General features: G+C 37.2%; 2 protein-coding genes and 1 pseudogene across 2 annotated transcripts; 2 read left to right on the forward strand and 1 right to left on the reverse strand.

The window, feature by feature from the left end:
- Nucleotides 1-18,924: 18,924 nt before the first annotated feature.
- On the forward strand, nucleotides 18,925-19,800 carry LOC145126426 (uncharacterized). Its single transcript, XM_079061799.1, has 3 exons — nucleotides 18,925-19,012; nucleotides 19,117-19,541; nucleotides 19,585-19,800. The coding sequence occupies exons 1-3, from the start codon at nucleotides 18,925-18,927 to the stop codon at nucleotides 19,798-19,800; spliced, it is 729 nt and encodes a 242-aa protein (XP_078917925.1).
- A 456-nt stretch (nucleotides 19,801-20,256) lies between these two features.
- Nucleotides 20,257-24,466, reverse strand: LOC145126427 (flavin-containing monooxygenase FMO GS-OX-like 7; annotated as a pseudogene).
- Nucleotides 24,467-39,342: 14,876 nt separating this feature from the next.
- On the forward strand, nucleotides 39,343-51,176 carry LOC145125734 (flavin-containing monooxygenase FMO GS-OX5-like). The gene is made up of 7 exons (XM_079061155.1): nucleotides 39,343-39,962; nucleotides 49,583-49,653; nucleotides 49,771-49,920; nucleotides 50,093-50,175; nucleotides 50,240-50,375; nucleotides 50,482-50,652; nucleotides 50,758-51,176. The coding sequence occupies exons 1-7, from the start codon at nucleotides 39,422-39,424 to the stop codon at nucleotides 50,914-50,916; spliced, it is 1,311 nt and encodes a 436-aa protein (XP_078917281.1). The 5' UTR covers nucleotides 39,343-39,421; the 3' UTR covers nucleotides 50,917-51,176.
- Nucleotides 51,177-59,862: the final 8,686 nt, after the last annotated feature.

A 59,862-nucleotide genomic window follows, 5' to 3' on the forward strand; every position in this document is an offset into this window, starting at 1 on the left:
CCGCATTCGTCATCTCGGAATTATTCCCAACAGTTTGTATGTGGTTTGGTCCCTGGACTTAACTCCCGTTAAATAGGATCTGTTAAGCCCCCTCATGTGCCTCACACGTGAGGGTAAATTCGTCATTTCATATGTAAGGGACCATTTTTGCATAAACTGTTTTTTGACTTAATTGACCTTTACCCCTCATTTACTTTCCCCAACACCCGTCAACTCCCCAACTCCCTCCTTCTTGCTTCTACTCCATTGAACCTGCAAAAAACCCTCGTTGCTTATCCAAACAAGTTAATCGAAGCTACACATACAAGGGCATACGTTTAATACGAAATGGTGTTCGTAATGTGGCATATCAGACCAAAACATCAAGTTGTTGATGTATCAGATGTGTATGGTAAGTTGCTCTGTTTTCTTTAACTTTCATAGTTTGCATTTTCTTATTGATTTAGAACAAAAAATGCAAAGTTTTGACTTTGTTAATATGTACAATTTTGATTTTTAGCGGGTGCACCAACATGGTTTAGTATTAAGATTCATCACGGTGGGAAATTTACTAAGTTACCTGATATAAAGTACATTGGAGGTGAAGTGCGTTATGTTGATTATGTGGACATAGAGGAGTTTTCTGTGACTTGATGCCATAATGCTTGACCTAGGTTACCCAGACCCACGAAATTCTGATTTCGCTGATGAATCCCCAGTGATATACTACCATTTTAGGATACCCAATGGTGACTTTCAATTTGGTCTTAGAGCTTTAGGGAATGATCAGGATGTGATCAACCTTTCTAAATACATTGCACATAACAAGCTGATTGAGGTGTACATAGAGAATGGGAAGACAAATTTACTGACTTACTTCATGTCTCCAAATGCAAAGGGTAAAGTTGTCACTGAGGAATTACCAGAAAATGATGATCAAGGGGGTGAAGTTGAGGGTCAAGTTCATGTAGAATCTCCATCGAAAAATATGAACCTAGGTAATGATGAGCCTATTGGTGAGTTCATGTCTCTGAATCTTTTTGGGAGTAAGAATGATAGTTTCTCACCAGAGTATACAAGGGGTAGAGTTGGGAATTCCAAAAGAGGTGAAGGTTCTTGTAGCAAGAGGCTTAATTTAGATTATATTGATGAGGTTGTTCACATATCAAAGGAAAAGAATTATGATCAGGATGGTTCAACTGATGTTCAGGAGGCAACAACGTCTGTTCATATTGATGAGATGGATGGTGTTAGGGAGGCTGCAACTGTTGTTGAAGAGGCATCAACTGTTGTTGAAGGATGCTACAACACCCCCTGTTAATAATGATGATCAACAATTGAATGAGCTATTTGATAACCTTATGGAAAATTTGATTGGAAGTGATGAGGATAATGTTGAGTATGAAGGGGATGCAGAATCCGAATAGGGTAATCCAGGGTATCAGGGGATGATGAATCTCAAGAAAGTGATCCAAAGTATGAAGAGGATGATGATTCTCAAGATAGTGATCCGGAGTATGAAGAAGATGAATATCATGTGGATGACATAATGGATGTTGACAACAATATTCAGGATGTGCATGTGGACATGGGAGACTTCACTCTCAATGTTGAAAGTGATGTGGAAGGTTCTTGTATAAATGTTGTTCATGGGCATGAACCTGAAGATATGGAAGTGATCAACAATGAGGAATTTGAATCTTTGGATGAAGGATCTGACCAAGACAGAGAGAGAATAGCTCTTATAAAGAATTTGAGAAAAGGAAAAAAGGTGCAGCCTTGGGGCAATACATAAACAATCATTTTCAGTTGGAGATAAATTTAATAGTAAAAAAGAATTAAAGGAGGCAATTGATCTGCATGCACTAGAATCAAGAAGGAATATTTTCTTTAAAAAATGACAATGTAAGGCTTATGTCACACCCCAAAACCAGAACAGCGGAAACGTTCGGGGGCGGAGGACGTCCTGTACAATATCACAACAATGCATAATAGTAAACAAGCAACAAAATCATCCATTGCAGTAATAATTTTAATACAAGTGTGTTCTGAAGTTTATAAGACACCAAAATGAATAATCAAAATAAAAGATGAGTCTTGAAAGTGCTCCATCTTCTCAAAGCCTGGTCATCGGTACCTGTCTACTGGTGACCTGAGAATACAAGTTATTTTGAAAGCGTAGATCATCATTAAAGCTGGTGAGTTCATAAGTATTTTAGTTTCATTGTTTGTATAAGTTTGAAGAATGTCATTGTAAATGTTTGATGTAAAAGTTTGTAAGTATTTGATGTAAATGTTTGAAACCTTCCTAGAAAATCCTATATTTTCTACTAAAGCAGTCTTCTACCAAGACCCAACTGTTCTCTATGTTTGTTCTTTTGTAAAAGTATGAGTTTTCCCAAAGTATGACTATCATTACCAAAATATAGTTTCTCATTACCGTTTCTGTGAGAAGGTCACAATGTGAATGAATTGGGAAAAATAAAGATGTACTGTAGTTTTATCTAGGTAACTACTAATGTACTAACTACCTTTAAACTTGTTAGTTAATTAAGGTAAAATGTGAACACTTGAACACAATGAATCCTAATAAGCATATAATGACACATATATGTATATAATTAGTGTTTAAACAATTAATTATGCAAGGAAAGACACCCTAGGACATAGGAAACACTTATATTGAAGTGTTAGAAGTATCAAAAGTCTCCTAAAATGGGTGTACAACAGTATTGGGTCGTGTGCGGCCACCTGGTATGCTGCCCATTGGGTGTGCGGCCAGGTGTGTGTGGTCAGGGAGTGTGCGGCCGCACACTCCTAGTAAAATGGTCAAAAACATGTTTCTAACGTCATATCTTGTATCCCTTAAGTGTGTTTGATCATGTGCTAGCATACCTTTGGAGTTTGAGGCCTTAAAGCACTAATATAAGGGGTGTACGGCCACATGAGTGTGTGCGGCCGCACACTCCTTGAAGATCGAGTTCTGGACATTTTCTAAGGCTCAAATATAGCTAATAACATGTAGGAGTAGGGTACTTACAATGTAGAAGCGTATAGGGGAGTTTGGAGCCCAAAAACTTAGTAGATGTTCTTGGCGTTCTTGGTGTTCTTGAAGAACACTTGAAGATCTAATCAAAAGGAGTAATTTCATGGATGAAATCATGTCTCCTTACTATGAAGTGTAATGAATCTACTAATCAAAGGGAGAAACACTTACAACTTGAAGATCTTTGAAGAAAATTCGGATGATAGTTGAGAGAGAAGTGAGTTCTATTCTTGGGAGTGTGAAAAGAGTCTAAGAAAAGCTGAGTTCTAACCTTATACACAAGTGTGTGCTGCCAGGTTTGTGTGTGCGGCCGTACACTCCTTAAGTTGGAGTGTTTGGCCATTTTTTGAGTAGGGTGAACTTGCGGAACACAAATCCAAACTTCTAACTTGAAACTACTAGGTTTAGAACACTCAAATGACTCAAAACAAAGCTAGAAAGTAACAGAAACGAGTCTGACTTTAATTGATTTGAATAATAGTACTAGATAGAAATTTCGGGTTGTCACATCATCCCCCCATTAGAGAGAATTTCGTCCCGAAATTAGTGTTTAAACAAATAAGCTATTACAAATAACTACGCGAAAAGATGAGGATATTTCAGTTTTAACTGATCCTCGCGTTCCCAAGTGAATTCAGGTCCTCGCTTGGCGTTCCAGCGAACCTTCACTATCGGGATATGGCTTTGCTTCGTTTGCTTGACCTCTCGTTCCATGATCTCTACCGGTTCTTCCATGAAGTTGAGGCTCTCGTTGATCTCGATCTCGTCGAGTGGGATTACAAGAGTCTCGTCGGACAGACACTTTTTCAAGTTCGAGACGTGGAAAGTAGAATGTACATTATTGAATTCGCTAGACGGTTTGAGTTTGTAAGCTACAGGGCCGATTCTAGCGAGAATCTCGAAAGGCCCTACGTATCTTGGATTTAGCTTTCCACGCTTTCCGAAGCGTATCAAGCCCTTCCCGGGTGAGACCTTCAATAGAACACGGTCGCCCACCTGGAATTCCAACGGTTTCCTTCGTTTGTCTGCGTAGCTTTTCTGTCGGTCTCTAGAGGCTTTCAATCGTTAACGAATCTAAATGATCTTCTATGTCGTTTCCCGAATGATTTCCGGACCTGTGAGCGTGCTGTCAGGAACTCGTCCTTCAGCTAACTGCATGTCGCCCACCTCAGCCCAGCACAGAGGGGATCTGCACTTACGGCCATAGAGGGCTTCAAATGGAACAACCTTTATGCTCGTGTGATAACTATTGTTGTAGGAAAACTCAGCAAGGGGTAAGTGAGTATCCATGCCTTCCCAAAGTCTATCACGCAGGCCCGTAACATATCTTCTAAAGTCTGGATAGTCCTCTCACTTTGTCTGTCGGTTTGCGGATGATAGGCTGTACTCATGTCTAGTCTAGTTCCAAGGGATATTTGTAGCGACTGCCAGAACCTCGAAGTGAATCTACTATCTCTATCAGAGATAATGGATATGGGAACACCATGCAGTCATATTATCTCCCTCAGGTATGTTCTTGTTAGCTTCTCCATCTTATCAGTCTCTTTGATAGGCAGGAAATGTGCGGACTTAGTTAACCTGTCTACGATCACCCAAATGGTATCGAGACCACCCGTAGTCTTGGGCAACTTGGTTATGATGTCCATCGTGATCCGCTCCCACTTCCATTCAGGTATCTCCGGTTGCTGAAGTAAACCTGACGGATTCTGGTATTCGACCTTAACCTTGGCGCAAGTAAGGCATTTACTTACGAAGGTATCAATCTCTGCTTTCATGTTAGGCCACCAGTATAACTTTTTAAGATCCAGATACATCTTATCTGAACCTGGGTGGACGGAATATCGAGTGTTGTGAGCCTCGGTCATGACCAAGTCTCTGAAACCACCGTGTTTCGGTGTCCAGATCTGATCCACGAGATATAAGGCTCCGCCACCCTTGACTTCCAAATTCTTATCCATCCCTCTCAGGGATTCACTCGCCATGTTTTCTGGTTTCAAAGCTTCAAGCTGAGCCTCCTTAATTTGTGTGGACAGGTGTGAATGGATAGTCATAGTCAATGATTTGACTCTACGACCAAAATATTCTTTCCGACTTAGGGCGTCGGCTACTACGTTGGCCTTGTCGGAATGATAACGAATTTCACATTCTTAATCACTGACTAGCTCGACCCACCGTCGTTGTCTCATGTTGAGCTCCTTCTGGTCGAATATATGTTGTAGGCTTTTGTGGTCTGTAAAGATAATGCTTTTTGTACCATACAGGTAGTGTCTCCAGATCTTCAGAGCAAACACTACTGCTCCTAACTCAAGATCATGAGTGGTGTAGTTGACCTCGTGTGTCTTCAGCTGTCTTGAGGCATAGGCGATGACCTTACCTCGTTGCATCAGAACACATCCGAGCCCTTGATTGGATGCATCACAATAAACCACGAAGTCTTCTATCCCTTCGGGGAGGGATAGTATCGGTGAGGTGCATAAGGCTCGTTTTAGCGTTTGGAACGCTTTCTCCTGCTTTTCTTCCCAGTCAAAGGCTACACCCTTCTGGGTCAGTGTTGTAAGCGGTTTCGCAATCCGAGAGAAGTTCTGAATGAACCTACGATAGTAGCCAGCGAGGCCTAGAAATTGACGAATTTCTATAGGCGTCTTCGGTGCTGACCAGTTCTCAATGGCTTTGATTTTGGAAGGGTCCACGTGTATTCCCTCTTCACTAACCACGTGCCCTAAGAATTCGACTCTTCGGATCCAAAATTCACATTTTGAGAACTTCGCATAGAGCTTCTCCGATTGCAGTGTGTCTAAGACCTGTCGAAGATGTTGACTATGCTCCTCCTTACTACGATAGTAGATAAGTATGTCATTGATGAAGACGATGACGAACTGATCCAAGTAAGGACGACACACCCTATTCATTAAATCCATGAATAACGCGGGCGCATTGGTTAATCCTAACGACATCACTACGAACTCGTAGTGTCCATAACGAGTTCGGAAGGCTGTCTTCGAAACATCCTCCCCTAACACTCGTAATTGGTGATACCCGGATCTCAGGTCAATTTTTGAAAAGAAGCTCGCCCCTTGAAGTTGGCCAAACAAATCGTTTATGCGAGGCAGAGGGTAACGATTCTTGATGGTCAGTTTGTTAAGCTCTCTGTAGTCGATGCACATACGGAACGATCCGTCTCTCTTCTTGACGAATAAGACCGGTGCTCCCCAAGGTGAGAAGCTTGGTCTGACAAATCCCTTGCTGAGCAATTCGTTAAGTTGACTGGATAGCTCCTGTATCTCAGCTGGTGCTAGACGATAGGGCGATTTGGTTATTGGGGTAGCTCCTGGAACTAAGTCGATTATGAACTCGACTTGACGTTGCGGAGGTAATCCGGGGAGTTCTTCTGGAAAGATGTCGGGAAAATCGCATACTACCGGAATGTTCTTTAGGCCCTTCTTCTCTTGGCTCACGTCGACAACATGAGCAAGGAATGCGCGACATTCCTTTCGCAAGAATTTCTGGGCTTGAATGCTCGAGATGAGGCGAAGGTTTGTGCCGAGTTTGTCGCCGTAGATTACTAGGGTTTCGCTAGACGGCAGATTAAGGCGAACAGCCTTTTCGTAACACATAATGTCGGCACGATGAGAACTCAACCAATCCATGCCGATAATGACGTCGAAACTTTTGATTGAGACTGGCATGAGGTCGATTGGAAATGAATGGCTATCTAGTGTTAGTGAACAACCTAGGTATATGCAGCTAGTACTCTCTGTCTTTCCGTTAGCCATTTCTACTGTAAACGGTTCTTTAAGTGCATGCGATTTATTTTTAAGCAAGTGAGCAAATTTCTGGTTCACGAAACTCCTCTCCGCTCCACTATCAAACATTATGCATGCATATGAGTTATCGAGGAGAAACGTACCAGTGACCACTGTAGGGTCGGCAACCGCTTCCTCATGGCCTATAGCCAAAATCCTTCCCACTCCGCCGGCATTCCCTGCCTTCGGGCAGTTCCTCTTGTAGTGGCCCACCTCGCCACAACCGTAGCAAGCCTGGCCCACACCAGCGCCGGGGACCTGAGTGATTGGCTTCGCCGGAGCTTTGCAGAAACGGGCAGTGTGCCCCTTCCTGTTGCAGTTAGAACACTGCATTTCCCTGCAGGGTCCATTGTGGTGGAAGCTGCATTTGTTGCACTTCGGCAAGCTTCCTGCGTATTGCTTTACCGGTGCAGCTGCGGCAGGTGCTATCGCAGCGTGGGCAGCTACGACCTGCTGCGTTTTGGCAGCCTTCTTCTTCTTCTTCTTGTCATCCCAGAATTTCCGCTTGTTGACAACGGCTTGGGAGGGTTCTGAGATGGCTAGGGTTGTTGTTGCTGACGGGGTACGGACCCCATGGTCAATGATCCTCTATGCCAATCGCTTGGCACTATCGAAGGTAGTGGGGTTGGAAGCTAGAACATTCCCCTGAAATGGAGGCACCAGCCCCCAAATGTACCTCTCCACCTTCTTCGCTTCAGAGGGGACCATTCCTGGACATAGCGCTACCAGATCGTTGAATCTGGCAGTATAGGAGACTATGTCGGAGCCCTTCATGGTTAGGCTCCAGAGCTCCTGCTCTAACTTCTAAACTTCGCCCCTCGGGCAGTACTCCTCGATCATTAGCTCCTTAAGAGCTTCCCAACCGATAGCATTAGCCACTATAAGAGATAGTGACTTGACATGGCTGTTCCACCACATCAGAGCTCGGTCCGCGAAAGTGCAAGCGGTAAATTTTACCTTGCTCCCTTCCGGACAGGATCAGATCTCAAAGATCGACTCCGTCTTCTCGAACCATTGCGAGAGGGCAATGATTCTGCCAGTTCCATTGAAGTACATGGGTTTGCAGCTGGTGAAATCCTTGTATGAGCACTCCCTAGAGTGCACTGGAGTCTCGACAATAGCGGGAGGCACATTAGTCCCACTCCCGCTAGTACCGGTTGAGGTGAATTGGGCTAGGGTTGCCGTAACAGCCGCATTCACAGCAGCTTGAATAGCCGTTGGGTTGTATTGAGGAGGAGTTGGAATTGGAGTGATTGGAGTAGTGCGTCTCACTGATCGACGTGGAGGCATCTTGAAGCTATAAAATCACAAAGATAAAGATGTTGATAAGAATTTAATAGAGAGAATGATGAAAGTGACTCATGGACTAACTCTCCATAGCCCAACGACACAAATGAGAGTATGATTGAATAGAAATCTAGTACTGGAAAGATGAAAGTTTTTGGATATTAATTTCCATAAGATTTAATATCTGCCAATAATATTGGTATTACAGATGTAACAAATTTTGGAAAAAAACATGACCTAGAAGTAGGTCTTACATCACACCAAGATTAAGAAAATTTGACAGAATTAAGACCTAAACGACCGAAAGTTCAAGGTCTTAATATTTACAGGGAAAAGTGCTACTTAACGCATAGATAAGAAGCCTAATCCTTAATCCAAAAGAAAAGGGATGAGCAGAGCATCCCCTATTGACGTCGGGAACCTCTTGGGTGAACCCTTAGATCATCCATCAGACGCTCCATTTCAAGAAGGCGTCGCTCGTACCCCCGCTGGCGTACGCGATGCTCTATGACTTCAGCCCTAGTCTCAGCTAGTGCTTGAAGTAGAGACTCACGGTCTCTTTCAACTCTCTCACGAGCATCTTCCAGCCGACGAATGCGGACAGCGTTGATCCCTATATTGGAATCAAGTTCCGCAATTTGTTGGAGGGTTGTCCTTCCTTGGATTTCGTTACGAGCAACCCTGCGGACCAAGATAGGCAGGACCATGTCCGCTGAGCCTCCTTCGCTCACATTGTAAAAACTTCGGTCTCCATTGTACGGAATAGGTTGGCCCTGTTCCTGACTCCAGGTCTCCAGACTCTCCACCCACAGAGGCGTCGGGCCTTGAAAAGCCGGATGTGGGTTTGGATTTGGGTTTGGAGCTACCAGGGGTTTATCGTTAACTTCTGGCTCGGAGTCAGAATCCTCCGGGAAGTTCTCACCAAGGTCATCATCTAATGGAATTGCAAGTTCCTCTTCAGGCTTAACATCAAGCCATCCTCCGTCACCTTGGTTCGGAAAGTACGGGTCTCTGGGGATATGGAATCCAGCCATGTTATCTAAGCGAGAAAAAGGGGTAAAAGAAATAATTAATAGACGAACTAATTAAGATAATTATAAGATGATCCTTACTAGTTACTCCAACATTTGCATAGTGCATACCAGTCATATGTAACCAAAACAGGATAGACCTTCGAATAAGTGGCCCTAACTCTAAGCCCACAACCAAACAAGGAACAGGAAGTAAAGCAAAGATCACAAATTCTAAGTCTATAACACCCTAGTCACATATAACCTTAGCGTATCCACTCAGCAAGTATTGACATACTAATAAAGACCTTTTTAGTTTGCACATAAGTAATTATAGTAACACAAAATACTCCTATAGTATTTTAAGTTTATGTTCTGTTCTGATGTTTTCGTTGTAGTAGTGTTGGTAAAAAAAATTTAGAATTGCTGCAACATCACAAACAATCTCGGACACATGCTAATCACTTCTCGGAAAGATATAGTTGATCAAGCTATATCACTCCCAGATCTGATTATATGTCCCGAATACTACTCGTGTTGTTCAACAATCGTAATACTTTTGTTCTGTCCTAGTGACACTGATTTTAGTATGAATGCAGGTATGTATACTTAGGTTAAATATTTTATTATTTAAAAGTATAAACTCTTAGTCAGAGTATTTTAATCCCGTTGTGTTTATATTTGTGTATCTTTTATGGGTTGATATACTCAATTCACTATAAACAATGCTCTGATACCAATCTGTCACACCCCAAAACCGGAACGGCGGAAACGTTCGAGGGCAGAGGACGTCATGTACAGTATCACAACAATGCATAATAGTAAGCAAGCAACAACATCATCCATTGCATTAATAGTAATAATTTTAATACAAGTGTGTTCTGAAGTTTATAAGACACCAAAATGAATAATCAAAATAAAAGATGAGTCTTGAAAGTGTTCCATCTTCTCAAAGCCTGGTCATCGGTACCTGTCTACTGGTGACCTGAGAATACAAGTTATTTTGAAAGCGTAGATCAGCATTAAAGCTGGTGAGTTCATAAGTATTTTAGTGTCATTGTTTGTATAAGTTTGAAGAATGTAATTGTAAATGTTTGATGTAAAAGTTTGTAAGTATTTGATGTAAATGTTTGAAACCTTCCTAGAAAATCCTATATTTTCTACTAAAGCAGTCTTCTACCAAGACCCAACTGTTCTCTATGTTTGTTCTTTTGTAAAAGTATGAGTTTTCCCAAAGTATGACTATCATTACCAAAATATAGTTTCTCATTACCGTTTCTGTGAGAAGATCACAATGTGAATGAATTGGGAAAAATAAAGATGTACTGTTGTTTTATCTAGGTAACTACTAATGTACTAACTACCTTTAAACTTGTTAGTTAATTAAGGTAAAATGTGATATGATTGTAACCATACTCGATTGACCAGTATAACACGACGTTCTAGACGTCGAAAATGATATGACATTCGTCACCCGCAGACCTGCAGGTCCCACTGTAGCTAGTAGCAAGGTGTAGGAGGGTCAGTCCCGTATAGATCTATACCCAAATTCACGCTCTCCCTCTAGGAGACTCTAGGTACAAAACGTGACACAGCAGTATATGCCGAGCCATGAAGTAGTATCTCACATTAATGTTATAGTATTCTTGTATTTGTATAGTATGTACTAGTGTAGTATTCTCTCCATCTAGTATGTAGTATGTTCTCTCGTATGTAGTATGTAGTATGTATTGATTCTCGTTATCGTATGCTCTATCCATTTCTCTTTATAGTGAGTATTGTTTCTCGTTATAATATTCTCTATCTATTTCTCTTTATAGTGAGTATTGTCTCTTGTTATAGTATGTACTGACTCATGTATGAACTGACTCTTTTTGTGTTTCAGTGTTCTAGTAATAGTATTAGTGACTTCCTAAACTATACCTATTATAGTTTACTAACTATGTCGTTTGTATGAATGAACATGTGTGTATACCTTTGCTACCCAAAGGTATTGAACTGAATGAAGGAACTTTTATACCTATACACATATACATAATATATAATTAAGATTCAAACGACCTTCGGAAAAACAAACGATACCCTAAGTCCACAACCAAACAAGGAACAGGAAATAAGGCGAGCTATCAATCCTAAGTCCTTTCAATCCTACTTATATAACTATATCTATATAGATAAGCTTTTGACAAAATATAAGTTTAATAAAGAGTTTTGCATATAAAAGAGTTTGTAAAATGATTTGAAGCAGTTTGATTGCTAACACACTTTGAAAGGTATCACAATCCATATGTTTGATAGTTATAAATCACATGCGATTGATATGATAACTATAATAGTTCAAATTGTATTCCCCCCCCCCCCCCCATAAAAGCATTTAAAATCATTTAAAAGGTAAGTTAAAGGGGTATGAACTCACCTGCAGTGAGTAATACGAATGAAAGGTCGGTTTGCAGGATGCTAAGTGTCAAGTGAAGACTTGAACACAACGAATCCTAATAAGCATATAATGATACACACACACACACACATATATATATATATATATATATATATATATATATATATATATATATAATTAGTGTTTAAACAACTAATTATGCAAGGAAAGACACCCTAGGACATACGAAACACTTAGATTGAAGTGTTAGAAGTATCAAAAGTCTCCTGAAATGGGTGTACGGCAGTATTGGGTCGTGTGTGGCCACCTGGTGTACTGCCCATTGGGTGTATGGCCAGGTGTGTGTGGTCAGGGAGTGTGCGGCCGCACACTCCTAGTAAAATGGTCAAAAACATGTTTCTAAGGTCATATCTTGTATCCCTTAAATGTGTTTGATCATGTGCTATCATATATTTGGAGTTTGAGGCCTTAAAGCACTAATATAAGGGGTGTACGGCCACCTGAGTGTGTGAATCTTAATTATATCCCTTAAATGTGTTTGATCATGTGCTATCATAAAACACCATTAATTCAATAAGTTATGGAATCCAAAGGTTTTCAAGAATTACAAAACTTGCCCTCAAGTTTTGGAATTTGAGAAAAGTTTTTTATGAAAAAAAAATTGAATTCTAAAACTCTTGGGTTCATAACTTAAACAATTAATTAAATGGTTTTAATTTTGAGTTTAATAATTGGAATTATGATGTTTTGTTGAATAGTTTAACAATTAATTAAATGGTTTGATCATGTTTTGTTGAATAATTTTGAGTATCCATAAATATATGGTTTGAGTTTAATTAAATTAAAAGTCTAGTTTAATTAATAGATTAAACCACCAAGTATTTTAAATGTCTAAAATACACCCTTATACTATTATAATATTAAAAGTTTAATATATTATATGTATAAGAGCAAGTCGTCTTACCATTAGTAGGCCTCATTCACGAAGTCGGTCTATAAGGGGGGTATAAGGTTACTGCCTATAAAATGGCAGTTTAATGGGTGTCTACTCTCACCCACCGCTTCCTTGACCGGTGGAGGGTTGTTAGCCGAACGGGTAGGACAAGGACTATAATTCTCCCTTCATTAAAAGTATTAATGATAAATACTAAGTAATTAAACTCTTAATAATACCCAATCTTAGTTACTTAGGAAAATGTGAATTTGGTGCTAACCCATGAAATTACACTTTGCACTTTGCTTAAGTCAGTTAGTGGAGCGTGTGTGGTTAACCGGCACACTAGCTTGATTTAACAAGGTAGGCAAAGGGTAACTTAATGTTTATCATAGTATCGGTGGAGCGTGTGTGGTTAACCGGCACATCGATTGAGGGGTAAATATTAAGGGTACCAAGTATATTTGCATGGTTATTCACACCTTGTTTTGTGATCCTCGGCATCCCATTCACAAAACCTGAAGGGCACACTCGAGATTGAAACATGCCTTTGAAAAGTTCAATGAATCTCAAAAGAATCTAGGAGTTTCAAAACCAATTAAAACCTAATAATACATTTCGTTTATCTTGGTGGAAATTGGTGAATCGTCATTCACCTACCTTCAAATATTTTATAGCTTGGATTACGGCATCCCTCTTCCAAGTTATAAAATAGTTTGCTGGGTCCTAGCCTTAATATTTCATATTGGGTGTTATATTAAGGACTTTAGATCAACTATCTTGAATATCTCCCAAAAAGATGTCTGGTTCAGACATCTATGATCCTCCCAAATCTCTTGGAACTTCACTTCCTCCACCTCCTCCAATTATTCTCCCTAACCCACAAGTTCAAGGTCACTCAAGCCCTAATGGCAAGCAAGGTCTATGTGTGATCACATCTTAGAGATGAAGTCACATATTGACAAGCCGGGAGAGTTGGGTGTCAAAGTCTTGAGAAAGTTGGATGTTCAATCACTTTCTAAGTCACATAGTGAGTTCCTTTGGGACTACTATGAAACAGACTATGACATGAACCTTAATGATCATATCTATTTGCTTGGTGCTGCTAAATCAGCAATGATTTGGAACGACAGTAAAGCAAATTTTATTAGAAGATCAACTTCCCAAAAACTTTATGGACAGTGACAATGGTGACACTGGAAATCCAGAAAAAGCATTCTCTTCCCAATGGAAAGGGATTGGCCATAGTCAACCCGGTTGACCAAATGGTAAAGAGAAAGGCTAAGTCTGAGATAGTCCCATTATCAAAGGGTCCATATGTTTATTTTGCCAAAGGAAGGGGCGTTGATTGCAAAGCTGCCAAATTTACCTAAGGATGTTAAAGTCAATAAGTTTGACTCTACATCAGGTAGAGCCCATTATCTAACTCTGTTAAGTTCTATTCTGAGATCCTCATTACATGATGTGACTGGGTCACATGTTGATGTTTTAAGAATCAAAGAATAGAGAGAAATCTTAAAGGAAGTATATGCTGATTCTGATCGCGAAGGTGGATTTCGATCGCATCAGAATTTTGAGCAGTTGCTTAAGAAGTTATGATATATTGCTAAGGAATAGATAACAACAATTTTCCATATGGATTGTAAGGATAAGTTTTTCCGCAAAGTTTTAAAATAAAAGAAAATTGTTTAATTTTATTTATTTGAAGTATCCTTACAATGGCATTTGTGGAAAATTGTTGCTTATATGATTCCACTGACAGCAATATTGGAAAATGGATTTGATTCTTTCATTTGTGGTAGTGTCTAATTTACCAAATCAGGAAAGTTCCTCATCACCCAAGTTTCAATTGGACCGAAACTTGGAATCATGCAAGTTGAATAGTATGATGAATGAGAACTTTCAAGCATTGGAAAATCAAGACTAATTACTTGTTCACATGGATGTGTGAGTCAAGTGAAGGACTAAAGGGATCGAGTACACATTCTTGTGCACTGGTCATGTCCACCACAAAGCTCGTTAAGACTATTTGATTTACTAAAGCTTAGTAAATATGGTTATACTTACAAGTTTAAGTATAATTCTGAAACATTGGAAAAGTCTCAATATATGGCAGAACGAATGGGAAGAATCAAATTAGGCAGAAAGATAAAAGTTTCTCAAATCTGAAAAGATGGGAGAGTACTTTAGTATCATGTTTGTGATCATCTTAATGATTTAGAAATCATATCACAATTAGTCCTCTAAGGGTCATCTTAGTGCATTCTTATGACTAAGAAGAGGAGTCATGAATTGTTGAAATGGTTAGATCAGGAAGATGAGTCATACTTCGTTCCAAAACAATTCTTAGAGTCATACTCCAAGATTGTAACTTGAGTGACATATCTTAAAGAAAGGTTTAAAACACTTATCAAATGTAAGAGTAAAAGTGTCCTACTCTTGTACATTTGAAATTGGTAAGTTGTGATGTTTTGGATAAAACAAAGACCAACTAAGGCCAATTGTGTGAAGTGTTTGTCTTGATAAAGAATCCGCACTATCTCTTGAATATTTGGCAAGATAGTCTTATATGTCAAGAGGATAGTGGGAGTCTTAAAGATCCTAAAAAGAATTTCAAGAACTAATCAAGAATAAAACCTGAGGTTCTTCACTAGCACACGACTTGAGGTTTATAACCTATCGTGTTGACATTTCTGTGCCCATTCCAGTTAAGCTGGCTATATATATTTGAGTTCTACATGTTCTCAATTGTTTGCATAACTACTTGGAAGCAATGGCAGGCCCTTGTGCTGCCAGGTGGCAAGAGGTTAAGATTGCACAAGTTCAATCCATATGAGTTAGGATTTGTCACTAACCTAGTCTTGTGATTATGGTTTGACAAATTCACATGGATAAGAACACATACACCATAAAATCTAAGTGTCATAAGGTTTCTCTCCGATTCATGAAAATGATGGTGAGGAAATTCTTTCACTAAGTAGATTTTAAGTAGATAGCAATTGTGATATTTGCAGTTCTCAAAGTCGTTAGTGGAGCGTGCGTGGTTAACCGGCACACTAACATTGACTTATGAGAAATGGCAAAAGGTCTAAACAATTGAGACTATGATTATGGCATCCATTTTCATAGTTCTGAAATTGTTTAGACACACATGCATGCTATCTAAGGAAAGGTGTATGATTTTGATAAAGTTTTATCAAAGCATCTCGTATCAGAAATCTGAACTTTGGTAAGAAAGTCAATAAAGTATTGATTTCTAGAAGTCCAGCTGATTTCTGAGTACATGTCAAAGCTAGTGGGAGCATAAGTGTTATGCTAATAATAATCATGTTAGTGGGAGCACGATAATTATTGTTAGTGTTGCAAGTTAGCAATGTTAATTATGAAAACAAAAGTTTCAATTCGTGAGGCTGCAGGGATTGAAAAAGTTGTTTTGCTATAATTAAGGGAGAGGATATACTTCATTTCAGTTCTAAAGGCTTAGATTGAGACCTTAATCATCTTTAGTCAAGAATATATATATGAATTTCATGTTGGATTGGTTCAACTTAAGGAAATTCTATATATTGCGTTCTCAAAATTCGATTATGATTACGACATCCCTCTTCATAGTCAAATTTTGAAAACATGGCAAATAAAAATATTGTAGCAAAAGACTGGTCTAGAATCATGTCTTTATGTGAGACATCATGAATCGTGTACCATTTGCTTTGGGTACAGGATCGATTGCATGTGCTATAATATTTGTCATTTCTAAATTTTTCCAAATGCCCAGAGGCATTAAGAAGGGAAAAGGTCTAGAATTGGATATGACTAAAATGATTAAGCAATTGTCGAGGACAATCTGAGGTTTACCAAAGATTGGTTGCTCAGGGACAGTTGGAAGTATAGTGCTAATTTTGGAAGGACCATATTGACATATTCTGAAAAGAGGCATCTCTTATTCAGAAGTGATAGTCAAAATGAGAATATAGAGTTGTCTCCATAGGTGGAAGTTATCTGTGTAAGATTAGAAAACTTAATGCAAGAAGCATGTCCAAAGCAATGTACTTTGAATATGAGACTTAGTTTCCATGGAGTTGATCTCCATTGGAATACCTTATAATGACTGTTGACAAGTCTTTGTGACTTTGTACATATTCATTACAGGAGGGCCAGTGCATATAAGTTTAAAATCTAAACAGATTTCGATAAATGACAGGAATTTGAAATTCTCACATTTTTCGATAAGGATTTGGGAGTGTGAAATTAGAATCATTGAAATTATGTTCAATTGGTTTATTTCACAAAGTAAGGATCATAGACAAACATAGAGTGCATACTTGGTGTATGGCAAAGCTATTGTTTAAGAAAAACATAGTGTACATGCTTGGAGCATGGGACAACTAGTGTTTTTAATTCAAGTATAAAGTTGATAAAACCGAAACAATGAATAATGAGTAATGAGTATGGTGATAAATAAAAGTGTTTATTTATATTCATAGGGTTTGATACCATATTTGATTCATTTATTCTTGTGTTTCACTTTGCATGTTTTGACTTCCAGAATAACTAAGTCGTTCTTCCTGAATGATTAAGTTATTCAAACCATCCACAGTCGGTCATATGTTGGAAGTAGATATGAATCAAGACTGTCATGGGTTGGTTTGTAGAGGTCCAAGTTGGTGGACAAAGTGGTGCTACAACACTCATGAGTGCTCATAAGTTCTGAGTATTGGATTCAACCCGCGCTCATTTGAATCACTTCATGGATTTTATCACGAGTGATCATGAGACGATAATATCTTATATTCTTCAAACCTAGAGATATGAGTTGTTACTATGAGTTGGTTATACATTGATTGCACGAAAACGCATTTGGTAACTCGATGTTATAAAACGTGCCTTTGTGTATGATTCAACAAGTAGTAGAACAACCCATATGAGTCGAAGTTTATCCATTCCTTTTACCTTCGGGATAAAAGCGATATCTGTGGGCCCCTCGATGATTTAGCGATGACACATGTGAGTGCTTGGCCAAGCCAGAACTGATTTGATTTGTTCAATCAGTCAGTCATCATAAATCGAAAATCGGGAAACAACAAATGGACAGAGAGAATGATTATAATTCATGTCTCAGTCCATATGATATCTAGAATGGAGGAATATATGATCCCTTATCTAATGGACAAGTCATTGACAAGGTCAGAGTTCGACAGCGGCTTTAAGAGCTACGATTGCCAGTTAGGTTTTGAAGTCATACTCAATAATAGTTTTAGACTTATCCAAGTGGGAGACTGTTGGATTAATGTCTAAGTCCATAACTATATTTGGTATGTATTTGACCCGACCCGACATGGTCCATTTGGGTTGCACTTCACCGGCACAATTTATTTGGATAGTCTTTTGAGAATAGTATATTTATGATTTATATTAATATATTATAAGTTCTAATATATTAATATGAAATCATATTATTTAATTAGTATTGATCAAGAATTAATTTAGAATTAATTAAGTGATCAAAAAGAACTAATTAAATATGAACTCTTATATATATGGAATGGGCCAAGTTCATTTAGGTTGGGCTAAGCTTTCATGGATGGTCCATGGAGCTTTTAACCCATGGATCCTATGTAAATGAAAGGTCATGGGTATTAGGGTTTACATGGATGTAACCCTAATCCTCCATAATATATAAAGGGGTCCTTAGCTCACAAAATTGGCACAAGTGTGTGAAAATAAGAGTGGGCCGATTTTAGTGTGCATACATATTCTCTCAAGTTCTTCCAAGGTGTTTTGGTGATTTGTGATTCCATTTGAGGCTTCCACACTATTGGGGCTAAGCTCTTAAAGCTTGAAGACATCAAGCTACATCAAAAGGTATGTCATCTAACTAGAACTTTGTAGTTTAGGTGCTTCATAATATGCTAGTTAGGATGAAACCTTGGAATAGTTAATATTTGCATGTATAATAGAGAAAACATAGATCCAAGGTTTATAGGGTTGCATGTACACCATAGGAGTGTTAGAATGCTCAAAACCCAACACCTTCATGAAAGGACCATTCCCTGGGCAGGTCTTTTCAGTAGTTGGTCTTGATTCTAATAATGGAATTTACCCATTAGCATATGGGATTGTTGAGTCTAAAAACACAGAAAGCTGGAAGTGGTTTTTAGAAAACCTTGGGGATGACTTGGACCTTGGAAGAAACTCAAATTTCACTTTCATAAGTGACAGGCTAAAGGTAAAGCAAATTTATACATTTGGTCATTTAAGATGTGTGGTTTTTAGTTAACTCTAATTATTGTCAATTGATTCATGTACAGTTTACAAAGTGCAGTTGATCAGTTGTTTCCCAATTCTGAGCATAGATATTGTATCAGACATATTCATGACAATATGAGGAAGAGGTGGAGACAAACAGAGTATAGGGACCACTTACGGAGGTGTACATCAGCTTCACCATTCCTGAGTTTGAACATTTGATGAAGGAGTTTAGTCAATATGATAAGGAGGCATGTGAATGGTTGAACCAAATTACTCTTGCACATTGGGAAAGGAGTCATTTTTCAGGTAATTCAGTATATTCCAATTTGGTCCTTATGTCTTTCACTTAGTGAACTGTTTTACTTGTATGTCAATTGTATTAACTGATTTTTAATGGTAATGTACAATAGGAAGAGCAGTTTCTGATGTCTTGATATCAAATATGTGTGAAGTGTTTAATGGGAAGATAGACAAAGGAAGGGATAAAGCTATCATTAGATGTCTAGAATACATATGGGAGTATCTAATGAAGAGGATATGCAATGTATTGAAGGAAATGAAAAAGGCTAAAGGTCCACTAACACCCACAGCAACAGACATCTTAGCTGCAAGAAAAATAGTTGCTTCACAATACATTGCTAGGTGGAATGGGGGAGACAAGTATCAAGTCACAGGAGCTTTGCCGGATCAACATGTGGTGGATGTTAAGAATCATACATGCACTTGCAGAAAATGGGAATTAATTGGAATTCCATGCAGACATGCAATTGCAACTCTGAATGAAATGAGTAAAGACCTAGAGGTTGAGCTTGACATTTACAAATGGGTTCACAAGGTGTATTTTCTAGATACATGGAAAAAAATCTTATTCATTTAAGGTGGAGCCAATTAAGGGGAGATCCATGTGGCCCAAGAGTGAATGTCCCACAAAGCTAATCCCTCCTCCACATCGCACTCAGGTGGGAAGGCCTAAGAAAAAAAGAAGACAAAGTGAGGGTGAAAGGTTAAGCAAAAAGCAGAGGGCAAGTCAAGGTGATGGAGTGAATGCTACACAAGAAGGAGGTTCCCAAAAACCAACAAATGATGGAGTGTAGAAGCTATCAAGGAAGCATATCAGTGTTACTTGTAGCAAATGCAAGAACAAGGGACACAACTCTAGGACCTGTAAAGGGCAAGGTGGGAATCAGTCCAAGAAGTAATGTGTCATGCATGAGGTTTTATGTGATTTTGGTTGCTTTTGAACACTTGGTTGTTATGTTTATACTATTTTGTTGAATCTTTTGGTTGGTTGTTATGAATACTTGGTTGTTATGTTATTAATCTTAATGAAATGTGCATTTTGGTTGTTATGTTATGAATCTTAATGAAATGTGCATTTTGGTTGTTATGTTATGAATCTTAATGAAATGTGCATTTTGGTTATGTACAATTGGTTCTAATGAATCTTCATACCATTTCTATTGATGTGTTAAGTTTGATACATTCATACAATTTTGGTAATACATTCATACCATCATAAGTCACTACAAAAATGATCACATAAAATTACATCAAAATGACCATTTTATCCATACTAATACGACCAAAACACCCTTCACAGTAAACCCCTACACAAACCAGCTACAAAACAAGACAATCACAAAAAAAACCGAACTTTCAAACAGGTACATTTTCAGCTTCAAATTTTCATCCTTCAATGCTTTGCAATTTGCCACCAACATGTTGTTCCTGCATCTCAGTCCACTGCATTGATCTGGTAGCATGTTCACACTTCTAAGCAACTCATTGCACCGTTCCTGCACTGAATTCAAATGTCTTAGTAGTCCAGGTATGATGGCTTTAGACCTAGCACACATTAGGGGATCAAGCCACCCGATAAACCCACAAACAAAAATATTCATAGGGCATGCAAAAAATCTCCTTCCTGGATTCAGAGGGGTCCAGGACGTTTTCACCAAAGCAACTTTTCCACAAAAACATAGAACCATTGTTGTTGTAACAGAGCTCAAGAAGAAGAAGGGTAGAAAAAAGAGACGTTGGGGAAGAAAGATCGCATGCAGTGGGATATTTAAAAGGAATTAAGTCAAAAACGGTTTATGCAAAAATGGTCCCTTACATATGAAATGACGAATTTACCCTCACATGTGAGGCACATGAGGGGGCTTAACAGATCCTATTTATCGGGAGTTAAGTCCAGGGACCAAAACCACATACAAACCACTCCAAAAGGACCATGGATCCAAAAACTCGGGGTTTGTACTAAAACCCCAAAAATCTGCATACCACAGGAACCATTTTTGCAATTTTGTCAAGTAATTTTGATGATATTTGTTTGGTTTAGTAAGGGAATGGCAATACAAAACTATTTTGAAATGAAGGTAAGAAAGTGTAATTTAACCCATTCCATTTTATTCATATGTTATATTTATAGCAACTATACCGTGGAGAGAACCTTATCTTTACAACTTCATTTGTACAAAATCATGTTTAATTCTTTCCGAATGTATCATATTTGATGATCACTTAATCCGTATTGTTAATTCTCAATTTTTGTTCTTTTACAAAATAGCTAGATCAACTTGATTTCTTCATCGATGAACTCAAAGGAATCATGAAAGTGCTGCATCGAGAAAATCTATAACCTCTAAACTAAATGAATTATATACATATATTACCGTGGAGTGCTGCCATAGATTGTCCGATTTCACCAATTTTGGTCTGTTGTTAACAAGTGGCGATCTTGATGACATATGTACTTCTTTCGCAACTGTCGCGATTTCTCTTGACAAGGCGGTTGCACTTGGTCCACTCGGAATAATAACTACAATCTTTTTATATTTCCAAACCAGATATTCAATTATAACATTTTTAGGGAAAAAAAATATGAACTGTAAGTATAGTTAACGAAACGATGGTTGATGCAAATATGCATATATATGATCACATCCGTCACTCGAACATGATATGCCATGTATGAAAAGAAAAACCCTAAATAAAGGGGTCTAGTACTTAGTTAATTACTATAACTTGGTAAACGTAAACTATTAAATGTTTAATGCAATGTCAAATACACAATGACTAATTGACACGAGCTTCTTGATATTTGATATGGATTTTTGTCACTACCCTGATCTGGAAATGGTTCCGGAACTCGATAGTTGTGGCTATGCATTTGCTTTTTAGGCCATGTCTCAATACCTGGTCCAGTGTTACAAAATTGAGTGTCATTTTGATACACTCCATTTAAACATAAAATTTTAAAAAGTGTTAACCAATCGTAATATTTCTTTGAAGATATATTGATATATATATAAGGGGGTGTTTGGCTAACCTTATTAAAAAAATATTTGGATGAAAATAATTTATTCCGGTAAAGAACCTTTAATAAGTCATTTTTCGTAAGTTACCTCACACTTACTTATTAGCTTATAAGCTAATAAACAATAAGTTTTTTTTTTTTTTTTGCCAAACACCCTCTAAGTAGAGCCAGTGATTCACTGTGATTCCAAAAATAATGAAAACCAAAATATATTGCTGTTAGGGTTTAAGCACTTCAAAAAACTGACAAAACGATTCAATACAAAACGATTCAATACACCGAGTTATAATACAAAGGAAAACAAAAACATAATATTTAAATGATTTACATGCATGATCACGACGATCGGCTACATCCACAAGCAAGTACCACAAATAATTATTATTGATACTTCCATAGCTAAAATGTATTAGGTTATACGAATTCAAGGGTTTTATCTATACTAGTAAGTTGACAAAAAATCCACCTATGAGCGAGACCCCATGTTTGGTCTGCATAGAGGGTATAAGGTCAAATAGGCTAGTAACATTTATTATTCGGTTGTCATAAAATGACAATGAATAATCCACAATCTGTTTTTTAGATAACTTATCTTTTAATTGTATCAAATATACTAGTAACAATTTTTCTGTGTTCTTATTACACTATTAGAGTGCATTACAATCGGGTATTAATCACAATAAACGCAATATCAATGTCACGTGGACATAAATGAACAAATTCTATCATATATTGAATTAATTAATGCCACAATGGTAAACACCTAAGATTCAATACTAGTTTAACAGATTAAAATATCTTTATGATGTAATGAAAACCAAAAAATAATGATCTATGGAATACAATTAAAAAAACAACAAATAAACTAAAGATGCACTTATATTAACCCTTTTACTATTGTTTTGGACGAATTGTATTCACCTACTATTATAATTACGCATCATTATAAAATAGTCATTAATTAGTAGGAAAATATCAAAAATCTTATGAAACATAATTAATCGAAGAGTAAACTACGTTCTTGGTCTCCATGTCTAGTTTATTTATTATTATATTTATCTTTTTTATATTTGAACCGATACGAAGCAAAATCAAAGTTTCATAGTTTTTTTAATGTTCTTTATCCCTAACACTAAACAAGGGAAAACCAAATGTAGTTTACCCTAAAAACGAACCAGTTCTTTTATAATCCCAAATCGAAAAGTGTTTCACATATATATTTTTATCATTGCGAATTATGTATCAGTACCCGTTGGTGATTTTGTATCATCAATGTGTATTTAAGTGTAATGGATTGACTTGTTGACCAAAATTCAATCTTGATGAATATTAAACAAGTAAGGAAGGTGCAGAGTGCATATTTGTTTAAATTTATTCAAGATTCAAAGTAGACTGTCATTTAGGGCAAAACCCCTAAATGAACAGGGGTCCGGGGACAGCGCCCCTGAGAGCGGGGTCCAAGGGGCGGCAGCCCCTGGCGGGGTCCAAGGGGAAGAGCCCCTGGCTGGGGTCGAGCTGAATTTTCTGTAAATGAGTTATATTGCTATATAAAAAATGCCTTAGAAATCTGAATTTTCTGTAAATGAACCCGGTTTTTGACTTCATTTTGACCTTTATTAAAAATCCGTTTTGGTAACTGTTATTGGTTTTGACAGTTGGAGTAGTTTTTGGACAAAGAAAATTGCCTTGACAATTTTCAGACAAATGAACTACTTAATCTTTTTGGTCATCATTTTTTTTCCTGGTACAACAACAATCACGAAATTCATAACAACCATATTTTTTGTTCTTGCTCTGAATTCTGAGTCTTATCTGATGAAAGATTGGGAGTACCACCCAAATACTTTAATCTGAAAGTGAAACCACAATTCTTAGAATTTCCAAGGCTATTATTATCCCGATTTTCTTACAGTACGTGGAATATCAGTTGTCAGTTGAGGTTCACTGTTGTGACCATTACAAACCACAACTGCATCGAACACCTCCACCGAATGCACCCCATCTGTATTCAACTCTACCACAAACTGGGTGATCCCTGAATCCAAGACCTCCACTTTTGTCACCATAGTATTGAACCGAATCAACTTGGTGAGTTCAAAACTACATGCAAAATCTTCCAAGAACTTTAGAACTTCGTCATGGCTAGGAAACTTCTGTGGATCATGGTATACTTTTTCACTAAATTTGAAATCGGTGAAGCTCATGAGTTCACGAGGAAGATTGGTTCGCATAGAGTAGTAGAGAGATCCATGAACGATATCTCTGGTTGGGTCAACTCACAGTAGATCAGACTCCACTTGTGGATCATAGGCCCAAGTCCCACCGAGTCGGTGTGACTTTTCAAACACCACAACTTGGTGGGATTCTCGTTGAAGCTCACGAGCAGCAGTTAGTCCTGCTAGACCAGCGTCTATGACAGCCACCGTTAAGGAAGTTTCCATGGCAGATAGCACTGTGTTCTTAATTGATGAAGTTATAAAAATGTTTAAGAATTAGACGTGTATAAAGGTTTTATTGGTCAATTATCACAGTATCTTTTTAACTGTAGGAGTCTACAAGGTTATAATTTTAGATTGTTATTTTATAAACAAGTTGAAGGCTTGAATAAGTCAATTTATTATATTATTGCCTATTTTCATTTTACTCTATCAACTATATTCGTTAACATGTCAAAAAACAACAAATGCTTAGAAAACTAAATCATATAATATAGAACAATAATTAACCTATATCATTCTTCGTCTTGTTTTATCGTCAACTCACTCAATCATTGGACCTAGAAATGTAGAAACAACAAAAATAATTGGAAGTATTTGTGTGTAATGGGCAAGAATAAGTCGTCCAGGAAATAATACTAACAAAAATAAGGAGTGACTCTCTCAAATGAGAGGTCACAGGTTCAAGTCTCACTAGGAGACATAGGTGGTCTTTAGGATTAGAATAGGAGCAAGATAGTTTTCCGTTTCAAAAAAAAAAAACCTATTAAACTCTACACTCCATTAAATTCTTAAGACTTTAATGGATTGTCACATCACCATTTTATTATTATTATTATTTTTTATAAATAATCATACTATACTTATAAAACATATATTTTTCTTATCACCTCATGCGTTTGAACCCCCTATACAAATTTCCAAGCACCTCATGCATTTGAAACCCCCCACACTTTTTCACTTTCAAAGTAATTAATCACACATCATGAAAAGTTTTATAACTTATATAATATGTTTAATAAACAATTAATGGATAGTCTACTATAAAAATGTCATTCTCTTTGAGTAGACACACAGATACAAATCACATACAAAATTCACAAAGAAAACAAGTTTAAATGTTTTGTGTTGGTTTGAGGGCTTTGGACCATTTTTCGAGCTATGTTATTATGTTAAAATTTTTAATTTGTAAGTTTGTTATGTACTAATTTTTTTTTATATTTTTATTGGTTTAAGTATTCTTTTAATACAATCATTGTATATTGTGCTTAAAACTTTAATGTAAATTAGATTAGATTCATGTTATCGATCATATGTTATGCACTACAAGAAACAGGACCTATAGGGACGACAATTGTCGTCTCTATAGGTTCCAAAAGTCGTCCCTATAGGTGTCCGAGACGACATGTCGTCCCTATAGCTCTCGTCACCATAGCCCCGTCGCAATAGATCTTTATTGTTGTCGCTAAAAAAATCGTCGCAATTGGTAGCCTTTGGGGACAATCTGTCGTTCTATTATGGTTCGTCGCTACAAGTTTTTGGTCTCCTTTGATGAATTTATAGAGAAGACAAGTCGTCTCTATATATTCATCTATAAAAACATGTCGTCTCCATAGGCATAGCTATAGAGACAACTTTTCGTCTCCATAGGTAGATATATACAGTCAACACTTACCATATAGCGACAACATGACGTCGTGGTTGATGCATCTGTAGAGACGCGTCTCTATAGGTATGCTCATATAGCTACTTTTTTTTCTCTATAATTTCCTAGTTTTCATACATATAAGCTTAGATTGTTTACGTTTTTACGGTAGCCTTAAACTCTATCTACAAATACTTACGCATTGATTACAAAATATTCTTATTAAAATGATTAAATTTACCCAAATCGTTTGAGCTCTGGTAACACCATTGTAGTTTAAGAGATGCGCATGATTAAAAGAAATTGGTGAAAATAATTATTATATACAAACCTGAAGTCTCAAAGATTTATTTTTAACAAGGAATTAGAGATAAGAGCTCATGCAACACACTCAATTCTGATTTCTTCTGTTTCTGGAAATCCTTCATGAAGAGAAGAAAATCAATTAATAATTTAATAATGCTTGATTATAAAGTATAACTTACTGATTGAGCTGAAGAGAGAAACGATGAGTCACGTGAAAAAAGAGTGTGCATTAATCCAAAAAGCCATTAAACAAATCCGTACTCTCCACCTTCCTCATATGGCCAAACCTAAAGGGTAAAAAAGTCAAAAGGTTGAGGATCCATAAGAGTTACGTGTAAGAAATAGAAAAATTAAAAAAGACAAAAGGTTTAAGTATGCCAAGACCTAATCAAACGTTCAAGTGCTAATCCCAGAACCAAAAAACATCACACACAAAAGGACAATTACATGCCTTTCAGGTTAAATTAATTACCAGAGTGGACATGCATAAATAAATACTATAAATAAGATTAAAAGACCAAAAGTTCTGGCAATGCTATCTGAAACTTGACTCAATAGAAATCATTGCAGCCTACTAATCTGAGAAATCACAAAAAGGGGAATCAAATTCAAAAGTGAGGTGCAAGTTTAGAATCAGAGCTAAGCAGAAGAAGATACAGAAATTGATGAAAAAAGGAACAAAATTCTAATATCACAATTTGAATATCCATCAAAAATATGAAGAGTATAGTGTACAAAAGAGAAGAGCACCCTAAAATTGTCTCAAAAGCAGGAAGTTACTTAGATATTGTTAAGGACAAAATGGTCGCAAAAGGAGAAGAGTACACAAAACTCACTAATGGTGCTAACACTGCAAGTTATGAAGCATCAAGAAAGAGAAAAAGGAGAAAAGCAAAGGCTAACTGTGTCATTTTGAATCCCAATGATAATACTTCATCAATTCAAGATCTTCCTACACAAATGGATACAAATATCACTAAATCGTTTTTCTGAAAAACTCACCATTACCATTGGTAGCATATAAATCCACATCATGAAAACTCATGTTGCCACATTAGCAAAAAAGATTCTGATTCTTGATTGGGTTTATGCATCTCTATACACCTAAAAACGTAACAAGGCAGCTTAAAATACCAAAATTGGATGAAAATAATGGATTTTCTTAAGCAAACATATGGAATTCTCAACTAGATTTGAGTAAAACAAAAGATTTCAACAATTGAAGTACAGGATTAGCAAGGGTAGCAGATTATTAATTCTGAAAACAAAATACCTTTTAATCACAGAAGATAAGCTGGGGAACGACAAATGGTGATGGAGATTTGTTAATCGATGTAGGAAAATCGCATCCTGAGAGAGCAACTATGAAATCATAGAAAATCACGAGTTAGGGATGGAGACGAAGGCACAAAAACCATAGAAATATGGAGATGCGCATGAGCTTCAACGAACCTGTACAGAAAAATGGAGATTTGCTTGATTTCTGAAAGCCTTAAACGAACAAGAAATAGAGATAGAGGCGTTAATGAACTGGTGTTAAGGGTTAGGTTAAACACCGGTGGTGAAGGGGGGAGACGGATCCTGAGACAAACTAATCGATGAGCTACAGAGAAGATCTGAGACCGGAGACGACCAAGGGGAAAAGGATTCTCAGATCATAACCTATGGGGACGACCTATCGTGACTATAACCATAAACAAACGACATCGTTTTTTTATTTTCCAACTAAATATATTAAAATATATATATTTTTTGGGCATAGAAAGCTATGGGGACAAGAAGTCATCCCTACAGATGTTTCAAGAACGCGCCAAACCAATTTATTTTCCCGCTTAACATGTTGAAACAAGAAGTCGTCCCTATAGCTTCAAGAGTCAATAAAATTTGGTCAACTCTATGGCGACGACAGGTCGTCCCTATAGGGAGCCTATAGCGACGATACATGTCGTCCCTATAGGTGATTATTCTTATAGTGATGGAAAGTGATATAGATAATATTTAATTAAATATTGTATATATGTTTGTATATTTGTGTTGATTCAAAGGAATAATTAATTAAAAATAATGGATATGCAATATTATCCATAGTATCCATGTAAGTCTCATTTGAAATGCAAATTGTCTATCTTATCACTTTATATTTTAGTATATGTTTAACATTTTAATTATAATAATAAGTGTTTTTTTAAAAGTTTTTTTTCGTTTATTAATAATAATAAGTGGTTTTAAAACTAATGAACAATAATTATAATTAATAAAAATCAAATTATAAAAATTATGGATATGTTATACTATCCATGCAAATCTTTTTTGAAATACAAATTCTCTATGTTATCAGTTTATTATTTAGTGTATGTTTTACATTTTAATAGTAATATTAAGTGTTTCTTAAAAGTCTTCTTTAACTTATTAATAATAATAAGTGCTTAAAAACTAAAGAACAATAATTTTAAATTATAATAACATCAATTTATAAATTACATAACGTTAACAACAAATAAATTGTATTTTAAATGAACATCATTATTGAAATTAGTAAATAATCGCATAAGCAAAAATTTAAATTAATCAATCATAACAATTGTTAAAAATATTATTAAATAGATAATTATATATAATTTTATTAATGATGAAGGTGGGTTGATGTGAGTGAATAATATTGTTCAAAATATTATGTCAAAGTTAATGTCAATAACATAACAATTTTAAACATATATTTTTCAACATTTTAACAATATATTTTTAACTTACGCAGCGCAATGCGCGGGAATTCGTCTAGTACTAATAAATAAAACTAGAACATTACATTAATTAAAAATTCAAAATTACAATTACTAAATATTAATTAAAGATTACAATTTAGAAATTTGAAGTTACGAACAATACATTAAATAAAAAGTACAATATCTAACTACAAATTTTACTTCATATTGTATTTTATTTAAATCTCGTCACAACGATTTCTCCAAATTTCACGCCCATCTTTCGAAACGTTACTGGGAACCATGAAAATAATTGAAATCTCTTCATTCTTTACCTTTTCTTCTTTAATTTTCATCTTTCTTTCTTTTAGTGCAACCTCATATCTAAATAGTTTTGGTAGTGTTCGAAACTCTTTTTATTTTCTTCTATATGTTTTTCAAGTATTTCATCAAGCCTATTACCAGATTACGAAGTGGAATTGATAGCTTTTCCTTTTGCTGCTTTTTTTGCTGCATTCCTACCAATTGGGCAGTTGTAACTTTATCATTATCCAAGTTAATGAAAGATTTTGTATTTGATGAAGACATAGATGCCCCAGATGCAGTGCTTGAACCTATCTATTTGGGTTCATTTTAAGGATATTCCAAATATGTTTGTGCCTAAAATCAGCACTATATCTAACATGATAATGCTCAAAAGTTGCACTTTTGAGATCATCGTCAGACCGTCCACTAAGGTGTTGACATTCCAATACTACATACATTTGATAAAATGTAACCGCAAATGGGTTCATGTAATGCCAATACGTTTTGAGGTTGGCTTGAGTCTTGCATCGTTTGACGTGTTGCTTCTTTCGTAGTACGCAGTAATTCGTCACCAGAACTCTTTATCACGTTGTTGACTTCCAGTAATGTTGTCCTCTGAAATTTGTAGCCAAGCTTTTGCCAACAACATTTCTTCTTCTTTGCTCCAGTAGGTTTTTTTTATTTCTTTGTCGTTTGTTGGTGGGAGTTTCTGTTGGCGTTAGCTCATTTTCTAGAATATGGGGAAGATCTGGGCTAGTAGAATCTGGTTATGCATTTTGGTAGGGATGGTGTGGAGATATCGGGTATTAATGTTGTGAATGATTGTTTGGATTTGGGTATGGATATTGTGGATGATTGTTTGGATTTTTCTATTGATATTATGGATGCTTGTTTGGATTTTGCCATTTTTGTATTGATGTTGTAGATGACTGTTTAAATATGGGTATGGATGTTATGGATGATTGTTTGTATTTCTGGATCATACGAAGATAACAATTATGTATAGTAATTTGGATTCATGATTTGTGTATCAGATTGTTGGTAGGTGCGAATGAGAATATAATAGGACATCTTTATGTGTAGAGTTGAATATCTTGTATGCATTTGCCTTTAATTTGAATTTCATTTAACTTTAATTTGAATTTCATTTGACTCTAATTTCAATTTCATTTGAATTTAAATTAACTTTAATTTGGATTTTTTTCATTTTAATTTCTATTTCATTTAACTTTAGTTTATATTTCATTTCACTTTAATTTCAATTTCATTCAAATATAATTTTGATTTCATTTTACTTTAATTTGAATTTCATTTGAATATAATTTGAATTTCATTTAGAGAATATATTTTTGCTATAAAAGAATATAACCTTTTGATTATTTCATACCTACTAATTGAAACTATTTCTGAATTTCTTTCTCATATGATGTCATCGTCATCCTCAGATGCTTCTGCTTCTGAATTCATAATCAACCATCTCACAAGTTGTAACGTCCAAAAAATATGACCTAAAAAATTCATTTTTAATTTAAATAAAACAATATTCCAAAAACATCATCAATACAATCCAAGTGAAAATAAGTGTATTAAACATCATATCAATCAGAGTAAATCACAGAAGCGGAACTAGACGGTGTGTGCGATGCAGTCATCCTGAGCTCTTCCCCTTGGAACCAGAAGTACCTAAACATAAACTGAAAATCATAATCACAAAGCTTAGTGAGTTCCCAAAACGACCCCATACCATACATAATTAATCACATATCGGGCCCCGCCCAGCTTCGAGCCTCGCTCGGTATACATATCTGTTATTCCTAGGCCCCGCCTGACATCCGACCCCACCCACTATACACATACAATGTATATCACATAATCATGCTACCATATACAATGATCATAAAACAATAGCATACGATTCAGTAATCGGGCCTCGCCCGGCATCGAGCCCCGCCCGGTATACATAGCAGCACATAACACATGCAAGGGTCAATCAGACTTCTAACATCCTAACATAAACATTAAGGACTGGCATTGGTGCCTTAGACCCGCTAAACCCAGTGAGGAAACTCACCTCGAATGCTAAATCTCACTAAAAATCCATGGTTGCTGGTCCGACGAATCCTAGAGCTACCAATACAAAATAACACCAGATTAACAATTAGATTCCAATCTATAACCATCAATCCATACTTAGGGTAAAATGACCATTTTACCCCTGACCTAGTTTGGACCAAGACTTAGGCCCAAACCTAAAGTCCTAAAGGCCCAATTCCAACTTAACCGTTCAAGGCCCATACTTGGCCTAATTTTCCAAATTGGGCCCAAACCCTTACATGGGCCTCACCCTAAAGCCCACCTAAACTCCTAGCCCAAAACACTTGCTCTCAGATGGCCCAAGAAGAACCTAAGCACCTTAGCCCAAAAGAATGGCCCATCCTCAAAGCCCAACATGCAAAACCCATCAGACTGAGTACGCTGGGCGTACTCAGTTGTACCATAAGCGTACATGCTAAATGGCTTATACGCCATGCGTACAAACTTGTACGCCCAACGTACTCACCCATTAAGCCAAAATCCACATTAAGCACTTAATGCTTAAGATAAGAAGTCCAAACCACAAATCTAATCCCTAATAAGCGTCTAGAACCATAAAGTAACTGACTTGGTGACTTTGCATTCCCCAAAAGGACCCAAATTTAGGATGTAACACTTTACTTTCACTAAATGGACATAACCTTATGCATGGGTGATTCTAAAGCCTAAAGGTGCCAACTTTATGGACCTTGAACCTCAGAAACACCAAGAGTGGCAACTCATAACTCCTGGAGTGGTGACAAACCACTAGATCTTATTAATGGGACCATAAAGGGTCCCAAACTCATATAGACTAGGTCTAAGCTTTTAATGAACAAGATCAAAGATTTTTACCTCAAACAAGCTAGAAATGAAGTAATCAGGATCTACAAGCTCTTCCTTGATCCACAACCTTGCACCAAACTCCTTTTTCTTGAATATGAACCAAAACACACCAAGATGCACACAATGAGCTCAAAAACACAACAATGGAGGATAAGGAATGATTTCTAGGGCTTTAGAGGCTTAGGGGCTGGTAAAGAGGCCAACCCTAATGACTTAAGGTGTTTATATAGGGTGCATCACCCTAAATTAGGGTTTCATTAACTCTCACGTACGCCCCATGTACATGCATGTACGCCCCACGTACGTGTCCGGAGTCACGACCAAGCCTCGCATCAGTACGCTAAGTGTACCCCTTGGTACGCTTCGCGTATTGGCCAAGGACCAAAATGCAACTTTTAAATAACACAAGGGAAATAATGAAACATACCAGGATTCAAGTGTTACAATTCTCCCCCACTTGAATCATACTTCGTCCTCGAAGTCCGCTGCCCCGAACAACTCCGGATAGTGCTCTCTCATCTCATCCTCGTGCTCCCAAGTCCATTCTGAACCCTTACGGTGCTGCCATTGCACCTTCACTAGCTCGATAACCTTGTTCCTTAAGGTTTTCGTCTTCCGATGCAAAATCGCCACCGGTCTCTCAATATAATTCAGGCGGTCATCCACCTTAATATCCTTCAATGGTACCACTGCGGAATCATCCACTAAGCTCTTCCGCAACTGAGAGACATGGAACGTGCTATGAATCTGGCTGAGCTCATCTAGAAGATCCAATCGATAAGCAACCCGGCACACCAGTGCCAAATCCCTGAAAGAACCAACTGTTGGATTAGTGTCTAAGTCCATAACTATTTTGATATGTACTTGACCCGATTATGAGCATGGTCCTTTTGGGTTGCCTTCACCATAGCAATATGTAGGATGAATTAAGGAGAGAAAGGTTTAATTATGATTTATTAATATATTATAAGAATAATATATTAAAGGAGAAATCATATTGTTTAATTAATATTAGTCAATAATTAATTAAGAATTAATTTTGTGACTAAAAGAGATTAATTAAATTAAGGGGACTGATATTGTAATTAGAAGATAGTTACAAAGTTGTGCTTAGGATCCATTAGATGGCAATGGATGAATTCTATATGGAGGTCGATAAAGAAATCGTCCAGGGGCCTTCTGGAATGGTCCATTGGACTGCTTAAGGCCTAAGCAGTCAGATTAGGGTTTCCTAGTTGAAAACCCTAATAGCCTACATGTATATATAGAACCCCTATGCCCCAAAAACGTGCACAAGTGTTCCTTTAGGGTTTCCAGCCATTTTTGGTGCCTCCTCTCTCCTCCCTCTTCATTCAAGTTGCTTAGTGGTGTTTGTGACTCCATTAGAGGTGCAACACTTGAGGTACTAAGCTTTCTGAAGCCAAGGATTGATTGTTATTGCTACATAACAATCAAGGTAAGATCTAAACCCTAGTTTATATGTTAATTTGATTAATTGTATGCTAGATCTAGGGTTTGTAAGTCTTGGAAGTTTATTGCATGTTCAAAGTAGAAAAACTAGATCCAAGCAATTAGGGTTGCATGAACACCATAGGACTGATGTTATGCCCAAAACCCATTAGTGGTATCAGAGCCTAGGTCGTTTTTCTATTGAATAGATGCATAATTGAACTGCCAAAGACCTGAAAATCGAAATTTCTTGCTGTCTGCCTGATGAACTCGCCGAGTTGCTCTTAGAACTCGACGAATAGCTTGAACTCGACGAGTTCCAAAGAGGACTCGACGAGTTGGCTGTTCAGTTGCCGGATTTTTCGAATTTTTGGTCAGATTTTGATGTGAATAATTACCAAAACTCGTTTTTATTGCCTAAAATCGATTTTTTATGTTTGGAATGATTATCCTTATCAAAATTGATGGATTTGGTTAAATATGGATAATATAGGATTATTATAAGATAAATATTTGACCTAGTAAGTTTGAAAAGTTTCAATTTACACCCTTTAGGTTTTATAGTTTAAATTTGAACTTAATAGTTTTATTTTTTGAAATTTAAATAGTTAAACCCTAATGTTTTGAAAAGTTTCAAAAACTTGCCCTCAAGTTTTGGAATTTAAATTTTTGATTAAAAGATTAATTTTGAAATATTTAAATTCTAAACCTTAATGTTTTGAAATGTTTCAAAACTTGCCCTCAAGTTTTGGAATTTTTAAAATTTTGATTAATAGTTTAATTATGTAATACTTAAATTCTAAAACTCTAGTATTTTTGAAAAGTTCAAATTACACCCTCATGGTTTTGTTAAGTTAATTAAAAGTTTAATTAAAAGAGAAAGTTAATAAAACCACCTAGTATTTTTAAAAGTGTAAAATACACCCTATACTATATATATGTAACATTAAAAGTCTAATATTATATATATATATATATATATATATATATGAGTAAACAGTCAGTCTTACCATTAGTAGGCCTCATTCACGAAGCTGGTCTATAATGGGTGTTTAAGGAAATTGCCTATAAAATGGCGATTGAATGGGTATCCACTCCTACCCACCACACTCTTGACTAGTGGAGGTCGTTAGCCGAACGGGTAGGATAGGACGAAACCTTCCATTATAAGTATAATGAAGTACAAAGTAACTAAATGCTTTTATAAATTCCCAAATCATAGTTATTTTAGGCAAAATGTGAAATTGTATGCTAATCCATGGAATTACACTTCACACCCTTGCAAAACGTTAGTGGAGCGTGCGTGGTTAACCGACACACTAATTTGGGGTTGACATTGGTTGTGAAGGGTGGCTCGATGTTTATCATAGATCAATGGAGCGTGTGTGGTTAACCGGCACATTGATTAGGTGATAGTATCATTGAGTGCATAACGTAGATTCGTATGGTTGTTCACACCTTATTTGTGATCCTCGGCATCCCAGTCACAAATAGAAGGGCATAATCGAGATTAAACATGCCATTGAAAAGTTCAATGAATCTCAAAAGATCTAGGAGTTTCAATTCATTTAAAACTTAAACTTCATTTTTGTTTTTCATGGTGGAAATTGGTAAATCGTCATTTACCTACCTTCAAATATTCTGCAACTAGATTACGGCATCCCTCTTCTAGGTTGTAGAGTATTGTGTTGGATCCTAGCCTTTATGTTTCATTTGGGTGTTACATCAAGGATTCTTATCAACTAACCTGAATTTTCTCCCGTTTTGTAGATGTCTAAATCTTACAATGGTCTCCCCAAGTCCCTTGGAACAAGCTTTCCAAATGAAGATGACGTTCCACGATACGATCAAGGAAATGAGAGTCATGCTTCACTTCCTCCACCTCCTCCAATTATTCTCCCTAACCCTCAAGTTCAAAGGCTTGAAAAGTTCAATCTCACTCAAGCCCTTTTGGCAAGTAAACACGAAGATGGGAAACCTGTGTGTGCACACATCTTAGAGATGAAGTCACACATTGATAGGTTAAGGATGATGGGTGTCGATATCTCATAAATGTTGACTGGGTTCTTCAGTCACTTCCTGAATCATATAGTGAGTTCGTTAGAGAGTACTATATGATGGACCATGACGTGACCCTCATTGATTTGACCTATTTGCTTATAGCTGCTGAATCAGAAATGATTTGGCGTGCTGATCAAGCAAATTTGTCTGGAAAATCAAACTCCCAAACTTCAATGGACATTGAAAATGGTGACATTGGAAATCCAGAAAAGGTAAATTCTGAGATAGTTCCTTGTGCCATTCCAAAAGAGTCCATCTGCTTCTACTGCCAAGAGAAGGGGCATTGGAGACGAAGCTGCCTTGTTTACCTGAGAGATCTAAGAGATGGGAGAGTCAAGACGTATGGCTCTACTTCAGGTAAAATCTATTAACTAACTCTATAAGTTCCTATTCTTTGATTCTTAATACATGATGTGATAAGATTACATTTTGATGTTTTTGCAGGATCGAAGAAAAGAGAGGAAGCTTAAGGAAGAAGCGTGCTGAATCTGATCATGAAGAAATGGATTTCGATCGCATGGACTCGAGGATCAGATTTTTGAGCTGCAACTCTAGAGTTAGGGTTTCATTAACTCTCACGTACGCGCCGTGTACATGCATGTACGCCCCGTGTACGTGTCCGGAGTCACGACCAAGCCTCGCATCAGTACGCTAAGTGTACCCCTTGGTACGCTTCGCGTATTGGCCAAGGACCAAAATGCAACTTTTAAATAACACAAGGGAAATAATGAAACATACCAGGATTCAAGTGTTACAATTATCCCCCACTTGAATCATACTTCGTCCTCGAAGTCCGCTGCCCTGAACAACTCCGGATAGTGCTCTCTCATCTCATCCTCGTGCTCCCAAGTCCAATCCGAACCCTTGCGGTGCTGCCATTGCACCTTCACTAGCTCGATAACCTTGTTCCTTAAGGTTTTCGTCTTCCGATGCAAAATCGCCACCGGTCTCTCAATATAATTCAGGCGGTCATCCACCTGAATATCCTTCAATGGTACCACTGCGGAATCATCCACTAAGCTCTTCCGCAACTGAGAGACATGGAACGTGCTATGAATCTGGCTGAGCTCATCTGGAAGATCCAATCGATAAGCAACCCGGCACACTCGTGCCAAATCCCTGAAAGAACCAACGTACCTGGGGCCCAGCTTGCCCCGCTTCCAGAACCGAGTGACACCTTCAGGAGAACCATATCTCCCACCTGGAACTCTAAGTCTGACCGGCGCCTGTCAGGATAACTCTTCTTCTAACTCTAAGTTGTCTGGAGCCTGCTCCGAACCTGCTGAATCAGCTTAGTGGTCTTGAGTACCACCTCGGTACTCCTTATAACCCACTGACCGACCTCGCCCCAACAAATCGGGGTCCTGCACTTCCTCCCGTAGAGCATCTCAAAAGGAGGTCGATAAATGCTGGCATGATAACTGTTGTTATACAAAAATTCCGCTAACGGAAGATACGTATCCCAACTCCCACCAAAATCTAGAACACAAGCCTGCAACATATCCTCAATGGTCTGAATCATCCGCTCACTCTGACCATCGGTCTGTGGATGGAATGTTGTGCCGAAATGGAGATGAGTGCCCAAATCGTCATGAAACTTCTTCCAAAACCTGGAAGTAAACCGAACATCTATGTCGGAAACCACCGATACTGGTACCCTGTGACGTGCTACAACCTCCCAGATATAAACCTCGACCAACTTCTCTATAGAAATACTCTCCTGAACCGGAATGAAATGCACGCTCTTGGTCAAACGATCCACGATGACCCATATCGAATCAACTCCGCGTGCAGTCCTGGGAAGCTTCGTGATAAAATCCATAGTGATATCTTCCCATTTCTATACGGGAATCTCCAATGGATGCATCTTGTCGTGAGAAAGCTGATGCTCAACCTTGACTTTCCTACAAGTCAAGCACCGCTCCACGAACCAGGCCACATCCTGCTTCATGTAGGGCCACCAATAATCAGGACAAAGATCCATATAAATCTTCGTCGCCCCTGGATTAATGGAGAACCTCGACTTGTGAGCCTCCTCCATCAGAATCTGGCATACACCGCCCCAATACGGATCCCAAAATCGTCGATGCAACGTCAACAATCCATGACTATCATAATCGAAGGAAGCCACCTAACCCACAATGCACTCGTTCTTTCGGTGCCCTTCCTTCATAGCCTCGACCTGAGCCTCACGAATCCACTCTAACAATAGAGTAATCACGGTCATCCTCATACATATGTATCTGGTCGGAGCTGCGACCGTCTTGTGGCTGAGAGCATCGACCACAACATTGGTCTTCCCCGGGTGATAAAGGATCTCGCAATCATAATCCTTCACCACATCTAACCATCGACGTTTCCTCATATTCATATTCATGTTGAGAGTATGTTGCTATTAATTGTTGTTATTATTCATTTTATATAGTATTATTTTCAAGCTGAAAGTATGTTGCTATTAATTGAATGATATGGCTTGATATTTAAAAGGTGTAAAGTATTGTTGCTTTGTAGATTATTGTTGATCGTAATCGAGATGAGAAATGAATAGCTTAAGGAGCATCATGAAGAATTTGAGACAAAAAAACAAGAAATAGCCAAGATTACCCATCTAACTATACTTTAACACTTTTAATTTTTGTGATTGGGTTTTGGTACTTTGAAATCGAACATGTACTTTTATTTTGCTAATTAAATAATTATATTTATTTTGGTAGTCGAATTTTAATGTTTTGAATTTGGGGTATAAGTTCTGAATCACGTTTGTGAAATCTTGTTATCGAATAATGACAGATTCAAAACCTACTAGACCATCGTTAACATCGGAAAACTGTTCATTTACTAATAATCAACGACAAAATAGCGACGAACATCAACGACAAAATGTAGAAGTACCCTGAGTAATTTGTGTCGGCGCTAATTCAATGCTGAATCACTTGTTGACAATTAGCGATAATGGTTTTTTCGACTGACATCTACGTCGCTAAACGTTGCTGAAAGCCTTTAGCGACGGAATTGTCCGTCGGTGATACCTCTGTTTCTAGTAGTGTTTGGTCAAAAACTCAAAGAAAATTGTGGATTTAAATTTGACTACTCAAGTTTGTTAATATATAAGTTATACATATTTTAAAATGTCCTAATGAAAACCGAATCGTAAAAAACTGATACAACTGAATTGTAGTTTAGGTCGGATTGAATTTAGTTCAAACTATTCAAATTTTATGTTTTAAAAATCAAAATCAATTTATTTTTGCAGTTTTAATGGATCAAATAGATATCACTATTGGTTGTTTAGTTTTAACCTAACAACATATATACAATATTAATTTTATTATTATTCTTTAACATATAGATAAAGATAAAATTATTATATTGTAAATTTAACATCCAGATTGCTTGTAAAAAATGCATGTACATGGGTCACTTTCGTGCTACCATGTCGGCTGGTCCCGATATCAAACAGAAGGCAAATTAATATGTCTACAAAATAAAAAAGATGATACACGATCTTGAATTTTCAATTGATGTGCGTCTAGAACCAGCTGATAGCTGGTTTTAGGGCCACTAATTGAATTTTAGATCTATTAACGTGAACGTGAGAAATATGGAAGAGTTATTTAAGAAAAAAATATTAAAACAATAGACTTTGAAAATAATAATAACAATAAATGAACAATATTTTATTTAGCTATTTGTCCGAATTGCAACTTGGAAGATGCTTTTATTTTTTCCTATGAAAATAGAAGGAATCACCGGTTGGATCGTCTTGATAAACAGACGAAAAAGTTAAAAGCTATGCAAACTCCATTGAAGGTGGCGGTCATCGGAGCTGGACTCTGCGGGCTAATCGCGGCTCGGGAGCTTGAAAGAGAATCCCATGAAGTCGTGGTATTTGAAAAAGCCCACAGATTGGGTGGAGTTTGGGTCTATGATCCAAGAACAGAAACGGATTTACTGGGAGTCGATCCACATAGAGAAATCATTCATGCAACAATATACAAATCTTTACGTACAAATAGTCCACGTCAAATAATGGGATTTTCAGATTATCCGTTTCAAGGGAAAGAATACGGTGACCCACGGATGTTTCCTGGGCATGAAGAGTTTTTAAGGTATTTGGAAGATTTTGCTGAGAAATTTGCAGTGAAGAAACTCATTAGATTCAATTCGGAGGTGACCCGAGTTGATTTCATTTGTTCAAGATATGCGTTTCAAGTGGAATGGAAGAGGATTCCGGTAAGTTCGGCTTCGAGTTCAAACTCGACTGAGGTGTTTGATGCGGTGGTTGTTTGTAACGGTCACAACAGTCAACCTAGGGTGGCTCTCGACATTCAAGGTATGAAGTAAATAACAAATTAGTGGTAGTTTAACTAATATTTAATTATATATTTTCTTATTACATTATCAATTTTAATTTCCACCTAGATGGATATAGTTTAATTAATTTCCCTTTGAAATGCTTATATTTTATATAATTTTCCTATTAAAATTTTAATATGTGCAAGTTGATATATATATATATATATATATATATATATATATATATATATATATATATATATATATATATATATTTTAAAGTGAGGACACCTTAAAAAAATTGAAAAAAAATCTAAAAAAGTTCAAATTATAAAATCGAGCATTGTACTATATCCGGGAGAAAAAAAATTAGAAATTTGTTTTTGCATCATTAAAACTGAATCATGATTTTTTAAGATTGTTTTTCAATTTTTTAAAGGTGTCCTCACGAGTCCTCACTTTAAAAAGAGTCCTCATCTGATCATGTTTCTCTCTCTCTCTCTCTCTCTCTCTATATATATATATATATATATATATATATATATATATATATATATTAGTTGAATATATATATATATATATATATATATATATATATATATATATATATATATATATATATATATATTCAACTTTTGTTATAGGACTTGTGGGTTAACAACCCTCTATATTATTCAATTTTTGAAGGTTAAATAACTAACTCATATATATATATATATATATATATATATATATATATATATATATATATATATATATATATATATATGAGTTAGTTATTTAACCTTCAAAATTTGAATAATACAGAGGGTTGTTAACCCACAAGTCCTATAATAAATACCTACCTTATTTAGCTTTATTCATAAACCATAAAAAGCTCATAACCTTGACCTCATAAGCTAGAGTAGACAATATCTTCACCTTGCTATTGAAAATCAGACAGTTCATGTACGTCCATATGGTCTATATTGTTCCCTTGAATTTGCTTCAAGAATATGTTGTCCATATCATACTATATGAAGAGATTATCTCCACCAACATGTCAAATGAATCGTTCAAGACAGGAAGATCTTTCCACCATTTAAGTAAAGGCCACACATCTCCTTAGCTATGGGACATTTCTTGAAATGTGTATGTTGTTCTCCTTGAAAGTGTTGCATAACGGACACGAGATGGATGTAATGATAACCCCCTATGTGTGTGGTTGAATCCGATGGACAGTTTATCGAGTCTCAATTGCAAAATAATGATACTTATTTTCCAGCAACCACCAAGATCGTATGGTGTGTAAGTTCGTAGGATACATCAAATCATTATCAATTTCATTCCTTAAAGAAGAAAAGCGAACTCTGATCCTTCATTGAGATTCCAACACCAATTACTTGTCATTGAGTTGCCTTATGTGTCGATAATACTATAAAATAGGTACTTAAATCAATTTTGAACTTCTCCATGTCTATATTAATCATGTTAATTCTGCCCCAAACATTGGTTCGGTTACGACTTGAAATTGACATTCCCAACTCTCTATGTTCGCCATAAATGCATCTGATTACTTTTTTCCAAATTGTATTCATGTTATCCCTAAACTGTCACCACCATTTCATTAGAAGAGGAAGATTTAATGTTCTTAAGTTCCCAATTTCCAAACAACCAAGTTCTTTGGAATTCATCGTTTTGTCCCATACAATCCAAGTGAAGTTTTTGCTAATAATCATAATAGTGTCCCATAGGAAACCATTTAAGATACTTTCAAGATTTTCTATGACCTTTTGGGACTTTATAGATTAAGACAAGGTACATTCTAAGGCTTCAAAGTACGGACCTAACAAGTGTCAAACGCCCATTAGTTGAAAGGGTTCTCGAATTCGACCTCGAGAGTTTTTTGTTATATTTATCAATAAGGGGAATCTGCATGGACACTTTACTCGGCTTTCCTCCTACCCACATGCCAAGATAAGTGAATGGAAGTTCACCTTCAACACACTTGAAACACATAGACATCAAAGAGACCTTCCTTATGTGGACACTAATTCCCATTAACGTGCTTTTATGAAGGTTGTCCTTTTGACCATAAGCTAGATGAAAGCAAGTAAGTATTATTTTAGGGTTTTTAGCTTTTTCCCTAGACCATTTCTCCTGAAATATCACATCATCAGCGTATTAGAAAAGGGAAATAATAGGCTCAAAATTAGGCATTGCAATCCACCCAAAGATACCACTGTTAGTAGTATCTTCTAATGCCACTTTGAGACCCTCGATGACAATAATATAAAAAAAAGAGGGATAAAGGGTCTCCTTGTCTCACTCCTTTTTCCTTGAAGAACTCCTTGATATAGGGGACATTTACTAGTATTGAGAGTTTGAGACCATGGAAGAAGAGAGAATAACCCTTTTTCAAGTTCTCTATGTGGCCCCAAAACCCATTTATCACATGATATCACCCAAGTAACTCTAACTATTTGAATGAAAAGCCTTGTCATAGTAGACCTTTAACAATACTATGTTTCCTTCCTATTTATAGCCCACAAAATAATTCCATTGACGACCAAAGGAATATCCAAAATTTTCCTATTGCTAACATATGCTAATTGCACGCCACTAACCACGAAACATATTACTTTTTTAGTCTACTTACAAGTGTTATAGAAATAATTTTGGTGACACGCCCAATGAGATTTATTGGGCTATGCCTAGTGAGGTTGAGGAGGTCATTAGATTTAGGGACGATGGAGATAAATGAGCAATTACTCACCGAATTAAGGACTTTCTGTTGTTCGAAATGCTTAACTCTTCCACCATATTACCCTTAATAATATCCTACAAATTCTAAAGGAATGTGAAGGATAATTTTTCCCGACCCATTCATTTTCATTACTCGAACCCTACATGACGTCTTTGATCTTGTCCAAAGTGAATGGTGCTTCCAAGAAAGTTCGATCGTGAGCCTTTAAGATACAAAACCTAGAGCTTCTAAATCGCGATCTACACATAATGTTTTATTTGAACTTGTTTGTGAAGAATTGGTAAACCTCATTTTTTTTATAATAATCGGATTCGTATTCCACACTTCGTTAATATTTAGCCCATTGATGTGAGAAATCTTTATACTCATATTGAACAAGCCATGGAAGAAACTTGGATTTTCATCTTTTTCAAGCATCCATTTTCGCCTCGTTTTTTTGTCTTATGTCAAGAAATCTAATATATTTGTAACTCTTGAATGTTTAAAATAATATATGATCTTTCTTTTTTGGAGGTTGATGGCTACAACGAACATGTCTAAAGCCACAAATTTGTTCTTTAGAGTATGAATTTATTCCCCCTTTTTTTATATCAAAATGCCACTCTTTTTTATTGTTTTTCCGAATTCTCAACATTAGAAACAACCTCTCGATCTTGGAAAAACCATTAAGCCATTACTATGTGCTAACCAAGAAGCTTTGATCAAATCCCCGAAACCATGAAGAAAAGAACCTTAAGGGAAATTGAGCAAAGTTTGGACTATTGGTGTCAATCATCACATGACAGTGATCCAAGTGTAGACGTAGAAGGAAAACTGTGTTGAGTTAGGCTAAAATTGAACGAAAATTTTCAAAGAGGGTATACCAATCAAGTTTTCTAAATTTAGAACCCTCCATATTCATCCACCTATACTTCCTCATGCTTAAATGAAGATCCATACAACCACAAGTGGCAAAGAAGGAATTCAAGATGTGAGCGTTAGTGATCAAGAAAAATCAAACCTTTTCTTTCATCCCTAGTTCTAACTTCAGTGAAGTCACGACATAAAATCCAAATCCTCTCTAGATCCACGACTACCACGGATGAAAGTTGATCCCAAAGACTGACTTGTTGCGTTGATTTTGTAGGGCATATATAATAACCAATCTAGACTTCTCTTTAGTTCAATTCCAAGTTCCAATGATAGCAAGGTACCCTTTACCTTTTATAAATTAATCCTGGTTTAAGTGATTTTGGATCCCAAATGGTCAATATACCACCAAAATCCCAATAAAACCAATGCAAACGACATTGTGGCCCTTTATCCCCACAATTATTGAATACATGTTTCGCTGACAGTCTTGCTTTTGGTTTCTTGAATACAAAGGATATTAATTATGTAATTCTTGACCAACTCCCTGACCCATTTGTGTTTTCCATTCTTACCTTACATATTTATGTTTAAAGACATATATTTTATCATGGGATTATGATTGCACCTTGCTCATTCACTACCTCGTGAATCAATTATGAGAATCCATCCATTTGAAATCTAGTGATATTTCCCATAACAATAGTTTCTTGAATTTCATTATAAGAAGATAGTTAATTTCTTGAAGTCTCTTCAATATTAGGCTAGATAAGCGACATACCTGAACTCCATTTCTAACGAGAGTTAATAGAAGCTATTAAACTTTCTAAATCAGAGGATGTATCGACTTCCCTGTATGTTGAGAGAGAGAGAGAGAGAGAGAGACTCTTTTTACAGCAGAGACCCCCACCCCTGAGAAGTGAGCATGTGTGCAATAGGTCCCATTTTTTTAATTTTCCTTCGATATTGACATGGTACTAGATATTTTTTTGAACGATGATTATATTAAGCAAAAACAAAAGGCTCATCCTAAAAGAGAACATAAATGTGAAACAACAACAAAATTACATAGTTTTAAAGGGGCAATACAACCAATAAGCCCAAATACATGTGGGAAAACAACCCCTAAATTTAACCCAATTATACACCGAATAGATAATTTCATCCACCGTTTTAGTAGGAGGGATGATGTTGCTGTTAAAAAATTGCTCATTCCTCGCTTCCTAAACGAACCAAGCAATCCATATGTGATAGCAATAAAAAAATTTCTCTTTTTTGGGCATCTACCCCAATTGGCAGCATAACCAACAAACTCCTTGACCGAATTGAAGTCTTGCAAGGGAATATTACACCAATTGAAAATACAATATATCACCTCACGAGAAAAAGGGCAACTCACCAAAAGGTGATCGGAAGTCTCAGGTCCATTAGCACACAGATGACAGGAAATAAAGGCATTAATACCACGACGCAATAAGGCCACCCCCGTGGGGATACGATCCAAACAAGCGCGCCATACAAACACATAAATTTTTATGGGCACCAACTTAATCCAAACTATAGGATTATTCACAAAATTGATATTTCATCGTGCGGCCCCCTGTTTTTATTTTATTTTCTAGCCTCTCGTTAGCTTTGTTTCGAATAAAATTGTTTTTCTGCTAGTTCAAAAACTACAAATTTAGTGATGTTATAGTTTTACATTTCATTCCATCGGGAATGAAGAAAAGGTTTACTAATAAAGAAAGTAAAAGAATCACATTTATTGGTTAAGAATTCGTGAATAACGTTTTTTCTCACTCCTAGGAGTGGACGGTGACTTTCTTTCTCGTATTTCACAAGGGAAATTTTAAGTAGACCTTAGGTGTGTCCATAGACACCCCTTATTTTCCGTAAGTTTTATAAAGAACTTTGGGCTATTAAGAGCTTTCGATCCATATAATATGTAAAGGTGGGCTTCAAAACTTATTGTGATAAAAGGTTGTATCATGGAGAGACCTTGTATGCCTTAAAATTTTTTTTTAAGGAACATCAAGCTTTTGAGAGCTTTATGTCCAAAAGAAATTGTAAAGTTAGGCCTCAAAACTCATTGTGGATCAAAAGTTGGGACCATAGACACACCTACGTGGATCAAAAGTATAAAAGTGGGCCTCTAAATTATTGCACGCTATTGAGATATTTTCATCTATATAAAGTGTAAATATGGGCCTCAAAACTCCTTGCGATCAAAAGTCATATATTATATTATCAATACATAAGTACATTTTATTAGGGTTATAAACGAACGGAACCTGTGAACCGTTTGTGAAATGTTTGGCAAGAAGTTTGTTTGTATTCATTTTTTAATAAAAGAAAGAATATGAACAAGATTTTTTCATTCGATTAATTAAACAGAAGATCATAGCAATGGTCTTGTTTGTTTGTTTAAGTTCGTGAATGTTCATTTATGCTCGTTTATGTTCGGCTAGTATATTACATTATACATAATATTATTAACCTGATGAGGGTGAAAGTGGAACTTCTAAGTGATTTTTAAGTTTTACAAGATCTATATTTCATACATATATTAAAAGTGACACTCTTAGTTATGATCAACATATCCAAATGACAATTAACTTTTACGAATTTTGATTTGGTTGTTTATGTTCATTTATGTTCGTTTATTTTCATATATGTTTATTTATGTTTTTTATTTAAATTTCGTTTGTTTATATTCGTGTAGTACCTTAACGATTATAAACGAAGGAAGATGAATAAAATATTTTGTTAAATGAATGAAAATGAACAATAAAATTCATTTGTTTATATGTTTGTGTTAGTTCATTTGTTCGGTTAACTTAAACGAATGAACATGAAAAAGCCAGTATTGTTCACGTTCATTATATTCGATTACAACTCTACATTCCATTATTCTATATGTTATATTATTCCTGAAATTATCCGAAGACAACAGGAACGTCCCAAAAATTACAAATAAGATTTTTTATTTAAGATAGATTAATCAATAAAAACCCTTTACTTGAAATCATGTTATAACATCAAATTGTTTGAAAACTGTAACACCCAATTTTCACATTCCAACACATTTAATATAAATTGTTGTTTATAAAATTCGAAGTAGAGATATATTACTTTTAGCCATATTAATCATCATAAACATGTAGGAAACTTCAATACGATTTTCGTAGATATATAGAACGCCCGAATTCGACTTCGTATGAAGAAGTTATGCTTCTTCAAAGTTTCGCGATTAAACCGACACGGTTATGCTCATTGTAAAATACGAATCCTAGATAGATTACTTATTACCCTAAGTAATCTAAGCGAAATTCGTAGTAATCGTAAAACCGAGAGCGTGCATATAGAGAACGCCTAAATCTGACTTCATATGAGGAAATTATAATTTTTCTAAGTTTCAGCGTAGTAGTGTGCGACACAGAAACCGAAATTAAGATCAGTCAATCGTTAGGAAGAACAATCTAAACGAGAATTGAAGATCTCAGTGATATGATTCCATCGATATAAAGACGGTCGAGAACAGAGTCCGTATGAAAGAGTTATGAATTTTGCACGGTCGTTAGCACTATAATCTTCGTAGACTGTTAAATTTAAGTTGGGCTGAGAATTTGCCGACAGAGTCTAAATGAAAGTTGTATTACTCGTCAATAGCTATGTATGGATATCAAGAACATGTACAACGAAGATCGTATGAGAGAGATATGAATTTTTAAAGATCTGCGATTTTACCCGACATCGATGGCCCAGGAGCTGAAACGTGGCTTACCCAGCTCCATCCAACCTACCTACCATAGGGCGCGGCACGCCACCCTACTATAAATAGAATTGCTTCAATTTTCATTGTTCCTCACCCCTTATTCACTCCAAAAACTCCGAGTCTGATATTTTTGAGTTTTATAATACATTAGCAAGGCTCTAGAGTATTTAGGAGCCCGACAAAAAGGAGCTTCAACGTAAATCCTGGTTTTCGCTATAAACTCTCTGTAAGTTAGGCTACACTTACTACGATTTAAGTGTAACTTATATTTATATTCATAGTCGTTGTTATGAATGTATAAATAAGATTTATCAGTAATTCCAGTTATAATATTGATTGATCTACTTACCGGAGAGGTGTCTAGAATGGTCACATTGGCTTGGTTGTTGGATTTCAGAAAGGCTATATGCCGAAATGGTCCTATCTCCCAACTGTCTGGCATGGATGATTGTTATTAGATCTAACTCTCCTATCCACAAGCATACATCGTACATAAAGATCATGCATATCATCTAATGGCGCTCTGCCTCTAGCTTATAGCCACCACTACTACTCGCTCTCAGCCATCAAATACTACCGACTCTCAGCCGCTGTGAAGGCATTGAACTCTCGCCGAAACTATATCCATATTAAGGCTAATGCTAATACTAACAACCGCCTCATCATCACGTAGTTATATGCAGTTGAGAGTCGGATAGATAGTCAAACAAATGATCATTCTCTAAAGCCACAACCAAACAAGGGAAAAAAAGACAGTCTAGACTAAGAGTTCTCAAGTTATCCAAATTAAACTACACACAACCCCTAGGGTATCTATGCAACGATCAACCAATATTATCATTACCATAACCAAACATGACACCTAACAGTATCATACAAACAACAGGCAAGACACTACCAGTCTATCATACCAATACACCAAGTGTCCAATACTTTATATACATAACAAGGAGTGATCCTGGCCAACTAGCATTCTTGTAATCTAACATTACCTTTAACCTATCATACAAAGGATATACAATGTCACACGTGGTATAGTGAGAAGACTCACTTGAATCGCAGAATTGAAGAATCGCAGCTATACTCTCAACTCCATGTACTGATCAAACCCATGAACTGACTATCACCAAACAAAGATCAAGCCTCAATCAACAATCCACACCCTTCAAGTTTGGCCTAAGGTCAAACTGATCCAAAACGTCAACGGTCAACAAAAGTCAACGGTCAACCAGGTCAACAGCCACCATACAATGGTGAGTCCTTGACCGCGCCTTGGCCAAGTCCCGACAAAAGAGTCGAGTTGAAATGCACCACCACGTCATGGGTCTTCCTTGGCCACACCGTGGTTTCTGCCATAACTATCTTTTCTTCATTAAGAGCTTAATCCGTTAAGACAACTCCAAATACTTTCTAGAAGGCTTAATGACATCTTATTGATCCATAAAAATCATAACTTTATGGGCGTGCATGTCCAATGCATTACCTCCTCCAAACTTAGGTCAAAATGGTGAAAATGGAGTCAAAACTCCATGCATGGCATCAACCAAGTGAACCACTTCAGACCTAAAACATATGATGTACTAGGGACCTCAGAGAGTGATAGAGTTGCAAACTTTATCACTTCCAACCTCTCAAAAGTTACATAACATTAGAAAACTTGTTCATTTTCTAGATCCAAAAGAAGGGAAACATAAAGATAGTGTCTTGAATACTTACAAAGGTCCAGGACCAAAGAGAAAGTTGCACAATCACTGGATTTAGCTTGCTTGCACCACAACTCCTTGATCCTTCTACCAAAATGACAAGATTCTCACACAAAACTCAAAGAGGGGCTAGGGTTTCAAATAAGGATTATGGAGGTTGAAGATAATGACCTAACTCTTGAGTTTATGCCTTTAAATACGGACGAAACACTAATCTTCATGGGCTTTGGCTGCAGGGCTCACCACGCCATTGTGCCCAATCAGGCTCAACCTCATTTAAGTGATATGGTCATGCCGTGGTCAGCCACCTTCCACGTAGTGGCATAAGGTTTTTTCCCAAAGCGTTATCTTTGAAATCCTTAAATCTTCAATCGGTTGAATCGGGAAAACAAGTGTTACAGATAACATGTTACTACATTTAAAAGAACAAGTGATATAATGCTAAATACCCCATTTAATGAAGTGCTAATGCGAAAAAGCAGTTTGAACTAAACAAGATTGGTCTGTACACGAGTAATGCATATACTCGTTTCTTAAAGACTTGGTTTTGCTATATTTTCTACATAATATCTTAACACAAACAGGAATGCATGAATGGACTAAGAAGCAACTGCATGCTCATAATTATCGAGTTCCTGAACCTTATCGAGATCAGGTATATAATGTAACAAATATTTAAAAACTAATTATTAGAAGTTCATCTATTTTTATCAAAAGTTTGCTTATTCTTGGTGCGATTATAGATGTTTGACTAATATACTTGACTTTACAGGTTGTGGTTATTATCGGTAGTGGGTCGAGTGCATATGACATATCAAGAGAAATAGCAACCGTTGCCAAAGAAGTTCACTTGTCGTCAAGATCACCAGATGCTAAGGTCTCAAAAATGGACAAATTCAATAATATATGGCAGCATTCGAGGGTAACATTTAACATTTCCTTCTATTATACATTTATTTTTTCATTATGAATTTATTGCACGCGATATGGACCTTTTCTTCATGGATCCTTCTGTTAAGAAAGGTTATTTCTTTTTTAATTTGGAGGTAGCAAAAAACACTGAAACTCTATATGTATTTCTATAATTTAACTAGATAGATCATGTTTTCCAAGATGGTATAGTTACGTTTCAAGATGAAGTATCCATTAAAGCAGATACAATTATCCATTGTACAGGGTAAGAACCACAAGAATTTCCATCCTTTTGTATGCATTTCGATGATCTAATTGGTTTTTTATAGGTACAAATATCATATTCCCTTTCTTGAAACGAATGGAATTGTAAGCGTTGAAGAAAATCATGTTGCACCTACTTATGGACATGTTTTCCCTCCACAACTTGCTCCCAGACTATCATTTGTGGGACTATTTAACAAGGTGAGTTCATTGTATACTAATATTCATTTTTAATACAAGACCATTTAATTTGATTATGGACAACAAAATTAACATTAGACTCGCTATGATTGTAAAATTTACTCAGGGTATGACATTTCTTCCAGCAGAACTGCAATCAAAGTGGATAGCTCAAGCATTATCCGGGAAGGTTTCATTGCCGTCCGAAAAAGAAATGTTGCATGATGTAGAACAAGTTTACAGACAAATGGAAGAGAGGGGAATCCCCAAGAGCTACACTCATTCACTTAATCATCAAGTAAGTTTTCCCATTTCGTTAATTCATTTTCGATGTTATAGTTTTATACTTATATTCTTATTAGTGGTAATGTTGACCCCTTTATCTTAACTGTTTAATATATAGATGGATTACATGGATTGGTTATCAGATCAATTAGGAACAACACGGCCTCCACAAAAGCTGAAGGACTTTTATGCACACTTCATAGAACGTTTTCATGACGATCATGAAGGCTTCCGTGAAGCGTTTGAATACAGGTTATCAAACAACGATGGGATGTAAATCAGTTCCTTTCCGATTTATTTCAGTAGATCATCCTCTAATCAATTACAAACTATGGCTTTGGGGATATAGCGATACAAACAAGAGATATATGTTACATTTTCCTTGCCATTTTTTCACTGCTTTTGTAAAAGCATCACGGAAAACTATCCAACACTGTCTGGGAACACACTCTAACAGTATGCACAATGCAACATAAACAAGCGTTTATTTTTTTGACATAAAGTTAAATCATTGAGCTCAATGTATCAGACAGGCAATTCTTTTGTCTCGTGAAATTGCTGTTTCCAAGAGGAACAAAGAAGAGTTCGTCATGCTCTATTGTCTCTACATTTATTAATTTGGCCGGCAATGAACACCAATAGTAGAAGTTTGTTTTTGTTATCTGTATTATATTTTTGTATATGACAAATTATGTATAACTGAAACATATATTATCTTTTTAATAATGGCAATAAACGTTAACTTTCAATAATGGCAACGTGTTGACTTTATAATAACAAACAAGGAATTATAAATATAAAGGAATTTCTTAAAATGATTAAATGAAGAAAATATCAACTTAATTTTTTTTATTTATGTTCTTCAATTTGATACCAATTGAGCTTTTAGCCTTATAGATATTGCCCTCCTTCTTAATGTTCAAATCTTGTCTAAGACACATAAATTTAGAAGTTGTTTAGAATTAGATTTGTCAAGACAAAAAAACAATGCAATTTCATTATGGTATTGATTGTAAACATAATTATGGCCAAATATTATTATATTAGTTTATGTTAAGAATATATATTATTTTATATAAATAAATAAGAAATTGTCAAATTTTATATTATGGTTAGATTTTTGGGATGAATTACAAACATTTATCATTGAACCCGGTGATTTATGACGATTACAGCGATATGAATAATTTCAAAATCAAACAATATTTAGGACATTAATAAAAAACAGCCCTTTATTGACACACGAACCATGACACGTACTGGTTTTATAATACGAAAAAGTTTGTGTCCTAAAAAAAATATTAGCTCTCTAAAATTTAAAGAATTTAGGACATGCGTTTTTTGTGTGTCCTAAAATTAGTATCATAAAAAAAATACACAGAGGGTGCCTATCATAAAACATGTGTCGTGTAAGCATGTTGTTTTATAATTCTTTAAATTAACACGCATCGACCATTATCTTTATCACAAAATTCCAAGGACCGTTCTAGGGATTTTTTTCAAGAAACTTTCAAAACATATGAGTGCTCTCTGCAACGTTCGGCGACCTCAGTTCACCTCACCTCGGTGGAGACTGTGACGATTGCTCATGTTTTCAAACCTTAGGTATAAATAAGGTATGCTTTTGATTTGTTTCTCTTCCTAACGTTTCCGTTCTTCTATAAGAAACTTCTTATTAAGAATGAAACACTTGATTAGTTTGGGCCAAGAAGGTTCCTCACTCCATAATTTCTAAAACATAAAACTTCCCTGAAAATGGATAAAATGAGATGGGATTTTCGTTCTAGTGGATTACAAAGAATTCACCTCGATCTTCGTTCTTACAACTTCTTTAAATGACAATATTTTCTTCCTTACACCTAACAATCATTTTGTTGGAGGAAATAGGGTTTATGTTGGAGATCTGGATACCCCTTGGATCGTGTGAACACTTTCTGAACTGATATTTCTACCCTATGCATGTGTTGCGAGAAATTTAGCCCAGGATAATCTAAGACGACACTTACGAATCTAGGCACAGAAAACGTAAGCCAAATTGCTAGAAAGCTTATGTGATCGTTTAAAGAAGAAGAGAGCTAATAATTTTCATGTGTATCTCTTCTCAAAGAGAAGAGTCGTTTATATAATAAACGAGATTAGGGTTTCTATTAGGGTTGGCCGCCATAGGTTGCTTTGGAACTGATATTTCTATCCGAGATTAGGGTTTCTATTAGCGGGACCCCAGCCAAGGGCTATACTCCTTGGACCCCGCTAGAGGCACTGCTGTTGGAAAAGGTTTCTAAGCCCATAACTATAATTGGCATGTACTTGACCCGATAATAGCATGGTCAATTTGGGTTGCATTCATCAAAGCAATATGTTAGGAAGGATATTTGAGTAAGAGGTTAATTATGATTTATTAATATATTATAAGTATAATATATTGATTGTGGAATCATGTTATTTAATTAGTATTGATCGAGAATTAATTTAGTGATCAAAAGAGACTAATTAAAATGATACATATGGGTTGGGCTAATGATCCATGGTTTGATTTGTGATGGGCTTATGGGTTAATCCATGAAGTATTTATCCAAATCAAATGGATGGATCATGGGCTAAGGTGTATGGATTAGGGTTACACATGACCCTTGATATTCTACACATATATATGTATCTCTAAGTCCAAAATCACCACCACTTATGTTTTAAGAATGAGAACCGATTTTAGAGTCTCCATAACCTCTCCATATTCATCCTAATTGTTCTTGGTGTTTTGTGATTCCGGTTGAGGCATCACACTTGGGGTCCTAAGCTTTCTTGAGGCCAAGTTATTCAAGCTACTACACAAGGTAATATTCTAACTAGTTTTTATGATTCAAATATCACCTTGCATGCTAGTTTAGGCTTCATGCTTTGGAAAATATTTATTGCATGTATAATTAGAGAAAACTTAGATCCAACGCATTAGGGTTGTATGTGCACCATAGGATTGTTAGAGTACATAAAACCCAACAGTGGTATCAGAGCCTAGGATGTTTTCTATTGTACTGATGCAACTGTGTAATTTTCAAAGTTGAAAAAACTGCAAAATTGGATTCTACTCGACGAGTCCATGTATGATCTCGACGAGTAGATGCCTTATGATGATGAACTCGTTGAGTTCGTAAGTGCACTCGACGAGTTGGACAGTCAGTGGGCATAATCTTCGAGTTTTTGGCCTGTTTTAGATTAGGAACATTACCACAAACTGTTTTGGTTTATAAAATTCGATTTTTAATGATATGGTAATGTTAATACCCATCCAGTAATGTAACACCCCGTTTATTAAATAAATAAATGAACAAATTAATGGATGAATACTATCCCTAAAATCAATAATTATATAGCAAGGTGTTGGTCTCGAGGAGTTAATTGCTACAATTATAGAAGTTGGGGGTTAAAAGTGTAAGTTCCGTAGTGGTTTGTAAATATTTATGAAAGCAGGGACTGCTTGGTAAATTATTGGGGCTTAATTTGAATACATTTTTGGGAAACAATGGCTAACTGGTAAATTCCGGATTCAATTTGTAAAGATTTCTGAGGGCAGGGGGCTATTTGGTAAGTTTTAGACCTAAAATGAAAGGAATTTATGGAATCAGGGGCTAATGGGTAATTTTTGGACTTAAAGTGGAAAATATTTATGGAGGAGGGACCAAAAGTGTCATATGTATATATAAGTTTGGGAGTGGATACAGGGTTTAAACCCGCCAACCCCTCTTACCCTCCTTGTCGCATGCTTATGGGAAGAAACCCTAACCCTAGTGTATTCTACAGCGGCCTCCACCTTATTTCCCCACCCAAGCGCCGCCATTCCCTTCGTTGAGCCACCATCGCTACTACTCTTCTTCCGGCGATGACCAGCGCCGCAAGGGAAGTCTCTGAGGCCGGAACATCGGCGAGCAATCACTGTCATCATCCCTTCGCCACCTTTCTTCTCCTTCTCTCTTTCTGTCGCTGTTGTTGTTCGCAAGTCGCTGCTTCTCCTTCTCCGTTCTTCGGTGCAACGTTCCAGCCGCCGCCGCTAACCGCTAGTATTGTTACATCGCCACCATCGTTGCATCTGCTGCTGGCAAGAACTAAATCCGATGGGAAGGAGCGATGGGACTGTGGGAGAAGCCGGAAGAGTTGAACATTGCTGCTGTCATCGGAAACCGTCGTTACTGCTGCCGTAAGCACGCTGTTGCCGCCGTTTTGTGTTGTTGTTGTCGCCTTGTGCCACCAGGTGGGTGGCTGGGGTCGTTTTGTGAACAGATAGAGTGTGTGTGTTTATTTTAGTAAAGTGGTGTTGGGTTGTTTGGTCGGAATTCCCAAGAACAGCCACCATCACCACCACCGTGAGGTGGTGGCTGCCACCATCTACCACCACCAGCCACCACAAGGTGGTTGTGTGTGTGGGTGTGCTTTTAGCTTAGTGGGTGTGTGTATTATTGGTATTTTGCTTTGTATGTTGTAATCTGTAAGGGAATAATCAAGGAATACTCGAAACCACCACCGTAGGGTGGTGGCTGCCGCCACCGGCCGCCATGTCGGGTGACGGTGTGCTTAGTTTGTGATTGGATTGCTTTTGGAGCGCTTGGACTCGATTGGACTAGAACCCTAACCACCACCGTGAGGTGGTGGCCGCCGCCGTGAGCCGCCGTTGACCACCACTACCCGAGGTGGTAGTGGGTGGTGCCCAACTTATGAAACCCTAGTAGGCCTAATGAAACCCTAATGGGCTTAAAGATTTAGTTTTGGGCCTATTGGGCTATGATTGGGTGGGAAACCCTAATTTAGGATATATGGGCCTTGGACTTATTGGGACCCACATTTGGGCCATTGGAATGGAATTGTGAATTACACCCAATCACACCATATGAATTATCTAGTAGAGTGAGGGAGTTAATGGATTAAGTCATGAATGGGTTAAGTGAGAGACACTTAACCCTAATTGTCATTTTATGTGAAACCCTAATTTCACTTGGGCCTTGGGTTGGGCCTTTCTATTGTGTTTTAGTAATTGGGCCAATAATGGGGCATCCAAGAATGATCATATGGACTAGAATATTTAGATGGGCTTTAGGGTAAGGCCTATATGAGGGTTTAGGCCCAATTTGGAAATTGGGCCATAGATGGGTCATAGTTTGGGCCTTGATGAATATATGATATTGGGCCATCAAAATGTCAAGTGTTGGACCAAGAATAAATGGTTGGGCCTTAAGGCAAGAACATGTAGAGGTTGGGCCCAATTTGGAAAATTAGGCCATAGTTGGGCGTTGATTCATTATTAAACTTTTGGGCCTTGGGCTTGAGTCAAGCTAAGTGAGGGGTAAAGTAGTCTTTTACCCCAAGCATGGATTTATGGATATGTGTTGGAACCCAATCATTAATTGGGTGTTATTTTGATGTTGACAGATTCGGGAATCTGTCATCCAGCAGCTAGGGTTTTGTCAGCAGGACTTCAGTAGTGTGAGGTGAGTTCTCTTCCAGTAGGAACGGGTCTAAGGCCACAACGTCGGCCCGTTTAGTTGTTAGTAGTTCCGGACTACGTTCCGATGCCGGGGCGGTCCCGAGAAGAGTATATGTATGCTTGATGTCTTTGTGATTCACGCATGTTATGTGTTATGTGTTCCGAGGCAAGCCCGAGGTATGATAGTGTATCTGTTATATGTTATGTGTTCCGGGGTAAGCACGATGTCGGGGCAAGCCCGACGTATGTTAGTGTATCTGTTATACGTTATGTGTTCTGGGGTAAGCCCGATGTCGGCCCAAGCCCGATGTATGTTAGCTTATATGTTTTTCGTTATGTGTTCCGGGGTAAGACCGATACGGGGGTAAGCCGATGTATGTTATATGTTTATGATATATGTTATGTTGTGTATGTCGGGGTAAGCCCGATGCCGGGGTGAGCCCGGTGCCAGACGTGGTCTGATGCCGGGGTGAGCCCGATGTTAGGCAGGAGTCCGATGTCGGGTTCGTCCCGGTGCAGCTGGGCGGTGTCCCAAAGTTATGTTTATGTTATCTGATTATGTGTATGGTATGTGGTATATTGGGGAGACTCACTAAGCTTCGTGCTTACAGTTTTCAGTTTTGGTTTCACGTACTTCAGTTTTCAAAAGAGGAGTTCGGGAAGATTGCAGTACACACACCATTTGTTTAGCTGGGATGTTTATACTATGATATATTTTGACATGTGACTTTGATACATGACTTATGACTTTTATATGATGAGGATGTTTATGGTTTTACTATTGGATTAAAAACGATATTTTTGGGTTGTATTTTTGGGATGTTTCAAGTTGGTATCAGAGCCTTGGTTTGAGGGATTTGGGCACACTTTCGGGTGTGTCTGAACTCAAACTAAGGACATGGTATGAAAATTTTCAAAGGAAAATCATTTTTACAAAAAAATTTATAAAAGATAAAAGAACTTTGAAAAGAGAAAAAAGGTGTGGTGCATGCAATCAGCCGAGCTCAAGTAAGTACTCCCAAATTACCCATACAAGTTTATGTTATGATATGTTTATGAGAACTGCATGCTAGATTAGGACTAAGTATCTAGGAAGGATGCCTTATGTGCCTATTATATGTGTATCAGATTTATGAGAATTGCATGCTAGTTTAGGACTAAGGATCTAGGAAGGATGCCATATGTGCCTGTTATGTGTATCTCAGCTTTATGAACCGCATGTTAGTACATATTAGTCAGTGATGGCCTGAATGTGATTTGCTTGATTATGTGTACTCGATGCTCGAATGCTTCTTGCTTCGTGCTTTTAGGAGTTCTAGTTATCTCTTACTAACTAGTAAATGAATATGTAAAGTTACATATTGCGAGGACTAAATAATTTCAGAATGTTAGGTCTAGCTCTATTGCGCAACTCTTGTTTAAGTCCAACCGTTGTAGGGTAGGATCTATCATTCGAAGAATTATCTAGTCTTAGTAATATGTAATAGTATTTACGGAGATATAGCATGGACTTCTTATGCAGCTAATAGTGGAGAGTGGGATGGTGATTACCCTAGGGCAAGCCTAGGATGAGAGTAGCAGAGAGCAGTAGCAGTAGAAGGGACTTGGTGGAGTCAAGGCAGTTCTTGAGGAAAGTAAGGATAAATGTGGAAGGTAGTATGGGCCCATACTATTGAAAGCAGAGGATTCGTACTCGAATCAAGGAAGGCTGAGATGAACCCTGGGAACTTGTAGTGTGTGTGAGATACCTCGAGTTATGATGAGTATTATGATGTTAGTGATGGTATATTACCGAGTATAGTGACGCTACGTGGTAGACCAAATGGTAGTTCTGGTGTCGGCGAGGGATCAGGCTCGGACTCTGGATCCGGGCAGCTTGATGGTCAGATGAGGGAGTTCATTCTATATGAGAGTACGTGCAGTATCATAGACCAGACTCCTGTGATCTTCAGTATGATCAAGGAGGGTATTTTAGAGATTTGTGATGAGAGGTTGAGTGCATTCTGCACTGAGATAGCAGCCATGATAGGGATGCGTACGCTGATGATTCAGGAATTCAGAGCTTGAGAATCTCCAGATTATCAAGGGGCTAGGGACCCCATTGCTAGCAGCAGGTGATTGGCAGATGTCGCCAATATTTTCGTACCAGTCATGGTCTCGAAAGGGGACAAGGACTGACTTGCTTCCTGCCTCCTGAAGGACAGAGCACGCGATTGATGGGAAGAGGTTGGTAGAAGGTTGAGTGATGATGCAGTTGATGCTATGTCATGGGATGACTTTTAGACCAGATTCCGGGCAGAGTGTGCCCAGGCGGCTGAGGCTCAACAGTTGGCGCAAGAGTTGTTAGATCTCCTCCAGACGACTGAGACTATGGTAGAGATCATTGCCAAGTCTCGGGAAAGAGCTTATTTGGTACCATAGTATGCAACAGATGAGCAAATGAATAAGGTAAGGTATCAGAACATACTGTAGAATGATAGCAGGGAGATCGTGAGTATCTCGGGGTGCGAGACCATGAATGATACGATTTCTAGAGCTCGAGAACGAGATATTGACTTGGAGCACATTGGGAAGAGGGAACCAAATCATTTGCTTGTATTGAAGGGTCTCGGGAGGAGACCCAACATTTCAGATCAACTTTTGAGAGGCCGGCAGGGCCAGATTCGGTGCAGCACTTGCGGGAAACTGCACAGTGGAACCTTTCGTTCCAAGTGTTTGAGTAAGTGTAACTCTGGGTTATCCTCTGTTTGTGTTTGAATAATATTTTTCAAGAGATGTCATATGTCAATTGCATACTGAGAATTATTAGCGGATAGCGAAAGATCATTTCGCTAATTACAGGATTGGGAGAGTATAGCATCATCTTGGATTATTCCAAGACTGAGGAGCAGCACGAGGAGCACCTGAGGGGGGTGCTAGAGACTCTGAGGAGGGAGATACTTTTTGCAATCTCCAAATTTGAGTTCTGGTTGCGCGAGGAACAATTTCTTGAGCACCTTGTCAACCAGAAGGGTATACTGGTCAATCCGCCAAGATAGAGGTCGTGATGCAGTGGGGGATTCCGAGGTTTCCAACTAAGATTCAGAGTTTCCTGGGTCTAGCGGGTTATTACCGGAGATTTATTCGGGACTTCTCCAAGATTGCAGCTTCTTTGACCCGACTAACCAAGAAGTTGATGGCCTTTCGCTGGGGGCCTGAGCAGCAGGCAGCTTTCGAGACTCTCAGACAGCGGTTGTGCGAGACACTGATTCTCACCCTGCCAGAGGGTGTAGATGATTGCATGGTTTACTGTAACGCTTCGATCACGACATGGATACGGTACTGATATAGCGGGGTGACGAGATAGCAGGTCTTAGGGAATCAGGTTGGGGATTCCAGTCAGTACATGAGTTCAGTCGAGTGTTAGGTCAAGCGCGTGTTCGACCCAGTATGGAAGGTGTTGTAAGTCTGCGGGTGTAGCCATAGCATTCACTAGTAGCCAGATAGTGTGAGAAAGTGTTGTAAGTCTGCGGGTGTACCCGTATCATTCACTAGCAGCCATATAGTGTGAGAAAGTGTTGTAAGTTTGCGGGTGTAGCCGTAACATTCACTAGTAGCCAGATAGTGTGATAAAGTGTTGTAAGTCTGCAGGTGTAGCCGTAGCATTCACTAGCAGCCAGATAATGTGAGAAAATGTTGTAAGTCTGCGAGTGTAGCCGTAGCATTCACTAGTAGCCAGATAGTGCTAGAGTGTTGTAAGTCTGCGGGTGTAGC

This window comes from Lactuca virosa, chromosome 7 (genome assembly GCF_052849685.1).
Source record: "Lactuca virosa cultivar CGN04683 chromosome 7, Lactuca_virosa_CGN04683_v6, whole genome shotgun sequence".
Lineage (NCBI taxonomy): Eukaryota > Viridiplantae > Streptophyta > Magnoliopsida > Asterales > Asteraceae > Lactuca > Lactuca virosa.

Bases quoted from the DNA above. Each gene is read 5' to 3' on its own strand.
- LOC145125734 (XM_079061155.1), top strand. From the start codon at position 39,422: ATGCAAACTCCATTGAAGGTGGCGGTCATCGGAGCTGGACTCTGCGGG. The intron at 49,921-50,092 runs GTAACATTTAAC...TAATTTAACTAG, and splicing joins ATATATGGCAGCATTCGAGG to ATAGATCATGTTTTCCAAGA. The intron at 50,653-50,757 runs GTAAGTTTTCCC...TTTAATATATAG, and splicing joins CTCATTCACTTAATCATCAA to ATGGATTACATGGATTGGTT.
- LOC145126426 (XM_079061799.1), top strand. From the start codon at position 18,925: ATGAAGGAGTTTAGTCAATATGATAAGGAGGCATGTGAATGGTTGAAC. The intron at 19,013-19,116 runs GTAATTCAGTAT...AATGTACAATAG, and splicing joins GGAAAGGAGTCATTTTTCAG to GAAGAGCAGTTTCTGATGTC. The intron at 19,542-19,584 runs GTGTATTTTCTA...TATTCATTTAAG, and splicing joins TTTACAAATGGGTTCACAAG to GTGGAGCCAATTAAGGGGAG.